The sequence below is a fragment of the Haemaphysalis longicornis genome, unplaced genomic scaffold, assembly GCF_048455015.1.
Source record: "Haemaphysalis longicornis isolate Haplotype H1 unplaced genomic scaffold, Haemaphysalis longicornis Haplotype H1 scaffold_12, whole genome shotgun sequence".
Lineage (NCBI taxonomy): Eukaryota > Metazoa > Arthropoda > Arachnida > Ixodida > Ixodidae > Haemaphysalis > Haemaphysalis longicornis.
This window is the reverse complement of record NW_027526225.1, coordinates 117766364-117837153: the sequence shown is the minus strand read 5'-3', so window position 1 is coordinate 117837153 and position 70790 is coordinate 117766364. Positions and strand designations below refer to the sequence as shown.

General features: G+C 49.9%; 3 protein-coding genes across 4 annotated transcripts; all 3 read right to left on the bottom strand.

The window, feature by feature from the left end:
* Positions 1-8625: 8625 nt before the first annotated feature.
* Positions 8626-10286, bottom strand: LOC144163370 (uncharacterized). Its single transcript, XM_077694330.1, has 2 exons — positions 9797-10286; positions 8626-9253 (listed from the first exon to the last, which is right to left on the bottom strand). Exons 1-2 carry the CDS (start codon positions 10085-10087, stop codon positions 8915-8917), a joined length of 630 nt encoding a protein of 209 aa, XP_077550456.1. The 5' UTR covers positions 10088-10286; the 3' UTR covers positions 8626-8914.
* Positions 10287-14032: 3746 nt separating this feature from the next.
* LOC144161813 (neprilysin-11-like) lies at positions 14033-21598 on the bottom strand. The gene is made up of 2 exons (XM_077692410.1): positions 20381-21598; positions 14033-14299 (listed from the first exon to the last, which is right to left on the bottom strand). The coding sequence occupies exons 1-2, from the start codon at positions 21596-21598 to the stop codon at positions 14033-14035; spliced, it is 1485 nt and encodes a 494-aa protein (XP_077548536.1).
* Positions 21599-39218: 17620 nt separating this feature from the next.
* LOC144163368 (uncharacterized) lies at positions 39219-62598 on the bottom strand. 2 transcript variants are annotated; one of them, XM_077694325.1, is made up of 7 exons: positions 62543-62598; positions 60839-61023; positions 55722-56028; positions 53685-53814; positions 47651-47834; positions 44873-45795; positions 39219-40227 (listed from the first exon to the last, which is right to left on the bottom strand). In XM_077694325.1, the coding sequence occupies exons 1-7, from the start codon at positions 62584-62586 to the stop codon at positions 40003-40005; spliced, it is 1998 nt and encodes a 665-aa protein (XP_077550451.1). In that variant the 5' UTR covers positions 62587-62598; the 3' UTR covers positions 39219-40002. The 2 variants fall into 2 exon arrangements, with proteins under 2 accessions (XP_077550451.1, XP_077550452.1); XM_077694326.1 differs by lacking the exons at positions 60839-61023; positions 62543-62598 and adding an exon at positions 56870-56968 and having other exon boundaries at positions 39220-40227.
* Positions 62599-70790: the final 8192 nt, after the last annotated feature.

The window sequence follows — 70790 nt, the reverse complement described above, 5'->3', positions numbered from 1 at the left end:
CGCAGGCCGCCGGTGTCTGTTTTCATTTTCGCCTCTCGGCGCCAGCATTAAGGTGGCTAGAATGGCGAGGTGTGAGACGTACCGGCGGCGGAAACGTGACTCCAGAGCGCGCGGATGCCACGGGCTGCACTGTTGACCAAGGCGCGAAGAAGTGAAGAACAGCAACTGGTAATAGTTAACCGGGAGCATAAATGCGACGGGCAGATTTGCAGATAGCGTGGCAAAGCGGCAATAGACAGTCTTGCTTATATACTACGACCTGGTCTCAGAGCACACGTACGAGCGGTTGAACCAAAGGACGATAGATGAAGAAGGAGAAAACAGTCTGGGCAGCGACCACAGGCGTATAATTCTGAAATTTGACAGTGGAGGGGCTAGGCAGGAAACACCGAAGGTTGGGCTCCCGAAATTAAGCGAAAAGCAGATAGCAGACATTGTCAATAGCATCGAAAGAGAATTAGAGGCCCAACCCACGAAGGTGTGGGAATATGACGAGGTTGTGAGTTGTATACAGAAGGAAATATACAAAGTAAGGAAACAAAACCGCTGGAGGGGTAATAGGAAACCACGAAGCTGGTGGGACAAGGAAATTACACTGGCTATTGAAGAGCGACAACGGGCTTCTAGATTGCACAAAAATGCAAAACAAATGTGATATCAGGATGAATAGGTGCAGTTACGGTGGAGCCGGTACAGAGAAAGGAAATTTGAGGTGCAATAACTAGTACAACCAAAGATTAAAACTGCGAGTGAGAAATGGGTATCAGGTATATGCAAGAAGGACAAGAGCGCCCCCCAAAAATTCTGGATTCATTTAAAATCATTGGAAACTACGACTAAAGAGGTGCAGACTCAGACACAGGACGGGGACGGTAACGTTCTCCTGGGGGACAGCGCATTAAAATACCTACATGAAGTCATAGCAAATACTTTCGGCCAAACACGCGAGATATCGGCTACTCGGACACATGTGGCCAATAGAAGAGCGACAGATAAAAAATTTAATATTGAATTTTTGGACTGGAAAAAGGCAGAACACAGTGTTCCCAAAAGTACGGCAACAGGACCGGATGGTATCCCAATAGAGATTATCAACCATTTGGGACCAGCAGGAAAGACGCACTTGTATAGAGCCATTGAGCGCGCTATAAAATCCGAGAGGATTCCCACGCAATGGCGCGAAAGCAGAATGAAGTTGATCTATAAAGGCAAGGGAGAGAAGGACAAGGCGAGCTCTTACAGGCCGATTACAGTCACGTCAGTGCTCTATAGATTAGCTATACAAGCCATCAAAACCGAGTTGTTGAAGTGGGTGGAAAGTAACGGTATTTTAGGGGAACTGCAAAATTGATTTAGGCCGGGTCGACGCTTAGAAGACAATATTTTCGTAATAACCCAGACCATCGAAATTTCGGCAGCACAGGGCAGACCAACATGGCTACTGTTTCTGGACATAAAGGGAGCCTATGACAAAGTAGATAGGGGATTGCTGTGGCATATACTGGAAGAAGAGGGGATTGGGTCAGAATTTGTGGGGCTGCTAAGGGCAATATATGAGGATAACAAGGCGCATATTGCATGGGAAGGGAGTACAGGCACAGAGCCCGTGTAAATTCGAAGAGGTTTAAAACAGGGGTGCCCCCTTTAGCCATTGCTGTTCACACTTTACGTTAGAGGAATGGAATGACGATTGGAGGAGAGTGGATTAGGCTTTGACTTGTCGTACCGAAGCAATGGAGAGTTGGTGGCGCAACGGATTACGGGATTGATGTACGCGGACGATATAGTGTTGATGGCAGATAAAGCGGAAGACCTTCAAAAACTGGCCGACATTTGTGGTGATGAGGCAACGTACCTAGGCCTACATTTTAACCCACAGAAATCTGGAGTCATGGTGTTCAACGAGGAAGCTCATACAGCACCAATAAGAAATCAACAGGAAGCCATACCATTAGTAAAAAAGTACAAATACTTGGGGATCTGGCTTAATGAAGGAAAAGGCTATTTGAATGCCCATGAAGAACACCTCAAACTGAAAGGGAGATGAAATGCAGCAGTAATGAAACATAGAGCACTTCGGGGATACAATAAGTACGAGTTAGTGCGTGGCATCTGGAAAGGGGTAATGGTGCCGGCGATCACGTTCTGTAATGCCGTATTATGCTTAAAGGAGCCATGAAGAGAAAATACAACTTTGTGTAATTTGAAAGAACTAGGATTCAGTATCTCACTCAGCTCCATTACGGCCCCAAAAGATGTTTTTTTAACGAAAAAAAAGCAAGAAGTATTGCAAAACTTTCAAATTTTGCGCCACAGTGACGTGTTATGAGCAAGAATGACGTCATACGGGCCAACAATAAAACATAATTTTCAGTGCGTTAACTGCACGTTAGCATTCAAGTGATGCGGTCAAATGGAACTAGAGGCCCCATTACAGACGTCCAGTCATGTGTCGTCGCGACAGGTCAGTTAGGCGGCCGCCAATCGCACAAACAAGGTTCCGTGACGTCATAGAAAAGTTGCGGGAAATTGGCTAGGGGGTCGCGACTGCTTCACACGTTTTCTTTAATATCTCCATTATTTGCTCGAAGATTGCGATGATATTGGTATCAGTGTTATCGGGACTAAGCAGTCTTTCTAATAAACCCAACTTGTATTTTGTCTTCATGGCTCCTTTAAAGTCCGATATCCTGTCGGGACTGGAGGTTAACCAAAAGGCAGTCGGCAGATTGGCAATGGGAGCTCACAGTAAGATTACAAATGAGGCGGTACAAGGCGATATGGGTTGGGCTTCATTTGAGGCGAGGGAAGCGCAAAGTAAAATACGTTTTGAGGAGCGACTTAGACATTTAGATGAGAAGAACAGGGCAGCCAGTGTGTACAGGTACGTGTACCTTAAAAGTGTGGACACCTAATGGCGGAAGAGGACGCGAAAGCTGGCGACTACATATAACTTGACCGCGGCAAATAAACAAGGGGGGGGGGGGGGGCAGTTAAAAAGCAAGTGAAGGAAACAGCGCATTCTGGGGATTCACTACCACCACGATGGTTCCGGAGCTGCATATCTCCCCAGACTACAAACTACTGTGTCACAACTAACGCACCTGATTCGACGAACCTGTTCGAGAAGGCACGGTCTCAGAGATGCCGACACCTGCCGTATTCTCCAAGCAATGCTAACCAGTCGGATCACATACGGAGCTCCATAACTCTCCCTCAAACCGCAAGAACAGGCCAAAATTGACATTCTAATTCGGAAATCCTACAAGACAGCGCTTGGCTTGCCCGTGTACACCTCGACCGAACGGCTACTGCAACTCGGTCTTCATAATACTCTCACCGAATTGATGGAGGCCCACATCAACAACCAGTTGCAACGACTGCAGCTCACCCCAACGGCCGACACCTGCTGCATAAGCTCAGTCGTTATGTAGAGCAGACTCCCGATACCCCCCAACGAATACCCACTGCTCAACGTGCGAACATACGGGTGCTTCCCATCCCACGCCATATGCACCCCACGTACAACATCGGACGACGACAACATCGGACCCGCCTCCTTCTTCGAAAGTACGGCAGTGATTCAACTGCCCTTTACACCGACGCCACTCCCTACCCCCGACAACGAGCACACGTAGCTGCCGTAGTGCGCTCCGACGCCACCACCCTCGTTGCTTCCAGCCTGCAGACAGCATCAACGATCACGGCAGAAGAAGCCGCTATAGCCCTCGCCATCGCTTACGCTACGACTCCAACTGTCATGGTGCTCACGGACTCTCAAGCCACCTGCCGCCGCTACGCTCAAGGCAGAGTTTCCACCCTGGCACTCCACATCCTGTCCCAACGCCGCACTCTACCGTTAACCCGCATCGTGTGGACACCAAGCCACACATCCCTCCATGAGAACGAAGTGGCGATCTTCTCACCCGGGCCCTCCCAGACGAGGCCTGCCGCCCCAACCTAGACCATGGTCCCCCTGTTCTGACCCCTCTCCAACAAACCTACACAGACATCCAGTACCACTACAGGGCCTCCCGACGCACTTATCCCCCTCCTCACCCTTCGCTCTCCGTTCCCGACGCCCGCATCTGGCGAAGACTTCAAACTCACACATACCACAAACACGTCGCCCTCCACCGCATCTCCCCCACCTGCTATGCACCAAACTGCTCACGCTGCGACACTCCCAACACGACCCTGCACCTTGTCTGGGTGTGCCCATTGAACCCCCAACCACCCGATCCCCCTTCTGTAGAGCGATGGGAGAGCGCGTTGCGCAGTTGCCAGCTCGAGGACCAGGAAGCCCTGATCTCTCGGGCGAAGGCGGCGGCGACCCTCCGCGGCCTACCGGAATAGGATGGCCACCCACCGCTCCTAACTCTTTCTCTCCCCCTCCCCTCTCCCTTTTTCTGAATAAACGTTTTCCAACAACAACAAGGAAACAGAGACGCTCATGTGGAAAGAGAGGATGGAAAAGAAGGGATCGCTGGGAATCTACAAAGCAAGCAAAAAAGAGATCCGGAAAGATAACTTTTATGACAACAATAAAGGTAGTGCGTTGCTCTTTGAGGCGCGGGCTGGCTGCTTGAGAACTCGAACTTACATGAGCAAATATTCGTCACAGGATGAGACATGTGTTGTATGTGGCAGGGATAAAGAAACAATCGACCACATAGTAATAGGATGCCAAAAGCTTCAGCCGGATAGAATTGGGGGGAGAGTCCTACTTCCTGAGGCACTGGGCTTCGCAATTGATGGAAGCATTAACTGGTCAGCAGTAGGTATTACTTAGCAGCGGCTAGAGTATTGGTGAAAAAAAAGCAGGGAAGTCGATAAAATAACATCCTAGCCAGGGGTAGCGGCAGGGCAGGATTAAAAAGAAATCCGAGTTGAGGGACTAAATTTAAATTCAAACAACTAAGGTCGGCTAGATGGCGCCCGCCGTCACCCCGATTCAAAGGGGAGGCCTTTAATCATCATCATCATCATCGGTTGGGCGCGGTAAGGCGCGCGGCTGGAATGGGCGCACCACCAGTATCGCGTCGGCTGCATTTCTATCATCAAGGTGAAAACGAACCCGTTACGGTATCGTGCGCTTTCTGGAAGAGTGAATGAACGAATATTTATCACTAAAAAATTTTGTCAGCCCATTTTATTACACCCGTGAAATGTAGTTTTACAGGCCCAGTTCGCATTGCAGTTTCAAAAGCGTTTGCGCATTACGTGGAGTGGTTCTATTAAAAATTGCGCCCACCTCCCCGCGAGGGGAACCCTGTGTAGATGCGACGCATCGTGGGGTTCACTTGGTGTTTCCGTTGAATTGATTCTGAAATCGCGTGAAACGTGTCGGGAACGCGTATGAATATTATGTTTTATGATTATTATAATGTTTTATTGGCCAATCTTGGTCACTCTCTCTAAGTGGTATGCTTGGGGCTTCGCTGTCGCAACGACCTTTACTCCATCATTGTTGCTGTAAGTGGGAGCTTCTTTTCTTTTAAGTGCGAATGCACTTTATAAGCGACCCTGAATTCCGGCGACCGCCGTCCGTCCACATAGCAACAGCTGCGGGTGCGCGCGCTCCTCGTCTTCCTTGGCAACGGGGGGAGATGGGCGCGCGCTGCCTGGTCGCTGACATGGCACATACCCACGTGGGGGATTGGCCAGGAATCTCCTCGTCTTCCTTGGCAACGGGGGGAGATGGGCGCGCGCTGCCTGGCCGCTGACATGGCACTTACCCACGTGGGGGATTGGCCAGGAATCGGGCGTGAGAAGGGCTAATGCACCCGCTTAAAGGAGTACTGACACGAAATTTCAAAGCTGAGATCCGCTCTAGCAATCAAGTACAACGACAACACAAATAGGTGTCTGTGCATGGCACATACCCACGTGGGGGATTGGCCAGGAATCGGGCGTGAGAAGGGCTAATGCACCCGCTTAAAGGAGTACTGACACGAAATTTCAAAGCTGAGATCCGCTCTAGCAATCAAGTACAACGACAACACAAATAGGTGTCTGTGAATAAATACATCTTTTTTTCTTTGTAGTTGTGTGTGTGTGTGTGATCTCTCTTTCGCGAACATTACCGAACCGCGCAAATTCAACTCGTGCATTCGCACTTTCACATTCTTCCCCTCGGGGAAATGCGGGGAAATTTTTATTGCAAGTGTTAATCATTGCCCTTTCATGCGTTGTATCAGTAGCTTCTTGACGTAGTTTGAATGAGTCAAGGATATACGGCGCGTTCGTAGCATTTGATTCTGTCTCGGTTTTGTGGCGCAGTGGGAAGAGCACCATGTACCTCGCGTTCCGCCCACAGGGTCGTGGGATCGAAACCGGGCGCCGCTAACTAGTATTTTTTTATATAGTGTAGGGGGAGGGGTGTGGACGGACAACAACGCCGCATGGTGTGACAAGGCGAGTGAATTAGATGCAGTCGCATCTAAAAAAAAAAGGCTTGGGGTTGTATAATATGCACTGACACCACCCGCTACACGGGCGCCATGCATTTCGCCTTCCTCGGAATACAGCCGCCGCCTTCCAGATCGGCGCTACCGTAGAGCCGGCGAACTGTCATTAACTGAAGACGTCTCGACGGACACTGCAGCGCTTTCTGCTACCCGGCCGTAACAAACCGTCAGCCCGCACGCAGTTTTCCCGCTCACATCAGAAATTATAGCTGACATTAAAGCAACACACCTGGTCTCGTCATGAAATCTTTCATCTACAACAACAAAAAAAACGCTTTATTTGCGGGTGAAGAAGATGCACACTATATTTGGAGGTGGTGAAGAAACTAAAAAAAAAAGCATTTCCCGGTAAAAGAAAACAGGGGAATAACTATTTGCAGGTGAAGAAACCAAAAAAAAAATCTTTACAGTGAAGAAACAAAAAGAAGTTAGAAGTAGGAAAAAACTAGGAAAACAAACTACAAACAGGTGATGAAGAAATAAAAAGTACTTACAGGGGAAGAGGAAACAAGGTATATTTACAGGGGAAAAATAAAAAGCATTAACAGCGGAGCTGTTTTACAAGCCGTAAGTTCGCCTTTGCAGCAAAAAGATACAAAGAAAACGCCGAGCCCTCGTGAGCGCGTGCCTCGCGGCCACCACTGAGCGCCTTCGGTACGCGCGGTGGCTTTAATAATAATAAAAACAGCGCTGTCGTCAAGCGCTACCGCCCATATAAAAATAGATAAAACTTTATCGCAATGTCAAACTTAAAACACCCTGTTGGTAGAGGTCACGGGACCGCCGCATAAGCCATAATGGATAATTGGACAGATGGATTGGAGTGTGCCCCTCCTTCCCGAGACGACTTGCAGATCCCGCCACCGCTGCATGAGAAGAGCATAGTGGAAGTCCGCAATGCTGAGGATGACATTGCATCTATTACATGCGGCGAAGAAGACGACTTCTTCAATGCATATGACGACGAATTACTAGCTCCGAAACTATGCAAATAAACAATGATAATGAAACCTAACTATGGGTCCTGCAATGTCCACCTACAAGAGCTTCGCCATTTAAGTACTGCGCGTAAATGCAAGCTTCCCTTAATTTTTTACAGGTGAAGAATTAAAAAAAAAACGAGAATTTGTGAAATTCAGCCTACATCACGCAAGACTTCAGTTTCTTCTAATTACCTTGATGGTTCACACCTTAAGTATAACGTGTATCCTCGTAATGCAATAAAACGGTACAACAGTTGCCGTCAGGGCAGCAGAATGCCCTGGGCAGGCAATCTGCGGCACATCACCCGTTGACTAGCGAATTTCTGCCGCCGCTTTAGCATGCAAACGTGTTACGCTGAATGCGCGAGTTAGCTTTTTTTCTCCGTTTGCTCCGTCTTCTTTACTGTCGACTGCATCGCGCCAAGAATGGGAGAACGACGCGAGACGGTCCACAACGCACGACGAAGCTGGCCGCGGCAAGGGCAGGGCGAGCGCGGGCAGGACGGCGCGGCCGGCTGCGGCTACCGCGCCTCGACAGGCAGCGCCACAATTTCCCTGGTGTCATCGGTGCGCAAGGGAGTCACGCGCGGCCGATGAAAAGCGCCGCGGTACTCACACCTCCCCCACGGCCAGCGGCCGTGCCTCCCCATTCTAGCCACCTTAGCAGAACGGCCCTTCACGGCACACGCGAAACTGCTCTACCTCGGCCAGTGTAGCTTACGCTACAAAACACACAGGAATCGTGGGTAACCATTTATTATAGGGCGGGTACGGTAATCACGGCGCTTGCTCCATGAAGGCCCAGGACCTTTTTAATTTTGTATGATTTTTTTCGTGTCCGGGTGGTGTGCGCGCAGTTTTACAATTCCGCTGATTTAAAAGGGCTCCACAACGTGGCGCTACGCTCACTAGCGATTCCTGTCTACATTGCTCTGGGACCGGAGACGATCTGCTGGATCCTAGCCATTTACAGCTTTGCTGTAATAGACACTACTGACACCAGCTGCAATGTGGTAACCGAAGACGAGGCCAAGGGTCTTCCAACCGCCTGTCCACAGGAGGCGATAGGCACACCCATCACGCCCGTGCAAGCCATTCAAGCCATGCACCCAGCCCAACATGCGTCGCCAAACCTGGTGTGACGCACGCGAGCATGGCGACACACGGGATCCGCACAACACGTGCAAGGGCAAAGACTCAAAGAGAGATGTTAAATACGCGCAGCGCGCTCTTGGAACATTCTATTATAAAAACGCATATTTACATGTATACTTCGTCGCACGCTGTTAATTATTAACCCATTGGCGCAAAAGTTGCGGTACTGACGAAGAAAATTCCTGGCAGGACAAGGGATGCTTGGTGCTTATATTGGCGTCAACAGAGCGCCCAACCAGCTGCATGCCTATAGAACAGCGGGAAAATACAAGTTCCTTGAATCACGGAGGAGGCCCTGCGGTCGCTCTACCACTGGTCGTCGTCTTCGTCTTCACGCGAACTCTCCAGGCCCCTGTGCCAGACGTCTTGTCGCACAACGCTGCACAACGCGTAAGGCGGTAGCCGGCCCATCGGCGACCCGGCGGCGCAGTGGAAAGCGTCCCCAAACTCGACCATGTGACGCAGGGGCACGTTGACGCGGTACGGTGCCGGCAGGCGGTGGTCCAGCTGCTCGCCGTACACGACGTCCCCGCTCTCGCAGTTGTCGATCGCGTAGTAGATGAAAAAGAGCTGCTCCGACGTCAGCTCGGGGAATCGGGCATAGCGGAAGTCGCGGTCCCGCAGTTCTTCGACGTGGAGCAGCTTCTGCGAGTGCGGCCCAAAATTGGCGCGTATTACGTTAGCAGTACGGAATCCGTCGTCGGAAACGGATCTGTGACTATTCTAATGCAAAGGCATCTAAATGCCCCCGCTGCCTTCGGTGTTGTCTACGTATACCGGCGAAGCGGCACCTAAATTATCATTGGCTGTGAATGCCGGCATGAGCCAGCCTGGGGTCCCATTGGCTGCAACGCGTCACATGGCAGCAGATGCGCGGTACAGCCCTTTCCAGCAGGGCTGTACGCTGTCGTGTGTACAGCACGCTCATCTTTAATAAGAGTGTAAAGCAGACGCCTCATGGGAATCGACGGGAACTGGGTGAGACATTGGGCATCCTCGATTTACCTGTCCTGGACGGTCCGCGGGAAGTCCGAGGACTGCGTTCGGATCCGGAAGTTCCATAGGAATACATGAGAAACTTGAGCGCCGGATCACGTCTCGGGCAGTCCGCGGACCATCCAGGACTGATAATCGAGGAGGCCCACTATAGGCTCACTGGGACGCACCTTGCAGGTGCAGAAGGTATACCTTGAAAGCACGGAAGGCCATCTTCAAAGCAACGGCCTGCTGTAGCACGGCACCGCGCGACACCGCCGAGTCCGGCGCCACGGCCCCCAAGTCGTCGCTGCTCGCTGCCCTGAGTGCGGTGGGCAGCTGCCGCAGGTCCCACTCGAAACATCCCAGGAGCGGAGCCAGCGCGGTGTCCCTGTCCTGGCGCCACAGCGCCGCGTCCGGCTCGTCCGACGCCGACCGGAACAGGATGTGCGCCAGGGCCCGGTACGTGCGCACCGAGTAGCGGGACGAGTGCAGCGCGAACATGGGACCCGCTGTCGGCACCGAGGTGTTGAACAGTGCCGCGGGCACGTGCACGGAGCGCCGAGACCAGTCGTACGAGGGCCACGTCGACAGGTCCGACGACGCCGGCTGGCCACCGGTCTGGTTCTTCTGTGTTGTCGCCGTTGCGCACGCGTACAGTATACATCACGTCAGCAGTGGCTCTAATAGCGGCATACGTGAGGAATAGCGTGGTCTAAAAATCGAATAAATGTGAAGCCGTCTCGCTATTTTGTCATTGTGTACTGCATAGCTAGAACTGCTCCAAAGCAGCGCCGTATTTTATTTGACCATACGATTTCTAAAGCGGGAGCCGTTTCGTATGAAACTGCTCAAAACTCCTCTGTACAGCAATTTTTTTTTCTTTTTTTATCTTTTTCATAAACCACCACCTTTGAGGTGGTTCATTTCATTACCCGTTTAGCACTGATTGTGTCAGTGAACGCGAGCACCCGTGATTAGGGGCTTCGTTCGAGAGGTAAATCAACCAATCTTGCACGCGCGATTGCGTGCTCGCATGCGCTCCTTTTCGCGAAAATTTGGACCGTGTTTTGTGGGATGTACTACGTGCGCTTACTTCATGGCCCTTTGATTTCTGGCTTAGTTTAATCTGTTTTGAAGGTTCCATCCGTTGCCATATTATTTATGCGACGAAAACGCCCCTGCCTTATAGGGGCCATTTCGACAAAATGCAAGTTTGTTTTATTCAAAAGATTTTGTGTTTTATAGTGGCACCAGCGCTTGTCCGGCAGCAAATGATGCCGTATTCACTGAGAAGTTATCAATTTAGGCTAAAGTTTTGATTCTCCCGTCAAATCGTGTGTTTTCGAAAACACACGATTTGGCGGGAGAATCAAAATTTTAACCTAAATTGATTTGATGTGATGTCTGCCATGAAGTCACAAGGGCGGGTATTCAAACGAACTTCCAGTGCATCTTTAGGCTCTGCAGCCTCAATTGCTTGGCCAGTCCTCCCAGATGGCGCTAACATGCTGAGCCACGGTAACTTTCGTCCTTTAATATGTTCCCCTGTGTTTTTTTCAGTTACCGGCTGAGTCCACTTCTACAAAGGGACAAGCCACATCATCATCATCATCATCATCGTCATCATCATCATCATCAGACCGTTGTCCGGCGTTGCTTTGTTTGTTACCGTATTTGCCCCTGGCTTGATTTTGTTACGGTAGAAAGTAATCGTTTCGTGAAACATGGGGTATGCTCAAAAACAGGGTCACGTAAGACACCGTCGCTTACGCCAACAGGATAGTGCCGTGTGAGACAACTTCAAATCGGCGGACTGCTGGGCAGCTAGAACAAGCATAGTTGGCCCAGTACCAACAGCAGTCCGCATCGGTACTTCTATGTTTACGCGTATTTTCGTAACGTTTACTCCACCATTCGTACTGAAATTAATGTGCATAAGATTTAAGCGCAAATAGCTCGTTCGGCAAGTTTATAAGCCCTGCCTAATTTGTGTTTGCTTTTTCCTGCTCCAGCCAATCGCACGGCTGTGCATATCGCGTCATATGTTCTGTTGCGGGAAATGAGCTAGTGGGTCGCAAGCCCATTACCTTTCTTTTTCTAATTGTATAGCTTATTTAAGCGAAGTGTGCGTTAAAAGCGTTAAAAGTTAAGCGTTAAAAGCTGTGACAGTATGATTCTAACCAGGCAATCGTTCGAATGAACCAAACGTGTTTAGTCTGCATGACCTTTAGAACTGTAACGGTACTGCTGATCGCAGCACGACAAAGAGCACACTTTACTGTGGCAGCCAGACATTCTGCCCACTTACCGCCCCGTGTCAAAGGCAAAGCTTTTTGTCAAGATGACGCCTTCAACCTTATCGAACAAAGCCCGGCATGTGCTCCCTTTTCGAGGAATCGTTCGCCTGCCCGCCGTTCGGAACCGAGTCGGAACAGAGCTTCGGGCCCTGTTTCTTAAGCAGCCTCGTGTTTGTCTTGCTCCACCGCAGTAACCGGAAGACGCTCTATTCAACGCACGGGAATCAGTTTGATGATGGCTGTTCTTCGAAATCGGGCGGCTACCGCGTGCGCAGAGGCCACCAACGTGACCACTCGGCAACGCCTTCACGACACCAACGTCGTGAGGGCATTGACACCGCAGCTTTTTTAGGTGATTAAGCTTTTAGAATTGTGTTTGACAGAAAACGAAAGCGTGGCCTCTTTTATAACGAACGGGAATTGGGCTTCAGAACGTTCGTATTTTCTTGTAACTGTCAAGATCGAGTTCACGGGAAAAACTTCCAACCTTAACCGGAACCATACAATCAACAAGATCACTCTCAACCCCGTGTGCAATGCTGTTATTACACAGAGCCTTGGTGTAAACCAGACCCTTCCCTAGAGCGACAAGATGGCCGCGGCGCACTCGGAATTCACGCACTCTTCCCCTCCCGCCACCCACACCTACCATCCGCCTTTGGCGTCAGCTTTTCAAACTGAATCCCTCTTTGTATAGCCATTCTTCGTCACAACTGAATCCCTCTTTGTATAGCCATTCTTCGTCACATCCACCCCTCACTATATCCCACAACACTGTCAGTACTGCGGATAAGTACACCACCATATGTGGGTGTGCAGATCTTTCCTCTTTCCTGTCATCACCACTCTCTTCAGAGAGAACATCAGACAGTGCCAATTGACAAATTTTGCGGCCCCTGCACCTGGAAAAGGAGCTCACGGGTCGGGAAGCCGTAATCGCCGAAGCACTACAGTCTTCAGCCACAAGCTGCACTAGCCCTTTGTGGCACAAAGTTTTATTTCTTTCTCCCTGCCTAACTTTCCATCGCTGCTATAGATCCACACGCTGCAAAGGCTGTGGAGCCCACCCATTCACGCATACTGGCGTCCGCCTTCACTCTTCTTTCTCCATAACCGCCCCGTGAGATCACCTCTCCCTCATTCCTGGTCCAGCTCTGTCACTCCATGTGGAGTCTGCAATACATCCTCCTCTCCAATCGATTCCTCCTCACTTCCAATTCTCACCGCAACCATTTGCCCCTCCTCCATTCACTCTCCTCCCCCACACACGCACACTCACAGAGCCGTGTTTGTGCCCTCTTCTTTTTTGTCTCGTGTCATTAGCGCTGTTTCTATGAACATGCACCAACTCGCCCAGTCTTCCGTTTTAGCTCAGAGAGAGAGAGAGAGAGAGAGAGAGAGAGAGAGACAGACAGACAGACAGACAGACAGACAGACAGACAGACAGACAGACAGACAGACAGACAGACAGACAGACAGATAGATAGATAGATAGATCAATAGATAGATATAGATAGATAGATAGATAGAGAGAGAGAGAGAGAGAGAGAGAGAGAGAGAGAGAGAGAGAGAGAGAGAGAGAGAGAGAGAGAGAGAGAGAGAGAGAGAGAGAGAGAGAGAGAGAGCAATGAAGTTTTCCCGTGGCAGAGGGCTTCGTACAGACTTGGCTCCCCTTTCGCCGATATTTCCTATCGCTACCTGGCTCATACCACACCTCTCGTTACATTCTGCTTTTCTCTCTTTAGAGAGTTTTACCAGTCCGTCTGTTCCGTCGTGTACCTTGTAACCGTGATTAGCGGGACCGGACTGCGCATGCGCGCGCGGATGGGCCAGGAGGAAGAGCGAGGAGGCTCACCCCATCGTGACGATTGCACGGGCACGGCGAAAGCCGGCCCGCGGAACTAATCCCCCACCGCGACGAATGCCCAAGTGCCCAAACGGGTCCCGGTCGACACGGTAACTACGTACACGACGGAACAGACGGACTGCTGAAACTCTCTTTCATTTATCTCTCTCGGTCTCTGTCTCTCTTACTGGGACTTATTCCTGACGTGCGCTAAGGATAACAGCTGTTGATCTGACGAAGACAAATGGTCTTGTCGAAACGTCCAATGTTTTGTGCCCCAGCTATGCATAGCCCTTCTTTCAACTATTCCCCGATGCTCACAGCTCGCAGATCTTCTTCCTTCCGACCTCGGGCCACGTCTCGGTAGAAGAGCACCGGCTCTGCGTTCTCCTGCACGCCAGGCGGGGCGCAGCTGTCGCCGTCGAAGCCGAACTGCAGGACCGGGCTCCTCCTCAGCTGGTAGCGCGCAAGCACGGCGCGCGCCTCGTCCACCCACGAGAGGAAGCCCAGGTTCTGGCTGAAGACTCGCTCCAACTGCCGCACGCGCTCCTTCGTGTCACCGTGCTCGTTCTTGCACGAACGAAGCAGCAACAACTCTCGGTTACAAAACGCCTCATCGAACGCGAAAGGTGTCCGCGTCGTTGTCGTCAACACTAGTGGTGCGAAAAAAAGCCGCCCGCATCTTCCCACGGGGGGAACTCGAGTAAATGCGTCGCATCTACTCGAGTCAAGCAAAGCGTCACGTCAAGCAAAAGGCAAGCAAAGACGCCCTTGACTGAATTCCGAACGCGCGCTCCGCCGCTTATATACGTTGAGGGGACTGCGTAAGCCGGTCCCAGTCGACGACGTTGGCGTACTTGTAAAGCGGCGTGGACTCTAAGTGTTTGAGCCAAGCGCGGATGTTGCTTCGCCGGAGAACGGCACACCGGTTATATGCACAGCGCGCCCGAAGGAGAGGAAACCGCGGAAGAGAGAGTACTGCACATGCGCGGGCCCCAGCGCGTCTGCCGCGGCTATGACGCAACACAATCCAACACAATCCACTTTAATCCAATCCAATCCAAGCAAAGCCAAGTCAAGCCAATCCAATCCAATCCAATTCCCCTCGCGAGAGAGCGTTCGCTATCGCCTCGACTCGACGCGCATGCGCAGTGAGCGTGCGGACTACGGACGTCAACGCGGGTGACATCGTGAGTTACTGAAATGCTCTGCATTTAAAATGGACGCCATATCGCGCCCTGTGAAAGTGGACGTCCAGCGAAGCTGTTGTAAACCACTGCAAATGCTGATGGGGAGGGTATGAAGTGTTTCTCGTCGTTTAGGCAGGCTCATGGCTTGCGCTCGGCTTCTCTGGGGCAAATTCTGGGCACTGTCTAGCCTGACGCATGCGCTCGGCGTCTTGGGAAAGAGCTGCTCTATTTAGTGGCACTAGTACTGCCTAACCTTCAAACCTATTCTGCTAAAATACTCTTTTTAAACCAATACTTAGCTCTATGCTGTATACCTGCTTAGCCTTACGCATGCGTTCGGCGTATCAGGGTCCTGGGTCCTGCTTGGGTTTTTTGTTTACGACACGAAAATCCAGAATCTAACAGCTTCGCTGTAAAGTGGCTCTGTTTAGCTTTGTTTTGCGAAGGCTAGCACGCAGTGTTTCATGAAAGTTAGGCTACTGGCTGATTGGATTCAGCCTGTAGTTCGCGCTGGAGCGCACACGAAGACTGCCCATCCGGGGCGCCATCCACGGTGAGACTGGGCGAGCAAGCGCCACCGAAGCGCCCGTTAAGCCTCGCCTAGTGACGTCGTACCTAGAGCCATTAAATAAGCTACGCTTAAGAGTAAAGACACTGACGCACGGCAGCAGTACTTTGATGCCTGAAGCCAGGGTGGCCAGCTATATGCGCCCTATTGCGGCTGACATTGACGGGCGGAATTGGTCCGGGCGCCGCTTGGCAACCACGACAGCTGTCTTTACTTTCCGAAGATTTAGAGGCAGCGCGCCGGTGCGATGCGGTGAGGCTCGTTCACGTTTGCGCAGCTTATTTAGTGGCTCTAGGTTATGCCAGAGCCACTATTTAAGCTGCGCTTTTTAAGTGGCTACAAGTTACGCTAGGTCACTGTCATTCTTTCCCAGCGGGAAGCGATGCAGGCGTTTTTCACCTTCCCGAAGGTTGAAACAGCGCAGTACAGAGCAGCACAGCATCGCTACTCTGTCTGGGGAGCCTAAAAACTCACTCTTAACGTGTCATACAGCCGCACCGCACTCCGAAAATCACGACTTATCGAAGAGCGCGTGAGCGGCAACACAAAGGCACCAAAATGTCAGCGCCCATGGGTCTTCCGGGGTAAACAAATGTCACGTGACGTGGTTCGACCAATGGCCGCTGTCGGCGGCACACAACAATGACAGAAAAGAGTGTCGATACTCTGAAACCCGATCTAGTGGCTCTAGTGGTACCGCAGTGGCGAGGTTCGGAACGACGCCTTTTCGCAGCGGATCACGTGGTTTAACGTGTCACCGGCCACTTATGCGCTCCAACGGCTCAATGTCATTGCGACGCGATGAATGACCTTGCGAGACATGGAATAGTAGAGCGTTCGCTCTAAACGTCACATGACATCAGCAACCGGAATAGCGCATGGGAGGAGCGCGGCAGTGCTCTGGCACCGTTGCTCGGCTTTCGCGTTCCTACACGTGTACAGTATTAAGTGACTCCGCAGAATTTTATCAAACGGTACGTACCTGGTAGACACGTGGCTAAACCATGCTTTATGCAAAAGATAAGGCAGTTCGCACCTTACTGCAGCCCCCATCTAGGGTAAACGATACAGCCGCCAAAGTTATTGGTGTATACAGGCCAACTGCACTCAAAATTTCAACCTCCTGAAAGCGCTATTACCATATAGTCTGCTGAAAAATACCACAAGATACAAAATACGACACCTGAGTTACGCGCGTGGACGCCGCAAGCAAAAATCGGCGATTTTGAAACCGAAATCGAGAAGAGCGCGGTTTTTGAAGTGACGTTGCAGCCGTCCAGCGAGCTACCGAACGGTCAGCAGCTCGGGAGCAAGCCTGCGCGCAAGGTCTACGCGTGCACGGGGCAGCAAATGGGTGAAGCGTTCGCAGCAGAACTTGACCAATTCTCCAGCTGCGTGGCTGGCCAGAGGAAGAAGCACCGGAAGGCCGGAGCGTCACAGGCGCGTCATCGCTGTTTACGCGATCCTCCGGGAGGTGCAGCCTGGTCTGCGGCGGAGCTTTTAAATGCAGAGCATTTCTTTAACTCGCATGTAGCGTCCGCCGTCCGTCCGCAACAGCTCAGCGCGCAGGTGCGCCCTCTCCCCCACTCCTCCTCTCCCGCATCACGCTACCCTCCTCGCTCTCAACAACAGGTCCACACCCCTCTCCCTGCACTATATAAAAAAAAATAATAGTTATCGGCGCCTGGTTTCGATCCCACGACCCTGTGGGCGGGACGCGAGGTACATGGTGCTCTTCCAACTGCGCCACAAAGGCGACACAGAACCAAAGGGTACGAACGCGCCTTATATCCTTGTCAAACTACGTCAAGAAGCTGCTGATAAACGGCAGCAGTTGCATCGATCTCGTCTTCACCAGTTGCTGCAACGCACGACCCCTTAACAGTACACTTTAGCGACCACGAAGCCGTCGTTCTCAGCGTCCAATACAACGACAACAGCAACAAATAAATAAATAACGACTTACAACAACCTACTCCTTGCCTTCACTTCTTGCGTCACAAAAAAAAAAGAAAAATTGGGTCCATCTCTCCACGAGGGGGGACTCGAGTCGCAAAATCACGAAAGTAATAATTAATATATGAAAGAAATAATAATAATTAATAGTAATAAGCAATAATAGTTAACACATTCACTACCAGCCCACCACCACCCCCCAAACACTAAAGTTAACGCAATACACCCACCCCCTACGCGACGCATTTACTCGAGTCCCCCCTCGTGGGGAGATGGGCCCAATTTTAAGTGCGAATGCACTTCTTAAGCGACCCTGAATCACGCGTCCACCGCCGTCCGTCCATCCGCACCACATACCCACTTAGGGCGATTGGCCAAGAAGAGTTTTAAGTGCGAATGCACTTCTTAAGCGACCCTGAATCACGCGTCCACCGCCGTCCGTCCGTCCGCACCACATACCCACTTAGGGCGATTGGCCAAGAAGAGTTCCTAATTTCTTTAGCACATACCCACTTAGCGCGATTGGCCAAGTAATCTGAATCACGCGTCCACCACCGTCCGTCCGTCCGCACCACATACCCTCTTAGGGCGATTGGCCAAGAAGAGTTCCTAATTTCTTTAGCACATACCCACGTGGGGGATTGGCCAGGAATCGGGCGTGAGAAGGGCTAATGCACCCGCTTAAAGGAGTACTGACACGAAATTTCAAAGCTGAGATCCGCTCTAGCAATCAAGTACAACGACAACACAAATAGGTGTCTGTGAATAAATGCACCTTTCTTTCTTTGTAGTTGTGTGTGTGTGTGATCTCTCTTTCGCGAACATTACCGAACCGCGCAAATTCAACTCCTGCATTCGAACTTTCACATTCTTCCCCTCGGGGAAATGCGGGGAAATTTTTTAGATGCAGAGCATCTCATTCACTCGCCTTGTCCCTCCGGCGTCGTCGTCGTCATCGGCGTTGTCCGCCCCTCCCCCATTCTCCTCGCCGCGCCAGCTGCGCTCTCCGCCGCTCACCCCCTCTCCTCTCCGATAGCGAACACTCTCTCGCGAGGGGCATTGGATTGGATTGGATTAAAGTGGATTGTGTTGGTATGTGTTGCGTCATAGCCGCGGCACGTTGCGTCATAGCCGCGGCAGACGCGCTGGGGCCGGCGCATGTGCAGTACTCTCTCTTCCGCGGTTTCCTCTCCTTCGGGCGCGCTGCGCATATAACCGGTGTGCCGTTCTCCGGCGAAGCAACATCCACGCTTGGCTCAAACACCTAGAGTCCACGCCGCTTTACAAGTACGCCAACGTCGTCATCGACTGGCACCGGCTTACGCAGTCCCCTCAACGTTATGCGCGCTATAAAACGCGGTCCCTTCGCCGCTGCGCCTATGCGTCGCATCTACACAGGGGTTCCCGCGAGGGGAGGTGGGAGTTTTTTAGGGGCGAAGCTCCTTAGGGCGTGGGTCTGTCCATCCTCGACGTATGTATGTAGCCACCTCTAGTTTAGTTCTTGGATTGTTTACTAGATGGCGGTACTTGTATATGATGAAAAGATGCGCTTGGATTGTTTACTAGATGGCGTGGCTACCTCTAGTTTAGTTCTTGGATTGTTTACTAGATGGCGGGGAGCGTTGTAATAAAATCCGTTCGCTGTTGGCGCACGCTCGGAGTCGCCCGATGGATAAGGCTGCAGATGTGCGAGCCCGCGAGGCAGAAGCGCTCCGTGAAGCTGCGCGACGCTGCCGCCAAGATCCTGCCGTACGAGAGCGGGAGGCCGAAGCGTGTCGTCTGGCTGCGCGACGACGCCGCCAAGATCCCAGCGTTCGAGAACGAGAGGCCCAAGCGTCACGGCAACGGCGCGAGGACCCTGCCGTACGCGAAGCGGCACGGCTGCGGCGCGAAGAGGATCTCCAAAACGTCAGAGAACGGGAAGCGGCGAGAAAGCGCGCGTATCGGCAGGCAGACCCCGATGCAGTGAGAGCTCGTGAGGCGTCTGCAAAACGCATCAGGCGAGCTCAGCCCCAAGGTGCCGACGCGCGGTTTAAGCGAGACTTTCTAGACGTTACGTTCGGACACAGATGTAGTGGGCGAACTTTCACTGAAGAGTCACGGTTTTACCGATGATTTCCCCTCAGGAGCTTCGCCCACTCATCATCATTCACCCCGTGGATATGCTGTGAATTTTTTTTAAACGCTTCTGACTGATTAATGAGGCGTTTCACGGGGCTACCACTCATGTCCCAGCTGATTTGGGGATACTTACGACGCATTAAAAATAAATTTGGCAATATGTACTGGAGGGCGCAAAAAAACTTTACTCGTTTATAATGCGAAGTTGCGGCATTTTGAATGAAACGAGGTTGCATATGTTGTATTCCTGGTCCCCCTTGGTCATGATTTTCCTCCATTCACTTGTATGACTAGTGACTTTATTCAATTGAACACCTGTTAATAATAATGACGCCTGACACAATTCTCCGCATTTTTTCTGCATGTGACATCTCAAAATAAAAACGCCATGATACGCGATTTACAACATCCCTGCACAGATCAATTTTTTTTTGTCAAATCACATGCTTGTCCTCGTAATTCGATAGGCTACGGTTTCACTCCCAAAAATGAGCTTTGTGTTGTGATATTACGCAATGTGAGCTCGACGTTTTGCATGGAAACACATTGCAACGCAGCATTGCAACCGCTGGGTATTATTGCTTTCTGCGTCTAAAAATAATACTTCAGACCATAATAACCATTCAGATCCCGAAATGTAAGACTGCCAGCAGCGTATACGCGACAAATGCCTCGTTGGGTCACTGCGCAAAGGTGCTCAAAATTATAGCAGGTAAAAAAAACTGGGGTCCAAATTCCTGAATGTGGAATAGTCACGCATTGCACTATCTATATCGTACAACGTTACATTCGTGTTGTGTTAAGTTGCAAGCGTACCCCGTTCTGTTCCGAGAGGATTCGCGTGAAGCAGGCAGGCAGGACTCGCTCGACGGCCATCAGGCAGAGCAGCTGAGTGTCGGACACGTCGTCGAACGTCCGCCCGCGGACGCTTTTGGCGAACAGCTGGCGCAGAGACGTGAACTTGTCGGGTAGGAAGGGCGCCAGCTGCACCAGCACCAGGAAGCCGAGGTAGTTTAGGGTGGCTCGCGGTCGCAGCTCTCGCACGGCTGTGGCCAGGAAATGACGCACGTAGTCGGAAGACCGCATGACGACCGCGGCCTCGGCGCTGTCGAACGAGTCGACCCCGTCGAACGCAGCGCCCAGCAAGTTTCGATACCCCGGATCGAGGTCTGAAAGTTTGGCGACATAGGCGGCGCCGGTGTCGATGTCCGGCGTAGCGGGAACCGACGGAGTGGAGCCAAGGCGTACGAACGCGGTCATGACTTCTTCGAGCAGCGCGTTGCCGATGCTCTGGGAATTTTCCGCGGCCAGATCCAGGAGCGCCATGCGGAAGATTCTCGTGACGCTCTGCCGAGAAGCGTCGTTGCAGGAGAAGATGAACCGGGGCTTGTTCAGCTCGGCCAGGGTCGTCCCAGCGGCGGAGGCACGAGGATTGCGAACCAGGGATACTTGGACGAGGGCTTCCAGGCCCAGATCCCGCACAAGCTGACCCGCGTACGTCCACACGTCCGCCACGCCCGCTTCCTGCGTCCTGGGCCACTGACCGATCTTCCAGCCCTTGTAGAGATCGTGCACTCGGTCCAGGCCGGTGTTGGCTTTTTTGCGATCTGCGCATGCTCGGCGAAGGGACGCCGCCAGCTGCACATCCTTGCGCTCGGAGACGTCCAGCAAGGGTGCCAGGTCCCTGGTGAGGGCGTCCAGTAGGAGCGTGTCGGTCGATATGCCACCACCGGCTCCGGCTCCGTTGACCGTGTGCGCCTTCGCCCAGGCTTCGCACACGTGCTCGTAGAAATTGTCGCACGCTTTCTTGCTGTCACTGAGTAGAGAAGAGAGGTACTCGGCCTCGCGGTTGCAGTAGTCGCTGTCGCAGTAAACAATGCCTCCGACACGCCCCGCTGGGGTGGCAGTGGTCCTCTGGGTCATGGGCTGGGACTCTGTCGGACTGCTGGTGGCTTTGGCGATGATAATGAATGCTGCAAACATCAGCATCAGCGACAACAGCAGCAGAGAGAACAGCGTGCATATCGCGCACATGATCAGGTTGTTTGAGCGGTCAGGGCGTTCGGACGACCGGGTGTTCTCAACGTGCCTCTTGCCTTTTCGCCATTTGCTGCCCCCTCTCGACTTGCTTTTCTTCGCGTACGGTTTCTTCCTTTTGCGCCGTTCTTCTTCGTCCTTGTGATGAGCTTGCGAAGGCGCTTTTTCGTCGTGCGGTTTTTGAGCAATGTCTTCCTTCTCGCTCCTTGCGTTGCCGCTGTCGTCATGTGCAGATGGACTCGCAGGCGAAACTGAAGTAGGATCAGAAGATTCTACTTTCCGTTCACTTTCCTCGGTGACGTCTGTGCGGGCTCGTTGTCTCCCGGTTGGGGTCTCTTCAAGATGCCCGTTCTTGTCTCTAGCAACACGTGTAGTTGGCGGAACGGATGTAGAAGGCGGGGATTTAGCTTCTCCTTCCGCACTCTTCGCCGTCGTACTTTTTGGGCATGAATATTGATTCCCTGCACGCTCTTCAACCTGGCTTTTGTCTTTGCTTTCAGGGCTTAAAAGGGCTGCTGAATCGCCAGAAGGAAGGTACTGTTTCTTCGCTTTTCTTTCATTCGGAGAGTTTGATTTTCCCGCCACTGCAACGCCTAAGCTGACGAATTCCTTTTCCGGAGTGATGCAGAAAGGGGCATTAAAGGGATCGCTATTGAGACCAGCTGCGTGGCTCACTAGTGCTAAAGTTGCCTGATCTCGCTGTGTTGCCTTGTCCTGAAGTAAACCTACATTTTGGGGCGATTCTTCCGTGGTCCTGGCAAATGCTTCTGCGTGACGAATGAGGTCGTGCACTGATGGCGTTTTTATCGCCCCAGCATCCGGGGTCGAAATAGCCTCCTCCTGGCATTCAGATTTTGCCGCGCGAAGCCGTAGTTTTCTTTTCCTTGGTGAGATCTGCTTCCGTACGGTAGCTGTTTCCGGCGACTCAGTGGGTGGGTCTTTAAGCGTTGTGGTCGACGCCCTTTGCTCAATCTCTATCAAGGAAAGGTTTGGCGATGACGAGCCAAGTTTCGTTCTTGAGCCTGCAGCGTCTTCCTCTACGTCGGCCACGTGTTCACGGTAGTGCCAAACTTTAGTAACTGCTGGCGACCTTGACCGGATAGATTTTGTCTGCCGCGTCCTTTTGGGTACTGACGCTTTCGAGAGTGCTGCGTTCGCTTGCTCGTCTTGTTCACGCAAGTCTCTCTTAATTATGGTGCTGACCAAAGGAGCCGCGTTCAAAAGCCACTTCATGACGTGTCTAGCCTGTTGCTCCAGGGGGTGGAAGTAGGGGGGGACACGGCGCCGTGCTTCTCGCCGACTGCCGAGCGAGTGACGACCATACTGACCGTACGCATCACTCGCAGGGTGTGGGCGCTCGCTGGTGCCGACCTGGGATGAATTGCTTCTTGCTTGATGCTTGCCTTTGACACATCGCTCTGACGGCTTTTCGTTTGCTTCTGGGATCTGTTCGACCGTCCCAATCGCCGTGGGTAGCCCTGGGAATATGTCGGGACCGGCAGGTGTCAGTGGAAGATCGTCACTGCCTGCTGTTCGCAGCGAAACCTGTTCCTGCACCTTGCAGTTAGAAGAGCTGCTCATTGCGCTTACGGGGAGAACTGCGCTCGATGGTTGGTCAGTTAATTCAAGAGGAGGAATGAACGAGGAGTCCATCGTCTGCACTCTTGTTTCCAGCAGTGATTCCGTTGCAGGCCCGGGGTCTACGGTTGGTACTGAGGACGCTGCTGCGAGACGTTCACTCTCGTCACCAGGCGGCACGGGCGCTGGAAACACAATAAGACGCCGCTCTTGCGAAGCTGCAAATTCTCTCGAACGACGATTCCTCTCGTGAACTGTTGCAGGCGATTCTTCGGGCGCCATTTTAAAGGGTTCGCCCGCAGGCGCTATCTCTAACGCTGGCACAGAGGGCCTTTCCTCAACGAGGCGTTCTTCGTCATCTGGTGGTACGAGAGCATGAAGCGAAGCCGGCTGAAACACTAGCGAAGTTGGCATTGGAAGTGTTTTTTCAACAAGTCGGTCTTCGTCATTTAGCGGAACAGGAACCGGATACAAGACTGGATGAGCCTCTCGCGAACGCCGCTCGGTGTGGTAGCCAACTGCTCTTGAGCGTCCGTTTTTAAGTTCTATCGACCGCTGCTGAGAGCTAAGGGCACAGAGAGTCGCGGAAGAGCGTCGTGACTCCATGTGTTGCACTGTCAGTGTTGACGGCCTGTGCTCTGGTGCCAGATCGAGGCGACCGGAAGATTGTGGCCTGTGCCACGTGATGGCTTGCGTAGTTGAAGGGGTTTCGACGATATTGTCGTCAACGGCTCCGTTAGAGCCAACAGAGGCTACCCCTTCCGCTTTTGCAGTCCTGGCTACGGAACTCTCCATAACGGGGTAGTCAGGCAGTAGTTTGGTGGCGGAGCTTGACAGTAGCCCTGCCGAATTTAATCGGACAGCTCCGGGCTCGCGGGGAGAAACTTGTGAGGCTTTTGTCGAAGAGCTTTCACGAAGAGCTCTTACTGAGGTTTTCTCATGGCTCACGCAAATGAGGTTGCTGGCTCTGATTGCGACACTGACGGCAGGAGCGTCGTCTATCTCATTTGGCTCAGCAGGACAAGGAACAAGCGGTTGGCACTCACTCCGCAGGGGTACCTCGTCAGGTGACCAGATGGTTCGCGTATTCTCTTGCGCTGAGTCTGGAATCTCAGGTTGGATACGTTGAAATGAATGGTCATGTCCGATTTCTGTAAAGGACTCGACTGGTTCAATGTGCTGCACGGAACTCGCATCGGTTGGATGGCATTGACCGTGTCCCAGCATGCCTCTGGATGGTTGTTGCTGTGGCCGGATGGCTTGTTCAGCTGGCACACGGCACTGGGATGCTTGACGCCGGACGCTTTCCTCACTGTTTCCGGAAGCGGCTGGTATGACAGCTTCTATTCCTTGAACAGAGCAGACGGCTGTCGGGTAACACTGGTCTGGCTCGGTCGCGGGGCTGTGTAGTACCTCCCGTGACCCCATTGTCCGCATTGTACGTTCCTCTAGCAACTTTTGGCCGTCTGACAACTCGCACCAAACCGTGTCCAGGCTCGATTGCTTCGATGGTATGGTTGGGACAGGTGGATTGTTGCCGTCCGTCAAACAGTTGGAGCGCATCGGCACCACGCTGGAGCCCTTGGCACCGGGGGCCCATTCGGTGGAGCTTCGATCCCCACTGTGCTCCCGCTGACCAATTGAGGCGCTGCTCCCTCTTTGAGCACACATTGACCTAGTTTCTTTACTTCTAGCAGGGGTGGGCGCTGTGACTGGTCCGGCTGCGTCGACAAAGACCAGAGGGAGAGACGCTACAGTTCCTCGTGGAGAGAGTCCTCGGCGGAGCGAAATGTCGTATGTCCCGCCCTCCAGCGAATTCCCTGCGAGACCATCGCGCGGGGCGACGCCGTCGCTGCAGGTGATGTCGAAAGTCTCCCCAAAGCTTTGCGTCGACCCCCAAAAAAGAAGCGGTGCTGCTGTTTCCGTTGTTTCCGTTGGGGCTTCTTGCATTGGTCGTTGGTAGTTTTCGGGCGTTCCTCTGGGGTCACCGGGCGTTTGCTTTATCGGTCGCGAGCGGGCTTTGCTTGTAGCAGGCCGGGCAGTGGGCTGAAAAGGTTGAACCTGCGGAAGGGGGACGCACATTCGTCTTTGATCCAGTTATTGTACAACGAAACTGTTATTATGCCGTTACTTCTACCTGGACCAGTGAGTGAACGAGATGCTTGTACCCGCTTGAGCCGGGTATGCTTTTGATTAAGAAAAACGTTCGCGAAAGGTTAGGGTGGGGGAACACGAAAAAGGAAGGAGGGGTGACATATTAAGACGCAAAAAAGTAAAAAATTAAAACGGAGTTAAAAATGCGCTGGTGGCGTCCTACATCAAATTTCGAATTGTTTTCTTCATTTCTCTTTTGTGGCAAAGCATTCCAAAATAGCTAACCGTCGTGTTGGGAGCAGGCGCCGAATGCACAAAAGGTTACCCCATCGCTTGGGATAAAAACATAATTACGGGTGTGTTTTTACTTGGTGACGTTTGCAGTAGGTTTCAGCGCCGCAGCTAGAAATTTTGGCGGCGTGGGAGGAGCGTGTGAGGGGATGGCGGCCGCCTTATCCGTAGGCCAATGACGGGGCCAGCTCGCCGCACAAAGATGGCTCCTAGCTGCTTCCCCATCCTTGTCTTGCGGCCATATAATTGTTGCTGGCGTGGATATCAGCTCCGCACTGCTGATATAAGCTGTGGAGCTGGAGCTGTGCGGAGCTGATATCAGCGGATGCCAGCTCCGCACAGCCTGACACACACCCATGTGCTCACGTGGAACTCTTCCGTCGGGGTCGTGGTCGGTTTGCGACGTGGTGGAGTTCTCGTGGTCCAGGCCATCGTGGCGGGGGGCGGCCTGGCCTCCGTTGCGTCGCGAGCCAGCTGCCCAGGAGGCGTACACGAGGCCCTGACGACTGCGCGTATACAGGAGGCGCATTTTTAGAAGGCCGTGTGGAGCGGTGCCTTATAGGTATACAGCTGCGGACACAAGATGCATACATTTTTTGAACCTCAAGTCGTGCGTAGCACGTCAAGTCACGTGGGAAGTCACCCACTTGTCACGTACAGGGACGTAACTTATCGCCTTTGTTATTACCTAACAACACTTTTTAGGCCCTTTTTGGCCGAAAAGGGTGTAAAAAATCTTTTCCCATGGCGCAAACCTTTAAAGGGTGTTTTGGATAAAAAAGGGTGTTCTCGTGAACGCCCTAAAATAAGGGTGTGGGCAGCGCAGCTACGCGTGACAATGTGGATTGGCTGAGCGCGCAGCATGACATGGACACATTCAACACATACAAATTACACTTCGACCACAAATACATCGAGCAAGAAAACAAACAGGAAGCGTGGAGATAGCGAGTACTCACTTTGAATACATCTGCTCTTTTTGATTTCATGGGCGAAAGCCCTCCGATAGAGTCGGTGGGCTTATCGAAAAGATCAGATATTTTAGTGCTAATTTTTGAATTATGCATTTTAATGTGAGCATATACGTACCAGTCAGAATGAGGATTTGCAAACCCTTTTTAATCGTGAGGTAGTTGGTAAAGTTTAACAAGTCAAAGAATTTTGTTAAATATATATCAAACACCTATTCCACCCATTTCAACACTCACCGAGAAGGGTGTCAATTTTTTCAGCACCCTTTTTCCCACACGCGTGTAAACCTACAAATTAGGGTGTTGAAAACTAGGAAAAAAGGTGTGAAAGACCGCAAACAAAGAAAAACGGTGTAAAAGACCAACTTCGGAGGTATGTCATACCCGTTTACACGGGGGGAACATTTTCTACAAGCGGGAGGATGTTTTGTAACTCACGATGTTAAAAACAACATGAATTGGCATAATGTATTACCAGCAGAGCTGGTTAAGCCTAAGTTAGGTTCGATGACTTTAGCAAAAAAAAAAAAAAATACAAGAACTGCGCCGCCTATAAAGGGTGCACCACCGCAGATAGATTATAACGCTGAAGCCGGCTTACGATCCTGTTCGAGTGTGAGCACAATGGGTGCATGCGTATTCGCACCTCTTCCAATAGCATTTTAAAGGTACTGGGCTTTTTGGGACACTAAAACGCCAAAAAAAATGGCGCAGCAATAAGGGTGCAAAAACGTTGCACTAGTAGTGCAAGGATGAAGAAACAGCATAGCTGGGGGTCGACCTAGCTTGTTTCCTCCTTAAATCCGCTGTCAGTACGGGGGACACACTTAACAGCTTTGTAAAATCCGGCTAACCTCGGCCTCACCCCTCAGCACTTAGCCTATATCCTAGCAAGAAGATTACAAAACCCAGGAAAACTTACCAAAGCCTAGCAAAACCTAGCAAAACTCAGTAACACCGGAAGAAGCTACGTCGACCCCGAGCTCCGCTGTTTTGTTTTTGCAACCTATTTCACACCCTTTCAACACCCTACAGAAAGCCGGGGGTGTTGCGGTCGCTCAACACCCTTTTACCCACACAAAAAGAGTGTGAAGCTAAAAATTAGGGTGTAGGAACCTAACAAAAAGGGCGTAATGATTTTCCAACACCGTTATTCCACTTATACTGCGCCTTTTTTAGGCAATAAGGGTGCAAAAACGTTGAGTGTGTATATATAGTCTTTTTAATTTTATAAGGTCAAAATTTACGTTTCGAGGTGCTAATCTCGGGCCATGAGGCGCACCGTATACGGAAACGAGTGATCATTGAAAACGAACAATTTTGTTTTTGTTTTGAACATTTCATACGAGGTGGGGAAAGGGCATGATGGGATATCTTATACTTCGAAGTGCAATAATACTTGCATGCATGGCCTTAATCAGTAGCTGAGCACCTTTTGCACACCTTTCCAACACCCTACCAAAATTCAACGGTGTTGAAGTTAACACCCCCTTTTTTAGACAGAAAGGGTGTAGAGCTACGAATAACGGTGTTGAAAGCCAAGAAACAGGGTGTAATGGCGAATGGCCTTTTCCAATTATGCTACGGCCTTTTTGGCCTGAAAAGGTGTAAAACACTGGTTGATTCCGCTGTCATAGGAATTAGTAAACACGAAAGTGAAATGTGCAGAGAAATCTGCAGCTGAGCATGATTTCCGAGCCGGCGGCTGTCTTGCGGATGTGCTTGGCGAGCGAAGTCCTGCTGGCGGGTCGCTTCGGCAAAGGTGTACTGGCTTCATTTCAGGGACGGATATGACGTCAGTGAAATCTTGTGGTATCGCGGCATAAAACACTTTCGTTAAAATATAAAACTCGAAAACGAACAACCCTAATTATAACGTACTCTTTAGTACTAAAGGTTGCTTCCCCGCAAGAAGGCCTCGTGTGCAGGAGTGCAGCCTTTACAGGCCGCTTGCTTCGTTGTACTGGCGTCACTTCCGTGACGGAAATGACGCCAGCGAAATCTTGGTGTAGCGGGGAATAAAACACTTTCCTGTTAAAATGTTTAGTGCGTGGGCCACTTTAGCTTTGAGAAACCTCTCCTTCTCCCGTTGGCTTCCTAACTAGAGCGATGGGAGATCTGGCCATCCAACCCCCCCTCTGCCTACCCACAGCACAGGCGGCGCGGACTCCATTTTGAGCTCCACTGAAGATAAGTACTCCCCTGCGCTCCTGGGCCGTTTGAAATTAATATTAGAAGTATTTTCTCTCTCCCCTCAGCTGTAAGCGAACCATGCCGTGCGCATAGATCGCTCTTTGCAGCACTCTAAAATGAACTCTTAACAACGTTCGGGCTCTGGACACTGAGACATCGAGATAACTGACGTTAAGAGCGTCATCGCACATGGCGGTCATGATGAACGAATAAATTGAATCTGCCTCTCGGCCTTGCCTTCCAGCTGAGAGTCGCTTCGAGGCATGGCTCTGGTGTACGTGGCCCTCCGGGGCGCATCGGGGAGCGCCTCCAGGGGACTGCCGGTTGTTGCTGGGAGTGGCGGAAGAGCCTCGGGTTGGAGTTCCTCCGCGGCTTGGCCATTGCTTGGGCCCTCGCCACGCCCAGTTCCGGGCCTGGCGCGTTTCATTTGGAAGGCAGAGGGGCTGGTTGGTTGGTTGGTTGGATCCGGAACGAGAATGGCGCGTACCCACTCTGGGGGATTGGCCAAGTCTTATTGTGATTTCACTGCTAAAGAAGCTTAGTAATTAGTTTCAAACGAAGGGAAAATAGGGTACAGTGATGCTAACAATTTTGGAACCAAAAGAAATTCAATACTACTGTACCAACAGGTATTTCAATAAACGAATAAAAATGGGTTGAAGCTATTGATTAACAAGGCAAGCGACCTGTTTCGGCAATAAATGAGTGAAGAGCGCGAGTCGGCTGGCCGTACCACTCCGCCGTTCTTCGTTCTCTTCCAGCGTCTTGGCCTGAGGCGGAGTCACCTCTGCTATGGCCCGTGTAGCACAGCACAAAAAGAAAAGAAAGAACACGGGCAGGGCCCTTGGTAAGCCGTAATAACTACGTAATTCGGGATGTCGTGGCAGTTAACTCTACTCATTTAACGCTTCTATTTCCTTCTGTGGGAAAATAAATTAACCCTTTAGGCTTTAGCAAAGGCACACCTCAACGCTTTAGCCCTTGCCAATCTCCCTTCATGGGTACGCGCTAGGTAATCCAAGGCTTGCATCATGTAATGACGACATCGCCGTTGGCATCGCAAAAGTCCGACCTAACAAGCCCGCTTGCTTCTAATTTCAGCGTAATCTATTGAAAGTGAACGGGGATTTTAAGTGGATAGCGGCCGCCCGAGGACCACCTGTACGCGCCTGTGACACTCAATCCACTTATTGTGTAGCGACTGGGTAGGAGGCCCAATTGTGCAGTGGCAGAGGCAGTACGTGCGCGCGAGCATTCCAGCGATCCGGTGCGTCCGGGCGGTTGATTCGGGGGTCTTCCGGCATCCAAACCGCTTTCCGAAGCGGGAGGCGCGTGCGCAGACACGTCCGTTCCCGGTCTTGTGTTTCACTCAGTAAGGCTTCCCTTGAGCCTGCGTTTCAGCTGCGGTGGGTTTATTTTCAGTATGAAACGACAGGCCGTAGACGTTTCGCTGCACAGAGCACCCACGTGACATGTCTGTTCGCGCGATGGAGAACCGTATTTCAACGTGGTTATTGGCTGCGCCCCAAGCCTAAAGCGACCTGAAACATACCATATCACCATTACTAACAAAAACGACCCGTAGATTTCAGTTTAGAAGAAAAAAATGAAATGTAGAAATAAAATAGGCAATGAAAAAAAAAAAGAAACAGATCGACTTGCTGGGGCTCGAACCCAAGCCGCCAGCGCCAATACTCAGTGCTCTACGTCAAGGCCAGAGAGCCAGAACGGCGGGTTCACTTTGGCAGGCGCTCAAAAGAATAGCGCGCGCAGTGACATCACACGTGTCACGTGGTTGCTCTGTGCAGTGAAGCGTTTGGAATCACGCGTCCAGGAGAGGGACCGCATGCCTCACCTTGCGAGGGGAAGATCCCTCTCTACGGGAGCAACGAGGCACGTCATCCGCTCCACCACACGTTGGTCGGGAACAGTCTATAAGGAAAAACGGGTGCATGTGTTTGCATGAATATGCACACGCCGTTCTACAATACAGTCGAACACGGGTATATCGAATTATTGTCGATATCGAACTCATGAATTATCCCCTTGAAAATTCAGTGGGAAAGTATAGGAATTCGTACGTTTATATCGAACGGTATTTTTTCCGACATTGGGTATATCGAACGCCGCGCGAGCTGAAAGGTGCTCTTCGGCGGTCGCTGCACCCCCGATTTCCGCGGTCGCTTAGTGCCTTCGCCGAAACCCGACAGGCAGAAGCCCGGGCCTCGGAGCGTCATGCTTGCCTTCTCATGGATAACTGCTCGGCCAACCAAACCACCTGAGAGCTCGACAACATCGAGCTCAAGTTTCTGCCTTTAAGCACAACAGCCAGGCTGCAGCCGCTCGACCACTCGACTAAGTCGTTCAAGCTAGGGTACAGGAGGCGACTCCTCAATAGGCTTTTGATGAACCTCCGCGTGGGTACCGAGTTTAAAGTTGACCAGCTGGGGGCTATACACATGATGAGGGGTGCCTGGAACAGCGTAAAGCAGAGCGGGGCCAACTGCTTCCGGAAGGCAGGCTTCGTGACGGCTGAATTTTCAAAAGCTTGCGAAGACGGCGACGACGACGAAGAGGGCATGGACGACACGTTTCGCGAGCTGTCGTCCCTTTTCCCGGCTGCTGTTCCAGCCGGAGTGTCTGCCGGTAACTTCGTCAACGCTGACAGCAATGGTTTAGGCTGTTCCAAGCGCCGGTGACGAGGATATCGTAGCTGCGGTTGCAGGAACTCAGGCTGATAGCTCGGGTGGCGAAGATCGTCCGGACGAGGATGCGGCTACACAATCGTACCCCACCGGTGAACTGGCGGCTGCGTTCAGCTTCATTCGACGTAGTTACGGCGAGATGGAAGGAACTGGGCTGTCGCACCTGGATATCCTCGGGAAGATCGAGACCAGCGTCTTTAATTCCATATACAGGACAAAGAAGCAGGCCAAGAGCAGCGATTTCTTTTCACGCAAATAAAGCATCCTGTTGCGTCGTTAGTGCGGAATTAGTTGTCATTCATGAATGCACCGATCGGTAAGCGGTCGTCCACCACAGGTGAGGTCTCAGAGCCCATATTTTTTATATCGAATTTCTCATATATCGAACTATTTCGCGATCCCCTTGGAGTTCGATATATCCGTGTTCGACTGTAGTATCAACCGTTCAACTCTCATGTAGATTCCTTCGAAGCAAGAACTCGGTCGGTCGGTTTCTTGGCTTTTGCTTCTGCGTGGCCAATTTCCTGGACTCTGATATATGCCCCAACGGCTGTGGACGAAAACTAAGGAACGGAGCACCGCTCAGGGCGATGTCGCCACTACCGTCGACGACAACGTCGCCAAGGAGGCGAAGCGCGTCGACCACCTCTGTTCACGGGGGCTCGTTGCTCGTGGCTTGACCAAGGTGTACGGCTTCTTCCGGTCGAGGCCCGCTGTCGACGGGATCAACTTTGCCGTCAACCAGGGGGAGTACTTCGGCCTCGTGGGCACGGGAAAGTCGTCTCTGGTCGGCATGCTCGGCGGCGAACTCTTCCCCACCTCCGAAAACGCGTTTCTGCAGGCCTTGTCGCTGCGCCACCACTACCGGAAATGGATGTGGAACATCGGCTATGCACCCTACAATTGGGGCCTCCTGGAGACGTTCACCGGCCGCGAGATGGTCGACCTTCTTCTCTTCTCGCTTCGGGGCGTCCGCGACGTGCCGCGCACCATGGCCCACGTGCTGCAGGCTGTCGAGCTTCCCGAGCCGGACGCGAATGTGCCGACGTACAGTGGCGAAGCCAAGACCCAGCTGTCCCTGGCCCTGATCGCCAACCCGAGGGTGTAGCTGCTCGACCTCCCGGAACTGGACACGGCCTCGCGCGCCGTGGTGCAGAGCATGCATCCTACGAGCAGTGTGGGGCTCACGTGCGTGCGAGCCCCTCCATTACTTCAAGGCCATGTGCGACCGCAAGGCCATCCTGGTGGGCAGCCACATCGAGTGCATTGGGTCGGTGAAGGAGCTCCGGGACAAGTACTACCGGGGAATCACGGTCACCGTGTACACGTTCCCCGACCGCAAGGACGGACCTGGTGCACCAGCGTGCCATCGCCCTCAACATGGCGGCCCTCTTGCCCACTTCCCCGCTCGCCCGCTCCTACGAAGGCCCGCTCGAGTTGCGCTTCGCCGAGCTGCCCTTTGGCTGTGCTGTGTGCTCGACCGACTGCTCTACCGGAAGCGGACGCACAAGTTTCACATCCAACCACGCTGGGCCAGATTTTTCTGTCTCGCCCGAAGGCGCACCGGTATTAAGGCTCGTCAGTAAACGGTATACAGTATGATGAGGTAATAATGTGAAAAATATAATAAGCTCTACAAATAGTAACACCAACCGGGCAAGCCATCATTAAAAATTGTGCGTGTAAAAGATGTAGTCAGTGGAACATAATGCGCTTGGTTTTTCCACATACCAGGGACCATAATTTCCACCTCCCGATGGCTTAATAAGACATGCTGCTTGGATAGTTGGTTCATGGTCGTCCCAGAGGAGGTCAGCGCTTCAAAGAAACAAGACACACGACAGAAAACGGACAGGACAGGCGCCCGCCCTGCCCGTCTTTTGTCGTGTGTCTTGTTTCTTCGAAGCGCTAACCTCCTTTGTGACGACCATCTCACGATGCATTGAAATGTTATTTTTACGTTTCTCAGAAGCGAGAGTACATGTCGACCTAATGTGATGCACGAAATTAAATAAAACGTAACTGAACCGGTGTGATTTTGTGTGCCTTTTTACGCACGTTTTATTGGCTGGTAAAGCAGAGTTGTTGGGCCTTTATTTTGTAGCTTGGAAAACGTCTTCACGCCCCATGTCGACACCACCGAAGTCATTCTAATCGGGGTAACATGTTAAGGAGGTATTTCCTCATGTACGCGGATGACATTACGGTGTGGTCAGTGCATCCAGACCGGTCACGACAAGCCGAGTGCCTCCAGCAAGCACTAACAGACTGCCAGAGGTGGTGCGAGTACGCGGACCTCACTCTCTCGCAAGAGAAGACTGCTTTACTTCCCGTGGCGAACGCTTGTGGCCGTCGCCTCCTTGCAGTGTCTCCCATTTCACTGCAACTGAATGGGAACGACATCCCCACGGTTGACCGTCTTCGGGTCCTAGGACTAGAAATATCGTCATGGGGTGAGCAGCTCAGTGGCTACGATCTGCTCGACAGAAAGCCGGATAGATGCTCCACCTTGTTCGCTGCATCTCTCAGAAGTCTGGCGGAGCCTGCTGGACGATTGCCTTCTCCTAGTGCGCGCCGTAGTACAGCCACGGCTTGTGTGTCAGGCACAGTTCCAGTACATGACGCAAGCGGACTGGGCTCTGCTTGAGGCCATCAACAGGGCCGCCATGCACACCATTACTGGCCTCCCTCCCACGCGGGCTTTACTTCCCCCACGTGGAACTGACCTTCCCAGTGGGCTCGCTCTCTGGGAGGAGGTCCTGCTGCGGAGGCTTCGAGTTGGGGTGACCTTATCCCCAGCAGTGACCCACGCTTGGCCTGCCCGCTATCATTCACCGTTTGCGGACACCTGTACCTTTTGTACGGTCCCTGCGTCCGAAGCCAACACGAGCCACCTTCTATGGACCTGTCCTGCCCTGCCCTGCAAGCTTCTCGCCTGCAAACCTCCTAGGCACAGGGCTCCATCCTGGGAGACCCCCTGATCTACAACGGTGGATTTGGGGCCCTCAGTGCCGGTCTCTGCTGAGGTTTCTGTGTGAAACAAATGTGATGTATATATTTGTTATGCCGTAAGGCAAACTCTCGCAAAAAAAACACAACAACTCCATTGCCACCCTAATCGGTGCAAGGGATTAACCAAGAAATTAGAAGTACAGGGTCCAAGGAGGCTGAACCCCCCCCCCGGGCCCTCCACTACAGCACGCCTCATAACCTGGCCTAGGTTCGGCAATTCGAACCCCACCACCCCCACCACCACCACCATCATCATCATCAACAACAACACTGACACGTTTCAACTCAAAATGACCAACAACCCGCTGCCTTTCACGTTCACACCTTAATACACAGAAGCGCAGAGGGCCTTGGTCTCTCCTGGACCATGGCGACGCTCAGCGCTGTGCGTCGTCCCTTCTTTTTGTCCCTGTGTTTCTTGCGCTGTTTTTTCACTATGGATTAAAATCCATCGCTGCTAGTCTTTTCGTCTTCGATGGCCTTCAGTGCTCGTAAAGCACAGCACGTAAATACAGAAACTGCGTTGGAAAACGCTGCCTGGGATTCGAAGTACAACGCTATCGTGTCTTACATCTTAAGACCGAAACGTAGATGCCACCTGCAAACCTTTTTTGTCTGGCTTGTCTTAGTTAATAACGTCGGCGCGCCAGTCTGCTTGCTGTGCTTCCCGGATGTATTAGAAGAAAAGTTTGCGAGTTTTGTTTTTTTTTTCAACACGAAAAAATTTTCGCTCGCGTCATATCCGTCACGGAAGTGACGCAAGTACAACGATGCATGATGATGATGATGATGATGATGATGATGATTCCTATTGGTTTCCCTTTTGAAGCGGGGTGATGACATGTCATCTTACCAAAAAGGACTAATATAACCATGTTTTACACTCTTGGTTTAATACTAGCGCTGCTTAGGGCAGACACTAAAGCTTATTAGGGCCCGAAATACTTTCTTTTCCCGGTTACAGGTGGTAACTGTCCTAGGCAATATTCCCCTCTCTGCTTTTCGTCCACCAGCATTCTAATCTTCTTTTCGTCCCCTCGACAGTCTTGAAGTTAACTTCCTCTCTGATACCCTTAAATCCTAGGGCTTCTGAAAGCCCAATATTCCCTTCATGTAGATTTGGATGGATACCCTCACATTCTAGCACTATGTGCCGCATAGTTTCTGTTTCTTTTCCGCAGACCACACATACCCCATCATTTTGTGAATACTTCCCCACAAAACTCTTAGTTCGCAGGCAACCTGCTCTAGCCTCAAAAAGCAAAGCACTGCCCTGGGAATTATCGTAGAAATTTTCCTTTCTGATGTTCATCTTCTCAGCCCTGTACATTTCTAACGACGTTTTAGCTTCCATTTTTTTCCTCCATTTATTCGTTTCAATCTGCCTTGCCTCTTTTTTGGTTACCTTGGCTCTTTTGGATTCCCCACTGTTCTTTCCGTATTTCATCGTTAGCCTTCTAGTCTTTCTTAACCACTGCGTGTCCACGCTTTTCAAGTATAGGTACCTAAAAACCTTAGCTGCCCACCTTCGTTGATCTATTGCCCTCAACCTCATCTCAAAGCATATTTTACTCTGAGCTTCTCTAACTTCAAACGACGCCCAGCCCATATCTCCCTGAACTGCTTCATTAGTTGTTTTTCCATGCGCGCCTAAGGCCAAACGTCCTACCGTTCTCTGGTTTACTTCAAGGCCTGATAGAACGTCTGATTTTAAGCAGAGTACAGCATTCGCAAACGTGAGACCCGGAACCATTACTCCTTTCCACATTCCTCTTACTACTTCATATTTGTTATACCCCCACAGAGCTCTATGCTTCATTATAGCTGCGTTTCGCTTTCCCTTAACCTTAAGTTGCTCCTCGTGAGTACTTAAGTAGTTATCCCCTTCGTTTATCCACACTCCCACATATTTATATTCCTTCACTCTACGTAATTCGCCTTGCTGGATAGACACTACGTCGGTGGTAGCGTCATTGAAAACCATTATTCCTGATTTTTCTGCACTGAAATTTAACCCGAGGTCAGTGGCTTCCTGGCCGCAAATATTTATTAGCCGCTGCATATCGGTTTGGTTATCAGCTAAAAGAACAATGTCGTCTGCGTATAACATTCCCGGAATATGCTGTTGTACCACTTCGCCTTGCAGCATATGGGTTAGGCTAAACCCTACTTGACTTTCTTCCAGTTTCTTTTCTAATTCTGCCATGTAAAGCATGAACAGTATTGGGCTCAAAGGGCATCCCTGTTTCAGTCCCCGATGGATGTTGACCTGCTGGGCGCATTTCTGTCCTTCCCAAGTAAGGTGCACTCTATTGCATTTATAGATTGCTATAAGGAACTGTAATAAATCGTCATCTAATCCCTGGAGTTTCAGTATTCTCCACAGCCGTTCTCTGTTTACGTTGTCATATGCCCCTTTAATGTCCAAGAACGTAATCCATAGTGGTCTATTCTGTGCTTTCGCAATTTCAATGCATTGCGTTATCACGAACGTGTAAAGGGTGCACTCCTGCACACAGAGTCTTTTTGCGGGGAAGCAACCTTTAGTACTAAAGAACCACGTTATATTTAGGGTTGTTTATTTTCGGCTTTTATATTATAACACGAAAGTGTTTTATGCCGCGACACCCCAAGATAGCCACTGAAGTCATATCCATCAGGGAAATGACGCCAGTGCACCTTTGCCGAAGCGACCCGAGAGCAGGACGCTGCTCGCCAAGCACACCAACAAGACAGCCGCCGAGCCGCAAATCATGCTGAGCTGCAGATTTCGTGTTTTACCGATTCCTATGACAGAGGAATCAACCACGTTTTTTTTTTTTTTTTTTGCGCCGCCTGTTTGGCCTGAGCCGCGTCTTGAGCAGCACTTTCAACGGTGGAGCAGTTTGCAGAGCAGATTTAACTGCGCTACATAGGTACCGCGTGCCACGTTGCAGCAGAAATTATTTGACGGGACCATGGAGGAAGGACGTTTCCCGTGGCCGAGCACTCGCACCACGCTATGATACGTGCTATTGTTGCCCGAGAAGCGCTTCTGTTGCCAAGTTCTTCAAACATCTCTTGGGTCGTCATTGTAATGTGCCGAATATATTACTCCCATCTTTGCTTGGTGGGTGATTCTCGCCCAGTGAGACGATTACATAGAAGAGAAGGGAAGACGTAAGTGTCGCCGTCCGAAATGGACCTCCGAGAGTAACACACAATTAACCATACAATGCGTGCCATTCAGTTCCGTCTGGTCTAGCGAGCCGATGTTGTCGGAAACATTTAATAATAAAAAGAAGTGGCCGCTTCTCTAGCCCATCGTCCATAGCACCAGGGCTTCGAGATCTTCGAGATGGCTCCTCCGCAGCGTGCGTTTCCGATGCTCAGAAAAGGGGCTATATAGTCTGGAAGCAAAACTCACAAAGAGCGCGAGAAAATAGGGTGAGTAAAGACCCATACAACGAGAAAAACATTTAAAAATGAGAGTTTACTGGCGTTTCAGGAAGATGACTTCCTTTATTCAGAGTACAGAGTAAGCAGATTTCGGTGTTACAGTGGAATCTCGTTGATACGATGAATCTCGACCGAGATTTCTAGACATCTTACGTTTATTCTTCGCTATAACATGCAGCTCAATTCACATTCCAACAAGCCACGATCTGCACGTCACAGAGCCGCTGAGGACGCGGCAGCACCGGTTTTGCAGCGAAAACATCGCTGCCAGGCGTGGCTAGAGTGTACTAGCAGTAAACTTCTAGAACACTATAGCGTGACCGCTCGGTATAATGACGATGATACGTCAGGCGATGCACCGCGCCATCTAGCGAAACGTATCATACGGAAGATGCGCAAAGTGAGCAATGCTCTTGGCAGGCAGCGACTTCCCGTCCTGATTTTTCGCCATGCTCCGTGCTTCCCGCGCTGTAATTTCTTCCCTTTCTGCCTTTTTGCTGTGTTCGGTGGTGCTGCTGAGGTTCTGAGGCTATTTTCTTGTTCTCTTCCGGCTATCTTGTTGCTGTGCCCAATGGTGCTGCCATGCTTGTGACAACGTCCAGGAAACACAAGAAGCTCCGTTTAAAAGAAATTTTACGCACATTTGAAGAGAACCCGAAGAGTGAGCGCGTGGAGTTGGCACGCGAGCTCGGTTTGCCAGTGTCAACGCTCAACACTGTCGTCGGTCAGCAAGAGCAACTTCGAAAGGGGCTCCGGGTTTTGGGCCCCGGCGTAAAACAAACGCGAGATGCGAAGTATCAGCAAATGGAAGACGTCCTGCTTACACCATACATAGGCAGACATGAAGCAGCACTTTTTAATCACTATTCCCAGCTTTAAAGAATTCTCTTTCATGCCTGTTTCACTATGTACGATGCCCGAGAAAGCCACAAGGGGCCATTGAACATGAATGTATTTCACCTGTATTTCTGGTCATACCATTTTTCGATGTGTTTAGTGCATTATTATTTTATATTCGCCTGATTAGAATTTTGCACGAAATGTGTTAAAACAATTTTGCAATGCTCCAGTAGTGCATTGCCCCATTCGCTTGTTCTAGACATTGTATAATAACCAGGTTCAAACAATTGTTGCCATTTGATTTCTTTGTTTTTCTCTCTGTGTTCTGTTTTATCTGTTTTCTCTCTCTCTCTCTCTCTCTCTCTCTCTCTCTCTCTCTCTCTCTCTCTCTCTCTCTCTCTCTCTCTCTCTCTCTCTCTCTCTCTATCTGGCTACATGACACAGCAATGCGTTACCATCGAGGGGGGTGCAGACCATTGTCAAGCCGCGTATCGCAGGCTGTTTGTCTGACCCCTGGCACCTGTATGAATTGCAGTTGTAAAAATTGAAATTGAAAATGAAATGTGAGCAGTGCGCTTGTGGAATTAAGCCAATGGATTTCCATTAGTCTAGCAGTTTTATGGGACTATTCAACGGCAATGTTTAACTGTTGGCGCCTTTATCATAACATTTTTTTTGGGTTTTGCTGTCGTATATACAGGTCTCGCACATCTTCATTTGAAATTACTTCCATTTACGTAAAAATTTATATTGCTCACATTTACGACGTTGTAGGTCTAAACACTTGTTTTGCCAGCCTATTTTTGGCGCTTTATACGCGAAAGAAGCTTATGCATGTCACAGGCATCTAGTTTGAATTCGACCTTGTTTATAGATTTACCTTTATTAATTTACATCAATTCATGCCCATTCGCGTACTGGTACAATTGCACGCGTACAACTTTACTGCCTGACAAATTCATCCTAGAATTTGTATCTGCAAAACTTACACAATTATGCCGAGGCTATACTTTTCACATGTATAACATGCACAGTTTTCGATTCGTTATACTCTTCAAAAGTGGTGAAACAATGCTAATAAAACAGAAAGTTTGGGAACAAGCTGACACTCTTGTGCAGTATCTTATGCTAAAGGTCCCACCAGTCAACCAGTCAACCTTTATTTACCAAAAAAATTGTTTCGTTAATTTTCAGATACGGGTAAAACAAAGTTTGTGTAACTATTTTGTCCATTAATGTCCTCCAATGCATTTTTCTGCGGGAATAATAAAACATTTATTTATAAGTTACTAATAAGAACGTTTTCATGGCTTCCAGCAAAAATAACATGAGTAACAATTAAGATGCACTCAATGCATAAGAACCACTGTTCAAACTGCAAAAGATCAACATTAGGACGACTCCGTTCGACGCTTTCCCGACGAATGTTGTGAGCCGTCATGAGGACCTGCCCTTCCATCCGTTGAGCGTGTGTGCTTGTAGTCGTCACATGGGGGACAGGAAGCTGTGAGATGATGAAAAATACAAAAAGGAAGTAATACATCATTGTGGCATACTGACATAAAAAACTGAAAATAAACCAAATGTTCATAAGGCATACCTTTAAAGCCAACTGCACTCAAATTTTTTCCAACGTACAAATGTCATCTAATAGTACACATAAAAAAGAGTGCTAAGTGCAAAACACTTCGTTTTAAACAGGCACGCGGGCGACGCAAACAGCTCGGGAAGATAGGCGTTTTCAGAACCAAAACTGGAAGAAAAGGCGGCCTTTACCGGCGGCCGGAAGTGACGTAGATGATGGAACGGAAGCGCGCTTGCCGGTGCCGACGGCCGCTGGCAGCAGGCTCCAAATGCGCGTGGTGGTGTCGCGTTTCGCACAGTTATTTCTACAGAAGATAACATTTTGGCGAGGCTAATGGTGTTAAGCACAATTGCGACTTCGCGGTGCTAGCAACCGAGATTAATGGAGCGAATTGTCGGGAGTGTATTTTGCCTTTAGAATACCTACCGGAGCAGCAATCCTTGGCATTGATAGTAAAAAGCAGGACCAGATTTGCAAAGCTGTTTGCTCATATGATATCGAAAAGCAGCTTAGCCGTCGCCTTGGCTATCAACCTGTTTTCTTTTTTTTTCTGATCTGATTTTCTGAGGGGGAACGAACCGCGCGCGGGTGGCGATCAATCAAACTGTTTTTGCTGTGTATTTACATGCAGACGCCTTTGTGAATATTCGCCCAGTAAATTCCACGTGGCTGCACATCAAGGATAGAATTATGCTACTTTCACCTTTGAAATATGCATGTTACTTTCGGGTAAACTAAATCTAACACTCTAAAAAAGTGAGAACTTTTTTCTAAATTGAAAAAATAATGTAATTTACCATATTGTCACAAAGCCAAAGACGACGCATATGTCTTCAAGGAAAACAGTTTATTGGGGCGAACTTGTGCTCCCCTAACAACTCAAAGAATACACAGGCGGTGAACCAGCACTCAACAAAGTGACGTGCGCAGGCGAGCGTCGGGGAGTCGAATACCGCGGCGTCTGCTCCGCGGAAATTCATCTCTGGGCGCGAGTGTTTCTCGAACCGTCGAATTACATACAGAACACTGCAGATCAAAGGGGATTCTAGGCTGTTGACGTTAGTTCGAAACGCTCTCTCTATCAAAACAGATCACACGTGCGGCTAAAAATAAGGAACGGAACACGCGCTTCGCTTGGGACACAAATAACACAGCCAGGCGCGGCCGGGCAGTAAAAACAAAACACAATCAAACAAACCCAATGCATGGTTCGCGGCAATATAGCAGAGCAGCAGTCTTGTTAGCTTTCGCACTTCGCGAAGACGACGGTCGACCTTTGCGCGGATATATTTGTTAAGCCGAACAAAGCTGGTTTTAGTTCACTTGGTGATGGAGGAAAAGGCACAACTTTTTTTACCGGGGCGTAGAAAAACTCAATTTAGGTTGTCCAGTTTTTGAAAATGTCTAAGGTGAACGCGGCGTGGGGCCAGCCCAGATATAGCAAATATTGCCCGCGGGAGTGCGAGGGGTCAAGGATTTAGCAATATGCGATAGGAACGATAAATTAACAGGTGAGTGCGCGTTTCGCGCTATTTTCCTGAGGAAACCTTATTTTCAAGAAGAAAAGCTTTGCTAACTCCCGAAGCATCGCAAGCGCCTGTATAGTTTGTTGGCCTTGATGCTCTTTTATTGCATTTAAAAATTGCAGTTGCTGCTAGCTATGCTGTCAGTTTAAAACACGTGACGCCGACGGCGGTACAACGCAGTAGTGTAGCAGAGGTACCTCCAGCGAACGCATCCCTGCACACGGCAGTACGCATTGCCAGTCGCCGGAGCAGCGCGAGCTCCACGGGACAAGTTCTTCGTCCCTAGCGTCACTAAACAAAGGCTTTTAGAGTATCGGCACTCTTTTCTCTCCTCTCATTGTTATGTGCCGCCAGGATTTTCATTGGCTGGTCCGCACCAGGTGATATTTTTTTACATATGGGCGAGCCATTTTGTTTCTGGGCGTCTCTCTCTCTCTCTCTCTCTCTCTCTCTCTCTCTCTCTCTCTCTCTCTCTCTCTCTTTGCTGAGCGGTCGCTGGAGCGGCCGGTCACACTCTGCCCGTCACAACCGGCGGCGGTTTAATTGGGGAGAGATGGCAACACTGCAAGCCAGAAACAAAATGACCCCCAGACGCTTCCGGGCGCACGAAGTGGCGGTACTCTTACAGGAGCCATGAAGACAAAATACAAGTTTGTTTTATTCGAAAGATTTCGTGTTTTATAGTTCCCCCAGCGCTTGTCCGATACAAACGATGCTTTATTCACTGAGAAATTAACCAACTTAAGTTAAAACTTTTATTTTCCCGCTAAATCGTGTGTTTTCGTGGTCTGCAATGACATCACAGGCACCGACCGCTCTGCAGCCTAGAGTGCGTCCGCCGTACACGGTGGAGACACGATGGAGACACGTATACGCTGGCGCCACCACTTTGGGCGACTCGCTCGCCGCCGAAGCAAGTCATTGTATCAAAACCGCGCTAAAATTATCGCCGCAACGCGGTTTACTGGCGAAGTTTGAATCATCTTACCTGTTTGATGGATCTCGTGGTAAACGAAAAGAACAACGCGTTGAGCACGTTGACCCAACTGCGGCCGCACGGGACCGTTCAAAGGGTGTCTCCAACCTGTACGGCGGCGCTAGTTTTGAGGTACCCTACGGCGGCGTTCGCGCGTTTGTTTACGTTACTGAACCTAGAAGCCGCAACACTACCGTGGCAAGCCGTTTCTGCCTGGCTTGTTTTTGTTCTGGGAGAAAATAATCCTTTTGTGAAACGTAGTGCTCGCACGACAAATATAGCCACATAAGACACCGTTGCTTGCGTCAATCGGCCAGTGTCGTCTGAGACAACACCAAAGGCCCGCAGTGCTGTGCAGCTAAACCAAGCATAGAGCGCACAGCACCAACAGCAGTGCGCATCAGTACTTCTATGTTTACATGTGCTTTCGTAACTTCCACTGTTTGTCGCACCATTTTTATTGCTTTAAAAAGAACGTGCCCTAAATTTAAGCACAACTAGCTCGTCCTGCAAGCTTATAAACTTAACCTAATTGCGTTTGCTTTTGCCGGCCTCCGCCAATCGCAGAGGAGGATGGTATTACATCATAGGTTCTGTTGCGGGAAATTAGCGAGCGGGTCGCATGGCCATTCTCTTTTTTTCCTAATTATGTAGCTTATTTGAGCGTAGTTTACGTTAAAACTGGTGTCAGTATGATTCTAACGAGGCCGTCTTTTGAATGAACCAAATTTGTGTTTTGTCTTCATGGCTCCTTTAAGCGTATGTATTTATTTAGTGAAGCTACTCTTCCCCATCACAGGCCACTCAGAACTTGCTTCGGCGACTCTCCGCCAGGTGCAAACGTCGTCTGCTAGGAGCTACTTTGAACGTTTGCAGCTATTGTGCTACGTGGGTATCGTGGTTAGAACTTGGCCATGGAGATTTTTTGAGCATGAACACTTATTTGGATCAAACTTGGCCAAAGTAAAATTTGAGTGCAGTTGGCCTTTAAAGGGGCCATGAAAACAAAATACAACTTTGATCTATTTGAAAGAACTAGCCTTTGATAACTTCCTTAGCTCCATAGCAGCTACGAAAGAAGTTTTTTTAAGCGAAAAAATCCAAAAAAATATCGAAAAAAAATACAAAATTTGAGCTACAGTGACATAATACGGGCAGAAGTGATATAATGAGCACCAGCATTGAAAACAGAGTTGTCAGTGAGTGAAGTGCGCGTTGGCATTCAAGCGGTATAATCAAACGGAACTACCGTATTCACTCGCGTAATGAACGCACTCGCATTATGATCGCACCCCCAACTTCAGTCGTGAAAAGTAGGTTTCTTTTTTCCCGGCGTAATAAACGCATCCCCAACTTTTTAACCGTTCAGTTCCACGAGTGGCCCTACTGCAGCTTTCCATCTTCACTCTCTCGCGCTGATGATGATCGCGCATTTAATATAGAGCCATCTCTCGGAGTAAAAGATAACACTCCAGCGCGGCGTCGTGGGGCAGCCAGTCACGACGACGCGCAGTCGGCTCAGCCCGCTGAGCAACTAGACCTACTTTTTTTTTGTGATAGTGTTCTTACTTACTTGCTTTTCTACTCGTCTTGCACCTTTCAGTCGGCGACGGGCCGAAATGGCGCCTACACTGCCGGTTTTTGAGGTTCTGGAGCACGCGGTTGAGTATGGGAACCGCCCTGCCGGTATAGATATTTAGGAATTGAAGTGAAGCCTTGACAAACGAAGACGAGTGCAGTTCAATAAAAGCGCTGTTTGTTTACCAATTGTGTGCGCGTATACTTACTGCGAAAGCTATGTTATTTGATGCATTGTTTTTTTTTTTCGTTGCGGCCTTCTTTCGTCCCTTCGAAAATGTTTCCTGAAAATTACCCCGCATAATAAACGCAGCCCCAACTTTGCTTCTGTTGTACGCGAAAAAAAAGTGTGTTCATTACGTGAGTAAATACGGCAGAGGCAGCCTTACTACAGCCGAGTCAGGTCGGCGCCTTCGCTCGCCGGCCGCCAATCGCGCCAGCTGTGGTCGTCAGCTGTCCCGATGCAGGGACGACTCTCACATACCTGCCGCCGCTGCGACGCACCGTCGCGGTAGCTTTGTTCCCACGGCTGTGCCTGGCTCTGGGCGGCCCATCTCTGATCGGCGACTGGGTACTGGTGGCCGAGCATCTGGATCTCGATGCAGCTGTGGCCGCCCTCGTCGCCCGCGTCTTCGCCGAAGGAGCTGTCCGCGTACACGGGGCCTCTGGACGTGAAAGTTCGAACCACGGTCATCGGTGACGAAGGCTCGCCACTCTTAACGACTTTAGACGAGGTCTTGTTCTTCGGTTGGTCCATGTCATCCGGTTTGTGCTCTGATTTGTCAGTCGTATCTGTCTTAGACGTCGTGTTCTTTTCTGCCAACGAGGTACTCTTCAGCAAAGACTTGTCGCTGGACTTCTCGGCCTTCTTCGCGCCTTCCTTTTGTACCGCTTCCAACGGGCTTAAGGGCCCAAGCCAAGCGGGAAGGTCCGTGTGGCTGATATCAGCGAGCGGCTTCTCCCCGCCAGACTCTTTCTTCTTCTCCAGTTCCCAAAGTTTGCGCCCTCCTCCTGATCTCGCTGCTATTGGAAGAGAGGCGAAGTATAGCGCTTCTTCCTTACCAGCTGCACGTTTTCCGTCTTTGCCCTTTTCGTCTTTCACCTTGTCATCCTTGTTTTTCTTGTCCTTGCTGGGTTTCTTGCACTTGTCTTTGCCTTTATCTTTTCCCTTGCCTTTGCCCTTTTCCTTGTCTTTGTCCTTGCCCTCACTTCCGCCGCTTCCGGACTTGCTGCCCTTTTTACTCCCGCCCTTGCCTCCTCCTTTGTCCTTGCCGCCTTTCTTATCGTCCTTTTTGCCCTTGTCAGCCTCGTCAGAGTCCTTGTCGTCCTTCATACTCTTCGCTTTTTTATCGCCCTCTTCCTCTTCCTCGAGAATTTCGATAAATTCACCCTCCGATCTAGGAGACCCTGGTTCATAAGAAGTCGGAGCATTAGTCAAGTTTCTTTTCGAATAACTAAACACTACACCCTCAAGAATGTTGTATGCATGAGCTGTTCTAGCAGTCTAGCCGTATGGACCAATCTATGTTATGTCAGGTTTTCGTGGGGTCACAGCTTGCGTCAACCTGGCACTCATATTTTCCGCAGATAAAATCACCGATGGTAATTGTGTCGGAACATATCTGTCACGGTCATAAGTAATTTGTCTTGAGAGTTCATCCGGGTTCCCATAGTGCTGGATGGTGTGCTACTTTTTACATCAGTTCCCTTTAATGTTATCTATCCCTAGGCACAATTAGGTTTTCTTTACTTTTAACAACGAAGCTGTTGAGCCAATCGTTTATGTAATGTGTCCGCAGTTGAAAGCCCAAAAAAGACCGCACGATTGTGCACGCGTACCTCGATCGCACGTTTGTCAAGCTAAGCATACTTACTTAGGGAGATTGGCCAATATTGGCCACAAAAAAAAAAAAAAACTATCGTTTGCCGTATCTTAGCAGCGGCACGGAGACGCGTCTCAAATGTGCGATTTCAGCTGCTTTGCAAACAAAATGATGCAACATTTTTTTCAGCAGTATTGTTTGCCCTCTTGAGGAGACTCGCTTCCCCAATTTTGAAGAAAATCGAGACCGGAAGAAAATCGAGGCCGGCCAGGGCACTAGAGTTCCTCTGTATAGCTTCCGCAGGGAGCTATCAGAGGAGCTATGAAGAGGAACTCTAAGTGCGCGATTGTGAGTGGCCTGTTCAAGGCAGTGTGATGCGTGTTTCTAATCTATGTGTCCGGACACAGAAGTGAAAGGAGCTAGGGCTATAGACATGACTTGAACATTGAACAGTGATCTTTTAACTGTAAACTTTTTTTTTCTCCTGACCCAATCCCCAACCAGGGCCTACGGCCTCCTGTTCAATAAAGCCATTAATTCATTCATTCCTCCTCCCCGTGGGTATGGGCAGCCCGGATGGTGGATGAGGCAGAGGCGTTTGGGGTGTGGTCACTGCTGCCATGACGTAGGTATGGCGGGGTTGCTGTTCAGCAGTATCAGCGCACACCGTGTCCGAGGATGGGGTACCGTGTGTCATGGTATAGTGCTCGCGCCAGGCGACCGTGTAGTATGTGATCGGGTGGGTGCATGTGGCGAGGGAAGGGAGAGAGAACCTTTCGTCATTCTGGAGGGACGGGATGGGGAGTGGTAGACGGGCGGGTTAATTTTGAGGGAGGATAGGACGGTTCTGCCGGTGTGGGTTAGGGCAAGTCGGGATATTTGAGCCTGTCAGTGGGCTTCCATAAGTTCGGATGGTGTACCGTGCGTAGGAGAGCGTTGGAAGCAGCGGTGGGGAGGGGGGGTTGCTGTAGCGTACGGCGATGTAGTGGGCGTTGTATGGCCTCTGTTCGAGTCAGTTGGGTGCGGATGAACAGACGCTGCTCGGCGCAGCGTCTTTATTACACAGCCGTCTGCAGTGTACCCCCAACGAATGCCGAAGTTTATTTTATGGATTTTTAGTTGTTTTCTTGCGTTGTATTTGTTTTTGCTTTCTTTTTTTTTTTCATTCTGTTTTCCGGCATCCAGCCCTCTCCGAAACGAAATCCTGCGTGCGCCATTGGCTGTAGTGTTGCCACCAAACCCAACAAGATCATGCGTGAGACGGCGAGCAAAAAGAGAAAGAGAACTCCAGGCACGCATACCACGAATAATCACCATCATCATGTATGATAAATATGGGGTGCGTGTCTTGACTAGCTTTCTTCGGAATTGACAGCGCTTTGTTTTTTTCGAGCTCAACTACCGAATTACGATGACATGCAGGCGGGAAGGGTGCATACCGAGGTCACCGAAGTCGTAAGCCTCGAATAGGCATCGCTGAGTCATCAAGACGGCCTTGTGGGACACGCTGTCCTCGCCCTGCCTTTCCCTCACGGCCTCGGCGTCCTCGAGCATGATCTTCTTGTAGAAGGACAAGAAGATTGGCACCTGTACCCGCAGGAAGGCGTTCGGGAACCAGGTATTCTGCGGCGATTGTCAGCGAATGGGGGAAAACGTTTATTCTGTGCCAAGTAAACAGAAGTGCAGATGACTCGAGAAAGTCTCGTAGCAATATCTGTAGACGCAAGAGTCGGTGAAGATCATAGTGGAAATAAAATTGTGCTAAAAAAACAGGACGAAGAGAAGAAGACACGCCAAACTACTCAAACTAATAGAGTTGATTTCACGCTCACATATACTGCTATCAACTAGACACGTGGAACCAAGAGAAGTTTAAAATATAAAACTAAATTCTAAAAAAATGCAAAGAAAAACCAGACACTTTCACCCTGACACACATGCCGTTTCAACCAGATTAGACACCATCAAGAAACGCGATTTCTTTTCCCAACAACGATAGTGAAGCGACACTAATGCAAACATCACCCGCGCGCGCAGTTACACGCGCCTCTATTTCCCGCGTGAGCGAGTCACGGCTCCTAGCGAGCACCCTAGTTTTTTTCAAAGAATGGAGAACACGTACAATCACGGCATCGAATGTCAAGATGCCCGCTTATCGATTTACGAACATTATTCTTATGCTCACGAAGTCTACCGTTAGTACATCTGTCAGTTCGGCCGATGTAAACTTTCTTGCAGGCCAAAGGGATCAAGTAAACCGCTCCCTCCCTGCAGGCAACCAACTTACTTTTGTGCTTCGTGCAGCACCCATTCTCTCCTTTTCGTGTGCAGTTGACGTGGCGACAAAGCTTTGCAAGCTTGTCAGGTGCAGAAAAAAACCACATTCGCCCCTGCACGTCGAGCGATGCGCTTAAGGTTTATGGCTCAGCTTGTGGATGTAAGGAATCACAGCGATTTTTTGTTTGTCCCCTGGATTCACACCACCTGCCTCACGTCGTGCCTCGCTCTGCCAGCTTAGCCTCTTTAAGCACCTTTTCAGCTACTGACACAACCAGGTAGGGGGGGGGGGGGGGGGGGGGGGTAGCTGGAAAGGTAATAGCCGCGCTCAGCTTGCTGAGCCAGGCTAGCCGTCATCAGACTTCGTGAGCACAAGAATAATATTCGTAACTCGATAAGCGGGCATCTTGGCATTCATTGCCGTGATTGTAAGTGTTCTCCATTTTTTGAAAAAAAAAACTAAGCTGCTCGCTAGGAGCCGTGACTCGCTCACGCGGGAAATATAGAGGCGCGTGAAATTGCGCGCGCGGGTGATGTTTGCATTTGTGTCGCTTCACTGTTGAAAAGAAATTGGGTTCTTGATGGGGTCTAATCTGTTGGAGACGGCATGTGTGTCATGGGGAAAGTGTCTGGTTTTTCTTTGTATATTTTTGGGATTGTAGTTTTGTATTTTAAACTTCTCTGGGTTCCACGTGTCAACTTGGTAGCAGTATATATGAGCGTGAAATCAACTTTTTGTTAGTCTGCACTGTGTGGTGTGCCTTCATCTGTTCGTCCTGTCCTCCTAGCGCAATTTTATTTCCGTCGTGTCAGACAAACTAGCCCGCCAGTGTGCTTTGAAGATCATAGTGTCCACACCACAAAACGCATCAGTGACAGACTGCTAGCGGTTCTGTGGCAACGGCGCCGTCCTATTGTACTGCCCTTTCCACCAGCCCTCCTTCAGCCACGTGGAAAGAGGATGCCGATCGCTGCGTGCGCGAGTTTTGTTCCTTCCGGCAGGCCGGTGCGGTTGCAGACTAAAGCCCGTACTACATGGAGCGATTTCGCCTGCGAATTCGCTGATGCGGCGCCGCTCGTGCGGCAAAACCACCTTTTTTCGTTGCTGCGGCAAAGTGCCAAACATTTGAAGCGGTCGAGCAAACGCCGCTCGTGCGGCGTGTGCGGCGTAGAGGGGCCGGACCTGCGGCCAATAGGAGCACAGCTCGGCACCACTTGCACGCTTGGAAACCAGATGGCGTTGCTTGTATGAGCGCGACAATAGCGCGGGCACACCAAAACGTTTGTCTTTTCTGCTGTGTGCGCATATATTGATGAAGAATTGGCGATTCTTATGTAAAACCGCAAATAAACTTATATTTACCTTAAACCAGGCAGAAACAACTTGCCAAGAAAGTAAATAAAACCACCCTTGTTAAAATCACAACAACCTTTGCTGGTGGCAAACTTAATTCAGTCTGCAAACAAGGCGTATCTGAATTGCGAAAATCGCGGCGTTCGCAGGCCCCATGTAGACGACAATCCCAGGCATTGCGAACTTCGCAGGTGCGAATGTTCGTTCCAGCGGATTCGCAGGCGAAATTCGCTCCATGTAGAACGGGCTTAGACGCACAGAGCCGACGGCGTTACCGCCAAAGTTCGTTCGACTAACCTCCGTTACGTGAACCAGTTCACTCCACTATTCGTTCCCCAAGTGTAGGGCGCGACTGTCGAATTTCGCCATTCAATTCACCACTGGTGCAGGCGAATCCAGAACGAGTTCATGGCTCTCCCTGCACTGCAAAGTGAAGAAGCGGCAGATACAGAGGACAAAAATGCCGGATTGGTTTTCGCCCGTTCAGCGCAGTGGCGCCCCCGCTCGATCAACGGGCCACCCACGTGCTGGAGCTCGTTTGTCTCCTCCGCGTGACGGTAGAGCGTTGCTCACTTGTGTTACTTCCATTCATCATAGCGAGAATGAAAAATCGCCAAAATATATTACGAAGCAGTATCACCCTATAGTTTTCAGCGGACATCAAACGATTGCCGCTGGCACAAACACCATATCAAAGGATAGTCTGAAGATTTACAACTGTCTTAAATCTTCAGTTACGGCGGCCAACAACTATGAATCAACCCTCTCCGAAGTAACTTCCGGTGTGCCGCAAGGCGCCGGCTTATCAAGCTTTCTTTTCTCTTTCCCATCTACATCACTGACTTGCCTGAAAATATAAAATCCCATCTTCGGCTTTTTGCTGATGACTGCGTCATTTAAACAGTCATTAACAAACCAGGCGATGTTTCGGATCTTCAAAGCGACCGTGTCTCCATTGCTGCATGGTATGATAATGCCACTGAACATAGCTAAATGCAAATCATTATCATTTACTCGTACCCGTGCAGCAGTTTACCTTTATTATATTAATGCTACTCCCAGCCCCTCTGCTTCATCTTATAAATATCTCGGGGTTCACTTGACGTCATCGCTATCATGGACTATCCATATCGATACCATCTTCTCTGCAGCATCCAGAAGTATTGGCTACCTTCGACGCAACCTCAAGAGCGCATCCACTGAAGTAAAAAAGTTAGCTTTTATCACTTTTGTACGCGCAAAACTCGAATATGCAGCGCCAATTTGGCATGCATCGCAAGCCTATCTAACAACCAAATTAGAGTCCGTTCAAAACCGAGCCGCCCGCTTCATTTCTTCGTAGTACTCCCATAAAACCAGCGTCACTGCAATGAAACACTCTCTCTCTCACTCCCAACGATTGAATCCCGCCGAATTGTCGCCCGTCTATGGCTTTTCCACCGCTACTTCTATCATCCCCGCTCACGCCATCCATTGCTTCAACCAGCGCACAGAACTTCAGCTCGCCCAAATCACTGCAGTCCCATTGCTCGTATTGCCGGCCATACATCAGCAATTACCTCGTCATTTGTTCCGCACGCAACAGTCATGTGGAATGCCCTATCGGAGCACTGCGAATTACGCACCAAATGCACCAACCGCGAAACGTTCCGTGCTAAAGTCACCGACCATTTGCCTGTGCAACTTGCTTGTTCCTAATAACTTGACCACCCCTATTTTTTGTGCTGTAGTTTAGATCTGTCCTTACCCTTAGTTTTTAGCTCTCATATGTGTATTTTTTTTTTATAATTTTGACAGAACATTCATGTTTTTGTTGTTCTACTTTCTTTTGAATTCGATCCCAGCTTCTGTGTGTGTTCTTTTGCTTTTGTGTGCGTTATTTTGAACATTAATTGCGCTGTACCTCGTCTCTTGCCCTCCCTTATGTAATGTCCGCGGGCCCTTAAGGATGAAATAAATGAAATGAAATGAATGTCTTGCGTGTGCGGCATTATTTCTCTCCCATGTTAACGGGGCACGAAGACAAATTACAACTTTGTTTAATTTGAAAGAGCTAGGCTTCAGTTCCTCCCTCAGCTTGATTCCAGTCGCGAAATACGTTTTTTTTTAATCGATAAAACGCAAGAAGTATCGAAAAATTCAAATTTTATGCTACAGTGACGTTTTATGGGCAGGAGTGACATCATCTGTTCCAGCACTAGTAACAATTTTTAGTGTGTCAATTGCACGTTGGCGTGAAAGTGGTGCAATCAAACGGGACTACATGCCCCACTACAATCGACATGTGCCCTAGCGATGGGTTAATTAGGCGGCCGCCAGTCACACATACAAGATTCTGTGACGTCATAGAAAAGGTGCCGGAAAGGGGATAGGCAGTCGCCACTGGCTGCGTTCCGATTCGCGGACAGCTTCGTAGACAGCCTACGAAGCAGTCTAACTAGACGTCTAAAGGAATGAAATTGGAACGGCGCCTCGGTCGCAAACGCAACACCAGCGCAGACGACCAGCAGACGACAGCGTCGTTGCAGACATGTTGAGTTGAGCAAGGCGCAAGTTTCGTAACTAATATTACCGTTGTTATTACAAACGTTACGTAATATAAAAACTAGGCAAAGTCACCTTCATGACTAGTAAATTTTACTAAATATTTAATTGAAGGAACAAGTGCTTTTGGTTCAACATAAAAACGCAAAAAGGTGGCGCTGGCGTCGCTTTTCAGTTTAGACGGGAAGGTAGCCTGCATCGTTGCTGACTTCGATGCTGTCTCCTCGAAGCAGTCTTCGTTGACTGCTTCGTTCGAATTGGAACGGGGCTTAACATGGCGTACTGTCCGCGAAGACGGCAACGAAGCTGTCTAAACGGTAAATTGGAACGCACCCACTGACTCGCATGCTTTCTTTGATATCTCCATTATTATTGCGCAGTTGGTGATAAAAATGGTATCATTTTTGTCAGGACAAAGCAGTTCTCCTAATGAATCGAACGGGTATTTTGTCTTCACGGCCCCTTTAAGCACAGCATATCGCAAACTTTTCAATCGATTAGTTTCCAAAGCTTTCTGAAGCTGATTTTCTAGCCAACGGGGGCCGCAGTGCGAAATAATGGTGTTATCTTCGGTGGCCTCCGCAACAATGTTCTGTCACGAGTTCATCTCCTGCATTTCCGACACCTAACCACTTTCACGAGTAACTGCTCTAATCCTTGGTGTTCTCAAATGTTCTGCAGGACAGCAAGCATCGAATGTAAGACCCCGCTTCCTTGTTCAACGTCATCTTAAAAAAAAGCCCCTTCCTTAAGATAAAGCTGGTTACAACGCGCAGCTTTCTCTTATGCAACCTGAGTCGAGGTCAAAGTCCAGAATCCAGACTGCTTGGACCGTGTCTGGCTGGCGCAATCGAATAGACGTCGGCCTCGTAACGCGAGGGACCCAGGATTCCGAGCACGGGAAGCGTGTGTTTTCTTTTGAGGCGTTTTTTTTTTTAGGGAACCCATCGCAATCATGTGCCCTCCCATTGTGTAAAGTTGGCTTTCCTGCCGTGCGTTTTTGCGTACTGTCGCCATCAGGGAGGGAAAGGAAGCTTCGCTTTAAAATGTGTGTTTTGAAAGGGACGAAAGCCATCTGATGGAACTCCCCTTGATGCAAGACCTGTCGAATAAATAAACTGGAGCCCTATAGAGCGCAAAAAGGTTCAACCCTAAAGTGAAATTTCAGCTAAAAGCTTGGCAGGCATGAAATGCCACCTTGACAAATCAGTTCCTTTGGGTTTCTGAAACAAGTACCGAATGTCCGAAGCCGTGTGTACTGTGGAGCTCTAGAAAGGACCCACTATATAGCTGCTCACCAAGGCAGAGGCGTACTTTCCGCAGACGTACTCGTAGAGGTTGTCGCAAGGCTTCTCGGAATCGTCGATTGAGTTCGACGTCTCCTGGATACAGTGCTGGCACGTGGGCTGCTGGCACTCAATGTAGAGCCTGTAGAGACGCGCAATATTTGTCACGCTTATACAAAAAGAAACCCCGACCCAACGCGGCGTAGCACGCTTCAGCTAGCCCTCTATGTGTTGCAATTTGTTACTGTCTCTGCCAAAGCAGCCCGCCTAGAGTGGTAGAGCCTGTGAGCCATGGACCAACGGGGATAACGTTGGTACGGAAATGGAATCAATAAATCAATCAATCAATCAATAAACTGCAAAATACGTAACAAAACAATCGAACTGCAAGAAACAATCAGCAGTGTTCCGTTTGCTTGCTTAACAAACGTGCAAGAACATGGCAGCTATAGTTCGTATAGCACCACGGACTCTACAGTTCTTTGCCGTGGCACAGTGGTTGGAAATCGATCGTAGATGCCCCGAAGGGGACATCTGGGGCGGTAATCTTGTAACTGTTCCTTTTGAAAACGTCCCTTTTGCGTCCCTTTCATCGTGACGTACTTCCGGTTAAGCAATAAGCGTTGGCAGTAGGTTTGCCGCGCTTGCGCTACGTCACTTCCGGTTGTTTGTTTTTGGCCAATCAGGGCTTGCCAAAAGGGACACTTTTGAAAGGGACGCAAACGGGACAAAACTCGAGAATACCGCCCCAGTTCTGGAATCGCGGGTGAAGTGCCATAAGACGCCCTCGAACTCCTATGGTACTTTGTTTTTCTGTCACAAAGACCCGAAGGGGACATCAGTTCTGGAATCGCGGGTGAAGTGCCATAAGACGCGGTCGAACTCCTATGGCATTGTCTCTCCGTCTGAAATGTTGAATAAGTGTCTTATTATTTTGCATGGAAAAATTTAATGTGAAATGGGACTACTCAAGCAATCAATCAATCAATCAATCAATCAATCAATCAATCAATCAATCAATCAATCAATCAATCAATCAACTGAAACATACGTAACAAAACAATCGAACTGCAATAAACAATCAGTAGAGTTCCCTTTGCTTGCTTAACAAACGTGCCAGAACTTAGCAGCTAGAATTCGTGTAGTACCAGAGACTCTACAGTTCTTTGCCGTGGCACAATGGTTGGAAATAGATCGTGGATGACCCGAATGGGACATCAGTTCTGGAATCGCGGTTGAAGTGCCGTAAGATGCGGTCGAATTCCTATGACACTCTGTTTCTCTGTCACAAATGTTGAAGTGTCTTACTATTTTACATGGAATCAATTAGTGTGTTTTAACTTTTATTGCATGAAACCTATGGCTAGGCCAAGGGAAACATCTTGTGCTGCTTCCGGCCGCCACCACAACTACCACAATCACGTTACGCTGGTTTGCCGCGTGTTTTCTTTTCATCTCAGCTTTCAAAACCTGGTACGTCCCACAGGCTAAACGCGTGAAAAGTCCTGTACACTAGCCTCACGGAATTCCAGGTGTGTGGCCATAGCCAGCGTCAGCAGTTCGGCGAGGAGGGTGGTGCGAGGGAAAGGACGTTTCGGAACTGCGCTCCCTGGTTAAAAATGCACGGGAGCCTTCCGAGAGAACTCCGAACATAGCGTATGTTTCCTAACCTTTAACCTGTTCAAGCAATTCGACAAAAAGGGACAAAGCAAGCCCATGACCTATTCTCTCGGCTGAGTCTTTACTCCCGTGATCCCGGTGACACCGTATGTTTTCAGCCGGACCACTTGAAGCAGTCTTTCTTGTCGGTACGAGTTTGCCGAGTAAGGAGTAGAATCGCAGTGAGGAGTAGAAACGCGCGTGAACCTTAGTGCTTTGTGAGAACGGTGTATTGCTCGAGTGGCGAAATTCGACCTATTTTGTCGGGCGTCACTAGTATTCAGTCCCCCTCTCTTCGCATACGCCTTTGCCACTTTTGGCACTATGATTGCACGGTTCCGGTTGATAGTTAAAAAGAGCTCATACGTTCCCTGCCGCAGAGAGGCTCACCGAATGGAGAGGAGCGGTACCAGGCAGATGAGGATGGAGAGCGCGGTGGTCAGGACGCAACTTGCGTAGCGGCGCCAGTGGGGTCTGCCGTAGAAATTGTGGAACTGATCGGGGTGTTCCACTGCCGTCTGCACCGAAGGCGGTTGAGACTCCGACGAGGAAGAAGAAGATCCTTCTCGGCCCTTAGCCGGCTTGCTTCGCTCCTGAAGGGACCGTTCCTTGGACTCCGTCGTGTTTTCTCTGGCGTCCCCGCGGATGCCTGGCGCCTTCGCGCAGGCGAACTGTCTGTTCATCTCGACTGGAATCGCTGAGTACGACAAATAATTGATTGATTGTAGGGTTTAACGCGCCGACGCAACGCAGGCGATGAGGCGCGCCGTAGTGGAGGGCTCCGGATTAATTTTGACCACCTGGGGATCTTTAACGTGCGCCGAAATCTCGTACACACGGGCGTTTTTGCTTTTCGCCTCCATCAGAAAAGCGACCGCCGCGGCCGGGAATCGAACCCGCGACCTCGTGCTCAGCAGCGCAACGCCTTAGCCACTGAGCCACGGGAGTAAGACAAATAACGTAACAAGGAGCACATTACACCACGCAGGGAGGAATCGGTGCCATTGAGCGTTGCGCATACTGAGCAACAAGTTTTCTGCGCCGATCATAACCGACTTAAAGCCCTCGTAACGGCAACGGCTATCCATGCTCAAAATGGGAATAGCTGTCGGAAACGCGAAATCTAGGAAATGCGAAGACACGGCGGGTGGAACTTCAAAGCGTTTTTAACGGGTTCCACACGACTGGCCACCACATTAAATTAAAATGAGCCCCGCACAGACGGACAGACAGACACACAGACCCAGAGACCCAATTTTTTTCCGTTTCGGGAGCCTGGCCAGAAAGACTATCGTCTTTATAACGCGTAATGAGATTACCGTGTATGAAGATGACTAAGGCAAAAGCAAGCTATCGACGGGGACCGTATTCTGAAGTAGCACGCTCGATGCGATGCATTCTCGCCATTCAAATATGGCGGACCGGCCCGACAGAGCACGGTGTTACTTCCAGTGGCCAGGTTGTCCCGCGACGACACATCCGTTCCTGTTACGCGCTCCCAGTTTCCGAACGCCTGCAGGTGCGTGAAAATGGCTTACTTGTCGCGGATGTCGCAGCACAATTAGGCGTAGGTCGGCAGAGAGCTGCTGCTGCCGCTCATCGGGGTACTGCTTGCCGTCCTTCCTCGAAGACTGGCGCGTGAGGGATGCGGTGACGATAGCGCTTTCGCGGAAGCGGGCTCACGCTCTTACTACGTCTGCTTCTTTTCTTTGCTAGTTCATTTCCCCGCATCGGCCTTTGACGTTCTGCTCAGATAACGTACTACTACCTACCGACCCCTTTTGTCTGCAAGGCGAGGATTCTCGGTACCGCAAAGAATATAAATTTACTTTCGATTTCTCGTTTTCGTATCGCCAAGCACGACACAACTCTGCTGATGCGGGCTTTCTTTATCCTCGCCCCCATAGAGTTTCATACTAATATATTAGTATGAAACTCTATGCTCGCCCCTACGGATTGCACGAGGTCTTTTTTTTTTCCTGTCTTTCTTTTCCTGTTGTTAGCTAGTCTTCTTTCGCCAAAAAGCCCCTCACAAGTCCTGATCGAGTCCCTTCGTGGGTATGTTGACGAAGAGGGAAAAAAACGAGAAACGATGGACAAAGGAGGAAAAATAAAAAGAACAAAGAAAAAGGAACACAAACAAGATGAACACCGGTACCACCAACAATATAATAATAATAATAATAATAATAATAATAATAATAATAATAATAATAATAATAATACCATAATCTCTTTTTTATTCTTTTTGTGCACCTTTTTCTGCTGTTGCTTCTGTTTGTTGTTGCTTCCGTCTACTTCTTCGCCTTCTTTCTTTCTCCCTTCTTCCTTTTTTGGAGGGTAAGTTGCGCTTGTTATGCACAGAGACGGACACAGGAGAAAAAAAAACGTACACTTTCACGAGAAGACGGCACCTTCTCGTGAAAGTGTACATTTTTTTCAAGTGTCCGTCTCTGATCATATCAAGCGGAACTCCCCTTCAAAAAGCATGTTGCACCAACTACCCCGACATCAAGCTTTGCTGTCCTTCTATTCTCTCCCTCTCTCCTTCTTCAATCATAATTTTCTTATACGAAAAAGAAAAACAGTATCTTGGTACGAAAGGCCTGCAAGTTTTCTCTCGGTTTACCCCTCACTGCTTCTACAGACAAATTACTGCATTAGGCCTGCACTACACTCGGGAGGAATTGGCTGAAGCTCACAAAACTCGCCAAAATGGCACGCCTGAAACTCACCACGACGGGAAGACACACCCTAGGAAAACTGGGTTACGAAGTCCCAAAAGACAACAACGCTAAACAACGCATTCCTTCTACATGTTAGAGAGAGCCTCACTGTCTCCCCGATACCAAAAAACATGCATCCGATCGATCTACAACAAAGCATACAGAACTGCATGCGGAAAACGGCCTGACGTTAGGTACGCATGCAGACGCATCAGCATACACCAGTCGATCAGCCCACGCCATCAGCATAGTTAATAATCAGGGACTGCAACTACATCAACACCGCCGAAGAAGCAGCCATTGCCCTTGCAGCTACCACTAGCAAAGAACATCCCAAGCGGCAGTGGCCGATTGTCAGTGTTTGGAAACCGCAAGGGTCCCCATTGGTGTCCAAGCTATCGGCCACCCATCGGTAACTCGTCTGTAAGGTTGATTGAGCGCAAAGCAAACGGCGACCGGAAGGAGCGTCACACGGAAAGCTCATCGCAGGCCAAGCTTTAGCAGACCGATAACAGCGTATCGTCCGGGGCGGCCTCTGTAGCTTCCACCGAGGTCCCTCGTAATTCGCGCCAAATCCTCCCCTGGTGGCACATGGTGTCTGAAAAACATTGAATTAATCGTTATGGCAACTAGTGGCGAGGGGAAAGGGAGTTGTCGACGTCGCGGGAGCTGCTGACGTCATTTTTCCGCGGCAGCCGGGGCGGGCCGCCGCGCACCCAACCAAAGCCACGTGGAAATTTTTTAGGTGGCTTTGGCCCGACCGGCCAACATTCGCGCCTCGTGGGCAGCTCGCGGCCGGCGACCGGCATGAAAGTTGGGCGCGAGAGAGCGAGAGATCAAACTATATTTAAAGCGGCCCATGTCCGGGCTGCCGAAGATGGGGTTCTGGAGGGCCTGGAATGCGTTCAGGCGGGAATTCCGCAGGTGTCAGGGCCCCGCACATGGGCAATGTGCCGGGCGAGGCGAGCCCAAAGGATGGGGCGAAGATCAGGCGGAGGAGCAGCCCAGCTTTGCCGGTACCTCGGGATGGCCGGCGTTGATTGATATGTTTGTGAAATAAAGTCTAACATTTGAAGAAATCATGCAGGTAATAGTGCATGTGCTGGTGTCGTTTTTGTCGCGTTATTATACTTGGAGCGTTACACAAACATTCCTTTTGTTTTTCTGTTATTCAAAGCTAATATAACTACGTCTTTGATTCGAAAGCATGAAAACATATGTGCTACACTCATATACTGCATATACATTTTATTTACACACTATTGCACTCTAAGCAAAAAATGACATGCAAATTTAGGCATAAAATATTATACAATAGGAAAAAAAAACGTGCTACATGCTCATTTAGGCACAATAATTGATTGTGCGAAAAGAAAAACACTTCAAAAATTCTAGTCATTACACAGATATTTTCTCGCTCACACCTCGTCGCGGAAAAAAAAAAACGTGAAAGTTCCGCTCAAGATAAGTATTTCTCGAGCACGCCTCAAGAAACGGGGGTTTCTTAGATGTTCAAAAATTCGTTTCAGTGTAGAGACAGAATTACTGGGAATTTAAAACAAATCTTGCAATGGTATGCTCCAAGGCTTGCCTTTGGGCCAGTTCACGCAAGCTGAAAGAAAGCGTGAATTCGACCATTAACCTGCCTACACTTCACAGGAACCACGTGCTCACACCAACAAAACGCCGCGAGGAAAAAGTGTAACGTAATATCCGCACCATTGATTCCGTATTGCTGGCTTCTATCTACCTACAAAAATAATGCGCAACCACGTCGTATTTTCGCACAGCGCAAATCGAACGCACCAGTCTTGAAGTTTTAAATGGTGCGCGAGGACAGTGCTTATCGCGAAGAAGGGTTGGAGAAGACGTGCAGCAAGAAAGAAAACGCGTTCCTGTATTGTAAGCCGCATCTACCGAACTTATTACTTGCAGATATCGGCTATGTTGTCACCAGCTATCCTCCAGCCCGTCTCTGGGCAGCGCCTCTCATCTGACCGACACGGCACGACAGTTCAAACTTTAAAACTATGGAACAGAAAGCGCACTTGCGACAAGATGACAAGGCGCGGGCGCGCGGGTTAGACTGAACAGCAAAGCTGGTAATGCTATTTTATTTGTTTCTTTAATGAGCGAAGTGATTGCAATGGCGGCTGCAGACAACGCATGCATTTTGTGGTGTTCTTCCACTGCTTCTTGTGCAAATCGGCTGGCATTGAACACCGCAATATTGCGGTAGATTTTTCGGCGCACTGAAGCATCCCTTGGTACCAGGCTCACCGCAATTATACGTTTCGGAGCTAAATGGCGCAGGAGAAATGGGTTATGGCACGTACCCCACAATTATAAATCGCCGCGGTAGTAGATACGCAGTGAACGGTAAGCAGCACGTTCACTTTCTTCTACCAGCGCTGTGTTAGTCTACTCCTCTGTTGTCCCGTTCTTTCGCGCTGTTAATCCCAGAAAGAAGCACGTTCAGTTGTGCTTGCCCTCTTTGTAAGCAGGTACGGCGTGATGACTTTGAAAAGGTTGAGGAGAGTCACCGGAGGAAACGTCCGATGAAGTCGCAAACCGTCCTCGACTCGCGGCCCCGGCAGTTGCTACCCGTGCGACTTGAAAAAAAGAAAAGGTAACGAGTTGTTGTGTAGCGAACGTCACCTTCTTTCTTCACCTCCAGGCGTTTATGAAAACTCTTGGGCGCACAATACGTAGATGCTAAATTGGGAATATCTACGTTGCGTTCAGAGATCACGTTTTATTGAATAGGCGCGCTGCGCTTACCTTTGCTGGCAAGGGCCAACACTCGAACGTCGCGGACTCCAGTCGACCGCAGCGCAGAACAGAGCAGTTCTGTTCTTGCAGGGCCGGCGAAGTCACGAACGAAACGGTGCGACAGCCGCATTCTCTCCGTCGGGAACCCCTCCCAGTCCGGCCGATTGACGCACCTCAGCCAAGCCTCAAACCTGCTGCATGGAACAAAAAGAAAATACATTGATGAGAAACTTGAACGTACAGGTGCTCCAAAAATAATACGGAGCACGGGAGCGGTGGCCGGAGCGCGCAAAACTGCATGCCAGCGCGATCTATGCGTAGATGCGCCGCAGATAGCGAGAGTGCGTGGGCACAGCCGGCTGGCCCCTCTCGATGTTCTGACGCTCATCTTATCATAGCCGGCTCAAGCGAAGCCTCGCTGCTGCCACCCCTGCACGACAGGGTCGCTTTCGAAGCTTCACGAAGGCCTGTTTACGCAAAGCCAGCGAAGAAAACTTTGTCTTCGGCGGGGTCCGCTTTCTGCTTCGTCATGAATGCCACCGGTTTCACTGTGGGTGCCTGCCGTGCTTCGCGATCCGCTTGATTTTGAATCATGAGGCTGGAATATTGCCTGGCCCCAGCTAGCGCATAAAAATGAGCAAAAAACAAAAATTTCATGCGCGTACCGTGCCGTGTACCGTGCTCATTACTTGCAGATATCGGCTAGGTTGTCACAAGCTACTCTCTAGCTCGTGTCTGAACCGCGCCTCTTATCTCATCCTGTCCGATACGGCATGACGATTCTAACTTCAGAACTATGGAACACCAAACCCACTCGCGATAAGATGACAAGGCGCGGGCGCGCAGGTTAGATTGAACAGCAAAGCCGGCATTTCTACTTGGTTTTATTTTAAATGCAGAGCATTTCAGTAACTCACGATGTCACCCGCGTTGGCGTCCGTAGTCCGCACGCTCACTGCGCATGCGCGTGGAGTCGAGGCGAAAGCGAACACATCTCTCGCGAGGGGCATTGGATTGGATTCGAACACTCTCTCGCGAGGGGCATTGGATTGGATTCGATTGGATTGGCTTGGATTGGATTAGCTTGGATTGGATTTGGATTGGATTGGATTGGATTGGATTGGATTAAAGTGGATTGTGTTGCGTCATAGCCGCGGCACGTTGCGTCATAGCCGCGGCCGGCAGACGCGCTTGGGCCGGCGCATGTGCAGTACTCTCTCTTCCGCGGTTTCCTCTCCTTCGGGCGCGCTGCGCATATAACCGGTGTGCCGTTCTCCGGCCAAGCAACATCCGCGGTTGGCTCAAACACCTAGAGTCCACGCCGCTTTACAAGTACGCCAACGTCGTCGACTGGGACCGGCTTACGCAGTCCCCTCAACGTATATAAGCGGCGGAGCGCGCGTTCGGAATCAGTCAGGGGCGTCTTTGCATGGCTTACGCTTGACGTGACGCTTTGCTTGACTCGAGTAGATGCGACGCATTTACTCGAGTTCCCCCCGTGGGAAGATGCGGGCGGCTTTTTTTTTAAAGAGCGAAACGCTTGCAATGGCGGCTGCAGAAAACGCATGTATTTCGGTTTGGCCTTCCACTGCTCCCTGTGAAAATCGACTGGCATTGAACACCGCGGTGTTACGCCAGATTTTTCGGACCACTGAAGCAACGCTTGGCAGTAGTTTCGCAGTAGTAGCTTGGTAGCTTGGCAGTAGCGCGTACAGTAGAGGTTGCCTTCTTTGTGAGCAGGTGCGTCGTGATGACATTGGAGCGATTGAGGAGAGTCACCGGAGGAAATGTCCAATGAAGTCGCAAACCGCCCTCGATTTGGGGCCCAAACCAAGACTCGTACCTGCTGCACGAAGCAACAAAAAATACCTTGATAAGTATACTGAATCGACGTTCAAGCAGTTACTAAGGCAATCAAAAAACGGCAATGCCACCACAAATTGATCTTACGAGCAAGAGTGCGTACCAAAGACAAGTTCATTTCTATTAAAACTTTGCGTACCTGCAGAGCTGTGATATATTTGCACATTAGTTTACACTCCAAGACGACTGAAATGTCTCATTAACTTCACATTACATGCGCGAAGTATTTTGAAAACAGAAGAGTGCCATCGGTCGGCTTTTAAAGAATTCACTATAACTTGTACAAAGCTAATTTGCTTACCTGTCGTCTTTGGAGAAGGCGAGAAACTTGGCCGAACTGTTTCGCCCTGTGTTGCTGCACCACAGAGCTGCGTAGGACTGGTAACGCTCCTTCCTCCGCGGTCCCATATTTAGAATACATTCGAATGTATTTTACAATGCAGCGAAACTTTCACCCCGTGGAAGCGTTTACGCAAACCGCGCCACCCTTCACACGCCGGTTCGCTCACGCACGCACCGAACTGGCCCTCCGTGCGCGCCGACAAGAAGAAAAAAAAAATATTGGCGCCGGTGAGGTGTTGCGCATGCGTGAGGAGGAGCGGTGTGGACACTGGAAAGCAAGAAACGCTGAGGGAAAAGGAAGGGCCACGCCGCAGCACCCTGCCGCTAGGATAGCCCCAATTTTGGAAACCGAAACTACCCAAACTCGCTGACCAGTGGCTTTTTTTTTTCTTTATTGCCTTCTTCGACAGGATGACACAACAAAGACACACGTAACTGATAATCTGTACACTCAATACTCAATACAAACACTAGAACTGCAGCCCTTCTTGGGCAAGCGGGGTGATTTCAATATTCTTTCATTACTGATTCTGATTCTGATTGTGGGGTTTAACGCGCCGACGCAACGCAGGCGATGAGGCGCGCCGTAGTGGAGGGCTCCGGATTAATTTTCACCACCTGGGGATCTTTATCGTGCGCCGAAATCTCGTACACACGGGCGTTTTTGCTTTTCGCCTCCATCAGAAAAGCGACCTCGTGCTATTCTTTCATTACCAATAATGCTTCAATTGTGGGTAGCCACTCGGGTTTAGAGGGCTGAAGTTTCAGTATCTGCACAAAAGAACCTATTGAATCTTTGAAGTAGTGTCTGATGAGCCTGGCATCTGGGTCGGAGTAGCGTACCGCCATCCTGTTTCTCCAGATGCTATGTAGTCCATACAGCAGAATTGTGTCAAGCGGCACACCGTCCTCATTTTCAACGTTTAAAAACCTAATACCGTAAGCATCGACAGGCAAATCTTTTTTGAGTGTTCGCTGTAGGATGTCCCAAAAGAACACCGCTCCCCAACAGTCCAAGAACACGTGCTCAATTGTTTCTGGCTTTCGACACAGAAAACAGTGCACACCCCATGGCACAAACCATTCCTTTTCCTCCATCCAGGTCTTTACTTCCAGTGTTCTAGTATGGAGATTAAAAAAGAAAGATTTCACTCCACCTGGGACCGTCATTCTTTTCACTCGCTTAAGTACATCTCTCTTAGGCCTTAGATTACACTTGCTGCGGTATTTGGCATTGGCAATACACTCTCGACGATATCTTTGTACAGTTTCTTCCGACTCACCCCGCTTAAGTACTCTAAAAAAAACGCACTGAAAGAAAACGGTATGACCACACCACCTCCTTAAAAAATCCACGTACAGTTCCCCTCATGTACTCAGAGCTCACAACAAATTCAGGCAAAAGTCTTCCAAGTCTCATCTGACAAACCGTACTAAGAAACGCGTCTTCAACATCACGAAGAAACAGAAATCTATTGACCACTTGCCTTAAAAATAAGTGCGATAAACCAAGTCCGCCTTCACGCACTTTCCGAAAGAGGTTCGTTCTGTTCGTTCTTTCCCATGATGAACTCCAGATAAACACGGCGAACACACGATGAAATTTCTGAATATTAGCCCTTGAACAATGCAAAACTTGCATTACATACCACAGCTTGCTTATAAAAAACAAATTGCAAACTGTGGCTCTGGCAAACATTGATAAACCCCACCCTTTCCACTTCTCTGTCTTTTCTCGAAGTTCCTTGAGTTGCTTGGCCCAGTAAGGGTCACTGTCTTGATAACTGTCTAGTGGCACCCCCAGGTGCTTAACAGGACTCGTGACCCACTGGATGTTGGCGAAAACGCTTGGCGTGGACTGCCATTCGCCATGCCAAAAGCCTAAGCATTTAGACCAGTTTACTGCACTACCGCTAGCTAAGCAAAAGTGTTTTACGGTTTGTACTACCTCGAGAATGCTTTCTTTAGTAGTGCAGAATACTGCAATGTCATCTGCGTACGCCAGTAGTCGAACTTCCGTCATTTGCAACCGAAAACCTTGAATGTTACTGTTTTTAATGACACTTAAGCAAAACGTCTCAATATATATGCAGAAAAGGAGTGGGGATATCGGGCATCCTTGCCTCACCGATCGCTGCACCTGAACTCTTTTTCCAACTGCCTTATTAACTATAAGACGGGTTGTGCATTTACTGTACGCCATACGCACTCCGTTTCGAATAACTTTGCCGATATTAATGTACTCTAAAATTTGAAATAAGATATCGTGCGGCACACGATCGAAAGCCTTCTCCAAGTCAATCTGGAGCATTGCGACCACAGATTGTGTGGCATCACAACACTCCAGAATACAACGCGCCTTATGTACATTCGTGAATATAGTCCGCCCTCTGATCCCACAAGTCTGGTGTGTACCTACAATATCTTGCATTACTGTTTGGAGCCTACTAGCTAATACTTTCATTAAAATTTTATAGTCTACATTTGTTAAGCATATAGGCCGGTAAGATTTCACATCTCCGAGTTTGACGGCATCGTCCGTTTTGGGGATCAGTACAGTGTGTGACGTAGAGAAGGATGGGGGGTAGTGCGTCGAGATCGTATGCCGCATTAAAAACCATTTGCAGCACCGGCGCAATTTCATTCTTAAATTTCTTATAAAAAGCAGCCGTTAAACCATCCGGTCCAGGGGATTATCCAGGATTTAGATTCTCTATAGCTTTCACGACTTCATCAAGAGAAATGGGGATTTCCAAGTATTCTTTTGTTTCTTCATCTAATATGGGTATTAACTTCCGAAAATCTCGCTTAAATATTTCACAATTAACTTCATGTTTTGCGAAGAGCTCACTATAGTACTGAAAAAAGACAATTTCTATAATGTTTGTATCACGAGTAATTGTTCCATTATTTTCTATTTCCACGATGTCATGCGCCGCGCATGCCATTTTTCAAGGCCCAAGGCTCGTTCGGACGGCATCTCGCCCGTAGTTCATCTTTTCAGCCCTTGCCCTTACAAGCGCGCCACGGTACCGCTCTGTGTCTATCGCTTCAAGTTTTTGCTTTACTGTTCGTATGTCATTTTTGTACTCGCCAGGTTTCATGCATTCTTCGGCTAACAAGGCTTCGAAGTTTGCCCGCAATAAGGCCTCTTGTTTTGTCGCCTCATGTTTTAGTAGGCTCGATCTTTCAATTGCTTTGATTTTTACACTCTGTTTGAGGAGTTCCCATCCTCCACAATGGCAGCTGCCCTCATTTTTCATACTTTCTAGCAACGTAAGCGTATTAGCTACGAACACGTCATCTTCTAAAAGCTTCCCATTTAGTTTCCACCCTTCCCAACTAAAGTCATTCTTATTTTTTGTTTTCCTACCAATGCAAAACAAAACCAAGCAGTGATCACTGAAAGTCACCGGACAAACTTCGTATTCTCGACAATCTGGAATCCATTCTAAGGATAGATACGCTCTGTCCAGTCTAGCCTGGCTAGTACCTTGGAAGTGTGTGAGGAACACGGGCCCATTGTTAAAAGTCGCTCCAACATCTTCTAGACCACTTTCATCAATTACATCACTCAAAATAACTGTACTTGCATCCCGAAACGGCGTTGCACTCGTTTTATTGCGTGAAGAACAAACACAGTTGAAGTCTCCCAATAACACTAGGAAACGATCCGATTTGCAATAGTTTCCCACCGATTGGAAATCTTCCTTTCGCGTTTGAACTTTAGTTGACGCATATAGACGTATAACTCTCCATTCCTGATTTGACAGTGTAAAGTCACACACAATAAATCTTCCATTCACACATGCAGTAACACTTTCTATCACAGCGCCAATACTCTTTCGAATAAAAAGAAGACACCCTGCCGAATTTCCAACAGCGTGGCTGACACAAACGTAATACTGATTTTCGAACCGTCGCGCCATGCTCTCTGTCTGGTCTTCGGAAGAGCAGAATCATGGGTGCTAAATGTTCCCACACCGCTGTACTGATCAGATAAAAATCCAATGTATAACGTAGTAGCACTATATTTTCACTTCAACTTGATAAATGTTTTCTTTTCCTGCTCGTATTTCTCTTGCACATATCTGAATCGGCCTGAGTGCGCCTCAACAGGGAGGCAACCATGGAGGAGAAACAGTGGGCGTAGCGGCGACGTTAACGCATCGCACGCGCACATCGGGCCATGTGTCTTAAATTGACGCGTACAACTAGTCGTGGCGGCAGTTCTAACGATCAGTCGCATGCTAATCGCATGCACCAACCGTCCATGTGCCTCGCGCTTTATACGGTTTCTCGCTATTTTTTATGCGTATTTTGAAGGTTTGTTTGCGGATACTCTTGTTTATTTTTGGGTTTTGGGGGAGATGACAAGATGCATATTTTTTTCTTTGTCCGATCATTTTTGGGGAAAAATAAATTGGCCGCGTATCTGCTCCTTTCGTTGCAAATGTCGTCAAAAGACGATAGTCTTTACCGATTTTTGCCAAGTAAATACTTCCATTCGCTTTCCCGCTCACCTCCCATGTTGTTCCTCTTGCGTCGCGCTCCTCCCAAGGTAAAGACGGCAAAGGTTTGCTTAAATCATTTTAAATTTCCCGCGTTCCACTGCTCCAAACTGGGTGTCTCGATGCCAAAGCTGCCGTACGGCGAAGACGCGCGTGAATCGAGGCGCCCTACTTCAACGTTTATAGAACCGCGTTTCCCTAGTCCACGTGCGTTCCAAGCAGAACGTGGAACCTATCTAGTGGAACCTTTCGTAACTGTTGCCGGTTGATTTCTTCAAATGCCGCCAGAAGCTATATGGCGCGGGCGACAGCATGCGACGGCGGAGTGATATTTTTTAAATGCCGAGCATTTGTATAACTCACGATGTCACCCGTGCGTCGGCGTCCACAGCAGCCAGCCTCCCCCTACACTATAAAAAGAAATAACAGTTACCGGCGCCTGGTTTCGATCCCACGACCCTGCGGGCGGAACGCAAGGTACATGGTGCTCTACCCACTGCGCCACAAAAGCGACACAGAATGAAATGCTACGAACGCGCCTTATATCCTTAACTCATTCAAACTACGTCAAGAAGCTGCTGATACAACGCATTCACTACCTGTGGGCGGAACGCGAGGTACATGGTGCTCTTCCCACTGCGCCACAAAACCGACACAGAATCAAAGGCTACGAACGCGCCTTATATCCTTGACTCATTCAAACTACGTCGTTAGCGGCGTGCGTTGGCGACTCAGCGGCGTGCTAGCGGCGTGATAGCTGCGTGGTGTACACGTGATAGCACCAAACCCCCAAACACTAAACGTTAACGCAATACACCCACCCCCTATGCGACGCATTTACTCGAGTCCCCCTCGCGGGGAGATGGGCTCACCAACCAAGCAAGAGACCATGCAGAGAAACCTACCAAGCAAAATTGGAACGAATTCCGCGAGTCACTTAAGGGAACACTCAGTACTTCGAAAACCTGGGCGGCAGTAATTGGCATGCATTCGAACTACGCTCTAGTCATATGAACTGGTTCGGGTCCCATCGTTAACTGACACAGTTGGCACCTCGGGAAAACCCGTACAGTCGGCCAGCAATGGAAAGCGAACAGCAGACGGCAAGGATTTTGTTTTAGTAACGACACCACGCGCCTCATGTCGGCATTAGGGTAATCTGTGTTTGCGAGAGTGCCATACCATTGAACAAAAATCACCGGGGTACGCTGTTCGCTGTCCATAACGGGCCCATCTCCCCGCGAGGGGCACTCGAGTAAATGCGTCGCATAGGGGGTGGGTGTATTGCGTTAACGTTTAGTGTTGGGGGGTTGGTGCTATCACGTGTACAACACGCAGCTATCACGCCGCTAGCACGCCGCTGAGTCGCCAACGCACGCCGCTGACGACGTAGTTTGAATGAGTCGAGGATATAAGGCGCGTTCGTAGCCTTTGATTCTGTGTCGGTTTTGTGGCGCAGTGGGAAGAGCACCATGTACCTCGCGTTCCGCCCACAGGTAGTGAATGCGTTGTATCAGCAGCTTCTTGACGTAGTTTGAATGAGTTAAGGATATAAGGCGCGTTCGTAGCATTTCATTCTGTGTCGCTTTTGTGGCGCAGTGGGTAGGGCACCATGTACCTTGCGTTCCGCCCACAGGGTCGTGGGATCGAAACCAGGCGCCGGTAACTGTTATTTCTTTTTATAGTGTAGGGGGAGGCTGGCTGCTGCGGACGCCGACGCACGGATGACATCGTGAGTTATACAAATGCTCGTCAGCGTCGGGCCACGGACCCTTCGATTCGTGCGCGACACGCGGCTGCGACACGTCAGCGGCGGGCCGTGGATCCCGCGGTACGCGCACGAGAAGCGGCCGCCGAGCGTCGTCGTCGAGACGCCGCCCCGGAGGCCGTCCGCGAACGCCAGCCCCTACGCCAACTACCCACCCTACGCCACGTGACCATCCCCAATGCTCTGCATTTACTCGTGTCCCTCGCGCGGGGGCATGCAGAGCATTTGTATAACTCACGATGTCACCCGTGCGTCGGCGTCCGCAGCAGCCAGCCTCCCCCTACACTATAAAAATCCTCCGTCGCATGCCCCCGCGCGAGGGACACGAGTAAATGCAGAGCATTGGGGTCGTTTACGTGGCGTAGGGTTGGTGGTGGTGGTGGTGGTAGTTGGTGGTAGTTGTTGGTGGTGGTAGTTGGGTTTTAGAAAGAGAGAGGGAGAGAGACAGGAGAGAGAGACGTAAGTAGGTAACGTCAACGCGTACTTGTTGTTATTTATTGCCATCACTTGCACCCCCCCCCCCCCCCCAATCGGTGATATCTTTATTGTTTATTTTCTTCTTTTATCTCTCGAGGGGGGGGGGGGGGGGCTGAAGATGGAGGGGTGTTCAGTCGGTTGTCGACGTCGCGGTACTAGTTGAAGGTCTTGCTTCCATCGCTTATCAACTGCGACCGCCGACGAACGCAAGAGAAGAGAGCGCAGGAGTTGACTGGAGTGGAGCCCGCGCCAACCCGCTTTATAGGGGGTGGTTGTATTGCGGTAACGTTTAGTGTTTGGGGGGTTGATGCTATCACGTGTACACCACGCAGCTATCCCGCCGCTAGCACGCCGCTGAGTCGCCAACGCACGCCGCTGACGACGTAGTTTGAATGAGTCAAGGATATAAGGCGCGTTCGCAGCCTTTGATTTTGTGTCGTATTGTGGCGCAGTAGAGCACCATGTACCTTGCGTTCCCCCCGCAGGGTCGTGGGATCGAAACCAGGCGCCGGTAACTGTTATTTCTTTTTCTTTTTATAGTGTAGGGGGAGGCTGGCTGCTGCGGACGCCGACGCACGGGTGACATCGTGAGTTATACAAATTCTCTGCATTTAAAAAGAAATAACAGTTACCGGCACTGATCTCCACTTAGTTGCTGGATGGCGCTTCGCCGCTGTCGCGGCCGGGCTCGCGCACGGCCACCGGAAGTTCAGCGGCTCGTCCCGGAAGTCGGGCGTCTGCTATGCTTTTCAACCGCTGATAAGCGTCCCGATTGGCGGATTTTGGCATTTTGTTCTCACTTTATTGCATTTTGGCTATACACATTGCGTTCAGATCGCAACATATGCTATACCGAAATATGCGACGTTAATATGAAGCAGAATTTAATTGCAAAGGAGAACGAAAATGTCACTTGGGTCTTGGTTTGAGAGGAGACGACGCAGCTCTAACGGGATTTATGCTAGAAATTTATGCTAGGGATTTATGCTAGAAAGAAAAC

Bases quoted from the DNA above. Each gene is read 5' to 3' on its own strand.
- LOC144163370 (XM_077694330.1), bottom strand. From the start codon at position 10,087: ATGTTCGCGCTGCACTCGTCCCGCTACTCGGTGCGCACGTACCGGGCC. The intron at 9,254-9,796 runs GTATACCTTCTG...CCGCACTCGCAG, and splicing joins TGGCCTTCCGTGCTTTCAAG to AAGCTGCTCCACGTCGAAGA.
- LOC144161813 (XM_077692410.1), bottom strand. From the start codon at position 21,598: ATGTGCGCGATATGCACGCTGTTCTCTCTGCTGCTGTTGTCGCTGATG. The intron at 14,300-20,380 runs GTACGCTTGCAA...CGTTCGTGCAAG, and splicing joins TCCTCTCGGAACAGAACGGG to AACGAGCACGGTGACACGAA.
- LOC144163368 (XM_077694325.1), bottom strand. From the start codon at position 62,586: ATGTCATCACGACGCACCTGCTCACAAAGAAGGCAACCTCTACT. The intron at 61,024-62,542 runs GTACGCGCTACT...TGTTCCATGCAG, and splicing joins CAAAGAAGGCAACCTCTACT to CAGGTTTGAGGCTTGGCTGA. The intron at 40,228-44,872 runs GTATGTGAGAGT...ATCATCTCACAG, and splicing joins GTGCGTCGCAGCGGCGGCAG to CTTCCTGTCCCCCATGTGAC.